Source organism: Mytilus trossulus, chromosome 11 (assembly GCF_036588685.1).
Source record: "Mytilus trossulus isolate FHL-02 chromosome 11, PNRI_Mtr1.1.1.hap1, whole genome shotgun sequence".
Taxonomy (NCBI): Eukaryota; Metazoa; Mollusca; class Bivalvia; order Mytilida; family Mytilidae; genus Mytilus; species Mytilus trossulus.
Window position 1 is genome coordinate 39,971,124 of NC_086383.1, and position 72,089 is coordinate 40,043,212.

Sequence of the window (72,089 nt, forward strand, 5' to 3'; positions counted from 1 at the left end):
CTCGGGGACGAAACGTCCACCAGCAGTGGCATCGACCCAGTGGTGTAAATAGTTATCAAATGTACCAGGATTATAATTTAATACGCCAGACGCGCGTTTTGTCTACATAAGACTCATCAGTGACGCTCAGATCAAAACAGTTAAAATGCCAAACAAATACAAAGTTGAAAAGCATTGAGGACCCAAAAATTCCTAAAAGTTGTGTCAAATACGGCTAAGGTAATCTACTCCTGGGCGTAAGAAAATCCTTAGTTTTTCGAAAAATTAAAAGTTTTGTAAACAGAAAATTTATAGAAATGACCATATAATTGATATTTATGTCAACACCGAAGTGCTGACTACTGGGCTGGTGATACCCTCGGGGACGAAACGTCCACCAGCAGTGGCATCGACCCTGTGGTGTAAATAGTTATCAAACGTACCAGGATTATAATTTAATACGCCAGACGCGCGTTTCGTCTACATAAGACTCATCAGTGACGCTCAGATCAAAACAGTTAAAATGCCAAACAAATACAAAGTTGAAGAGCATTGAGGACCCAAAAATTCCCAAAAGTTGTGTCAAATACGGCTAAGGTAATCTACTCCTGGGCGTAAGAAAATCCTTAGTTTTTCGAAAAATTAAAAGTTTTGTAAACAGAAAATTTATAGAAATGACCATATAATTGATATTCATGTCAACACCGAAGTGCTGACTCCTTGGCTGGTGATACCCTCGGGGACGAAACGTCCACCAGCAGTGGCATCGACCCAGTGGGGTAAAATTGTTTATTAGGTCAAGATCTATCTGCCCTGAAATTTTCAGATGAATCAGATACTGTTCAGCAAAAAAAGATATACAAATAAGTCGCATGATCAAAATGGTCAGTTGACTCCTTAAGGAGTTATTGCCCTTAATAGGTTTTTCCCATTTTTTTCCAAATTTTGTTATCTTTTACAAACATCTTCACCTCTAATACTACTAAACCAAATTCAATCAAACTCAGACGAAACCAAGAAGGCCGCTATGGCTAGAAATAGAACACAGGGGTAAAATGTAGATTTTGGCTTATAACTCTGAAACCAAAGCCTTTAAAGCAAATTTCACAAGGGGTAAACTTGTTTATCTAATAAATATTCATCTGCCCTGAAATTTCAGATGAATTGGACAACTGGTTGTTGGGTTGCTGCCCCCCCAATTGGTACTTTTTAAAGAAATTTAGCCGTTTTTGGTTATTACCTTGACTACTACTATAGATAGAGATAAACTGTAAACAGCACTAATGTTCAGCTAATTAAGATCTACAAATAAGTCAACAAGACCAAAATGGTCAATTGACCCCTTAAGGAGTTATTGACTTTTATAGTCATTTTTTTTTTTAACAATTTTCATTAATTTGGTAAATTTCTGTAAGTTTTTATAAATGTTTACTCTGTAACTAAAGGGCCACGTTCATTACAGATAGAGAACATTGTAACTAGCAAGCATGATCAGAAAAGTATGATCTACAAACACAAGTTTGCCATGAATTCATCTGTTTCCTTTGTTTACTATGCACATAAACGAAGGTGAGCGACACAGGCTCATTAGAGCCTCTAGTTTTTCGATACAATAAATTACTTCAAACTTTTACAGAATTCTTTTATAGATACAAATATTTGATTAGTAAATTTCGCTGTACCTGCAGAAAACTTTTTAAAAATGGTATTTCACATCCTTAATGTTACGGTTATACTGTACTTAAAGCGAGGAAATCACTATTTGATCCGTGTAAACTCATCGAAACCTTTAAACAAACTTATAAGTAAGAGTTATCGTACCAATATTGTAATTTGATCTCTGAATATAGTTTACATTTGCACTGATATCGATTTTGTCACTTGCAAATTAAAACATAACTTAATTGTGTCTTTTTTTGAGGCTGGATCGAAACCTTTAAACAAACTTATAAGTAAGGGTTATCGTACCAATATTGTAATTTGATATCTGAATATAGTTTACATTTGCACTGATATCGATTTTGTCACTTGCAAATTAAAACATAACTTAATTGTGTCTTTTTTTTTAGGCTGGATGTATAGAGACAAACACATGGTGATTTTTATCTCTAAAGAAGTCGCTCCTCACTATCCTACTACCTGTCGATACATTTATTTTTTTACATTTCACAAGTCATGTATTCTCTGACTGTTTAAAACTTATTAAATATCAAATCCCTGGGATGTGTTCAGTTGATTTAAGTCTCTTATGCATGATTTTTTATTATTAATTGTGTTTGGCTTTTAACTAGCTGTCAGTAACTGCGAGTACTCTAAAATCATATTTTCTTGTTAATTCTACCTTTTGATACTGTTTATAACGTTTTTTTAGTTATTTTATATTAATATGGATCTTGTCTATATTTCAGCTTTGATGAAAACATGTCCCGTAGTTAAATACAGTTAATTACAGTCTAAAATAACGAACATACTCGTAATCGAGCAAATTTTGCAATGTCCAAAGAAACAGTATCAGTTTTTTGTCAAGCAGTACCATGTGTTATGACTGTTAACAAAATTATATAAATGACATATTCAATACAAATAAACATTGAGTTGCGGTTTCCTGTTCAACTTTATGTGAACAACATTTAACATGAGTTTTTCACTAACTTTTGAAAAAAAATGATATAAAATTGCAAATATAATAGAGGCAAGATGGGAAGTTTATAACAAACTGACAAAATCAAACGAAATCAACCAACTAAAAAGTAAAATAATAAAAAATACTGAACTTAGAGGAAAAACAATTCGGAAAGTCCATAATAACATGGCAACATCAAATAACAAAACACATCATAAACGAATGGACAAGACCTGTCATATTCCTGACTAGGTACAGGCAATTTCAAATGTTGAAAATGGTGGATTAAACCTGGTTCTTAAGCGCTAACCCTCTTACTTTAATGACAGTTTCATCAAATTCCGTTACAGTTACATTGATGCGTTAAATAAACAGACCCAATAAATCAAATAGTCAAAATATGGGTACATCAGTCATCATCGTATAACAATTTTAAAAGGAACAATTAAACAGAACACAAAAACATCTACTATCTACGAACACATTGATTGATTTGATGGTCTGACGTCAGAATTTGTGTTATATGTCACATAAATTTGTAGTTCAATGTGCATACAAACAATTTTAAAATTTACATTGACGAGTCGAATATGCTTGTCTTATTCCTGACGTTCCGGGTAGATGGAGCTCGTAAGCTCAGTAACAGCTATCGTCTAAGGGAAAGAATATTCTGACAGAAAAACCCGACCCTTGTAAAAAGATTTCTACTGCCCTACAAGGGCAGTAAGGAAGTTATTCCTGACTTGGTACAGACATGTTACTACCAAACCCCTTTGATAGCTATTTAAATTTTCTAAGTGTATGGTAGTTGTTTATATTGTTGTAAAAGATTGATCAAAGTCAACATAAATTAAATACAGTGTGAACGATGAGAAAGAAAACCTAACATGCAGAATCACGAATACGTGATTGACTCATAGTTTACTAGATCTTTTAACGATAAAAATAAGACATACCATACATAGGAATTATGTTAAACAGTGATCTACCAGGTACAAGAGGGATATTCAAACTCATAAGTCGATTTAAGGTGGTACCTTACACTACAGGGAAGTAACTCTGTAAAATCAGCAAAACGTTTTAATAATGTTGTGTTGTTTAGGGAAATTTAAGATATTGAATGATCAAAATAAGTGTTTGTCCAACTGGTATATAACCAGTGTAATTTTTCTGATTAAACGATTGGTTCAAATTTTTTGAAATTTTTATATTTTTGTCAAAGGGTCAAAGTTAATACTTTGTCAAAAAAATTAAACGAGCCAAATTAATTTTAGTTCAGATGTTAGGTACCACCCTAAACTGACAACCAATGGGTTCACAAATTAAACCACAAGCCGACAACCAATTGTACACTAGAAAACTTAAGACTAACCTATACAAAAATGAAAACTTTTAATTCTCAAATTGATTAATGGCAACTTTACTGCTACTAAACAAAACAAAGTATGTAGTGCTTTTGTAAAGTTTTCATTTTGAAGGCATTCAAAAACATTTAAGTCAAGAATCAAAAAAGAAGTGTATAACTATGATTAAAAAAAAAGTGGTTGGTCAATGACGGTTTTAATTTATCCCAAAAGAAAACTTTGTCGACAAATTGGTAATAAAAATTTGATTTAAGAACAAATGAAGAAAGTCCGTTTGTACTTTCATATATAAAATGTTAAGTGCATATCTAAATGTCGTTGACTTCTTTAAAAAGCCGCAATTCTAGAGTTATCATTTTGTATCTTTTATGACAATCTGTTAATTTTTTTTTTTTTTTTTGTTATTTAAATCGATGTTACATTGGTGTCTTTAAGTTCAATACAAGTTAAATAGAATATTAATTTAATGTTTCAATCTTTTGTTGATAACCATTACCTTTAGCCTGTTGTAATGTGGCTAGTCAATCGTCTCACGTTGTATCTCCATGTTACCAATTACTATTAATATTGTAATGCAAATCGTGTATCGATTAAAACGTGCCGCTGCAAATGTTTGCACCTGTCCTAAGTCAGGAATCTGACGTACAGTAGTTGTCGTTTGTTTATGATATATTTACGTTTTTCTCGGTCCTCGTTTTGTTTATATAGATTAGACCGTTGGCTTTCCCGTTTGAATGGTTTTACACTAGTAATTTTGGGGCCCTTTATAGCTTGTTGTTCGGTGTGAGCCAAGGCTCCGTGTTGAAGGCCGTACTTTAACCTATAATAGTTTACTTTTTAAATTGTTAATTGGATGGAGAGTTGTCTCATTGGCACTCACACCACATCTTCCTATATCTATGATCGTATAAAAATAAACCGTACATATACATGTAGCTTCAAATAGTCTTACTTATCTGCTTACCCTTCCGGAGAACCTGAGATCACCCCTATTTTTGGTGGGGTTCGTGTTGTTTATTCTTTAGTTTTCTATATTGAGTCATGTGTACTATTGTTTTTTGTTTGCCTTTTCCATTTTTAGCCATGGCGTTGTCAGTTTGTTTTAGATTTATAAGTTTGACTGTCCCTTTGGTATCTTTCGTCCCTCTTTTAGAAAATTTTACGTGCATTTATTATCATTGGGATATTTGAAGAATTTACAAAATGCAAATTTCTTTATTACAATTTCAGAAACATTGGCATACAAATATATGTATCAGAGTTCCGAATACGATCTTTTGTATAATAGACTTCTTTATGAACAGTCGTTTTTTTATTAACTATATATGGTTCTGTACGGTACCTTGTAGATTTTTCCTTTTTGGCCATGGCATTGTCAGTTTGTTTTAGATGTATGAGTTTGACTGTCCCTTTGGTATCTTTCGTCCCTCTTTTTTCAAATAGTCCAATCGTGAAAAAGATGGCCAATAATTATATATATATAATAACTTTTTTGCATATCAGAAGTAGTATATGCAATAATTTAATGAAAACTATAATTTAATTTTGCTTTTATATGATCAAACGTTAACAATTAAAAATTGGAAAATGACATGTACCGCAGTTTTGTTGTAAAGTCCGAGTCATCTATGGCCAATCAAGATTCGTTATGACTTAGCAAAGTATTATACATAAAGGCAACAGTAGTATGTCGCTGTTCAAAACACATAAATCCAATGATAAAAAACAAAATTGGGTTTAAATACTAAAACCGAGGGAAATGCATTAGATATAAGAGGAGTACAACGACACAACATTAAAATGTAAAACACACAGAAATGGACTAAGCATTAGAAAAAATCCTATGGGAATAGCACATATTACATTAAAACCAAATACATGAATTTGGGATAGATAAGCACCGTGACCATGGTGACACATCGTATAGCAATGTGAATTCACACTTAAAAATAAGAGAAAACAAACGAAATAACGGAAACACATCGTTCAAATGTAACACATACAGAAACGAACTATTATATAACAACTGCCATATTCCTGCCTTGGTACAGGACATTTTAAAAGGACACAATATTGGATTGAACCTGGCTTTGTGGCATGCCAAATCCCCTTCTTTTATGGCTATGTGAAACATAACATTAAATTGACTATAAAACATTACAGGACTACAATATAAATAAATAGGAGAACAGAACTGACAAAGAAACACACTAATAATAGCTAACAAAAGGCAACACGTTTAAAATTTTAATACGCCAGAAGTGCATTTTGTCCACACAAGTCTTACTACTGACGCCCAGATACAAGAGTTTGACAGCCGCAACAAGTACAAAGTTGAACAGCATCGAAGACCAAAGGGTCAAAAAAGTTGTGCTAAAAACGGTCAGGTTTTTTTTGTTGGATACCAAAATATCCCTATTATTTAAAATAATTTATACTATTGCAAACAGTAAATTTTAGAAAATGACTATACAAAAGATATACGATAAAACTGAAGTATTAACTAATTACAGGAAACAACCGAAATACATTACATTACCCGACAAAATGCAACACATCCGAATAAGTGTCGTCATATTTGAAATTGTAAAAAAAATTGTTAAGCAGATATCAAAAAATGAAAAATGACGTCACATTAGAATGAATAAGATAGAAAAAAAGGATTGATTTAAGATTATATTGAACAAAATACTGATATTACATTTAATAACAATGCACATATCAGTACCTATTAATAGCATACTAAGGTAGCAGTTAACTATATTTATATAGCTATGTCCGGTTTGTTTTGAACCTAACTTCAAACGTAAGACATCGTACATATTACGTTTAACAAAATGAAATCTAAGGAAAGATACCAAGTATGTATTATTGGCATATGGTAATGTAGTACGAATGAAAAGATGTGTATGACACATGAATTGTGTTTTCCCTTCCTTTGTTCGAACCTTGTATACGATTACATCTTCGCATTTTTTTAAAGTGCATATATCTAATAATTTTTATACATATAGTATGTCATTAAATACAGGGAAAAAGGTGATTGAAAGAATTAGGTGTCAATCAAATAGAATATTTTTTTGAACAACTGCTCATGCGTTTAAGATATAAACACAGTTATATCGTTTACGTGGAAATGTTCACTACATCAACCTTAAATCAATGATCGACTACACAAAATATACATAGGAAAAAGAAGGAAAAACAAAAGATCAAGTAATTTGTGTTAACCTATATCTACTATTCATCTGTTGATTGGAATTTATTGGTCCATAAGTGACCAATATATCATGCAGAATAATCATCAAATTGATAGTAGAAATCAGATTGATCATTCAAGCAACTAATTTTGTTCTAAATTATCTATTTTATTAGGGAAAATATGTTTATTACATGATACATCAGCAATTGTCTGTGAAAATGAGACGAAATATACAAATATAACATTAGAACGCATATGTCAATACTAAACTGACAACGTCATAGCTTCCGAAGACTACATTGAAAAGTTTTGCATCGTAACATTTTGATAACTGCAAATAAAAATTCTTCAATGTTCCTGTTCGTGTTGTTAATTCTTTAGTTTTCTATGTTGTGTCATGTATACTTTTGGTTGTCTGTTTGTCTTTTTCATTTTTGGCCATGGCGTTGTCAGTTTGTTTTAGATTTATGAGTTTGACTGTCCCTTTTGTATCTTTCGTCCCTCTTTTACATCATATGGTTACCATATATTTTTACATACATTTGTCACCCTTTAATTTTTGCAGCATATAAAGAATTTATTTATATATTCAAATGACGTTAAGAGGATTTAAACTGCATATATCTACGTCGATTGTCACCTTAAAGCTTTTTCAAATCAAACAAAAATTTTAATTTGTAGATTTGTTTATAAAGTTCAATTACTTTCTTAAAGCGTAATGACTTTATTTAATGTGATGTGGTGTAATCACTAAACCATTCACGTCATGTAGAGTTTGTATTTAGTATTTATTATTCTAATGGCATACAAACTATGAACTGTATTTAATAAAAAATTAAGAAAGTAGAGTTGCAATGTGATTTAAAAGAAAGTGTTTGGTCAGTGTTCCCTTGTGTCAGCGCCATAAAAATTGGAAAACATATGGTTTTATTTTATTGTTCCAATATCAGATTTTTATTTCAATAACAGGTAAAGTAGCTGGTCAGCGTTGTGTTAATGTATCTCATAGGAAAACTTTAATGGCAAATTTGTAAAGAAAATTTAAGCAAGTCCGTTTGCACTGTGATATATAACAGGTATAAGTTCAAATATCAATGGCCTCTACGGTATGTTTTACAGGGCATACAAGCGTTGCATTAAAAATATTTAAAATATATACAGCAGTGAAGAAAAATAGATTGAAAAAAAAATATTAATTGTAAGTAATTGATACCGAACAGTAACTGTAGTCTTGTGTAATGTGGTAAGCCAATGTTCTCGTGTTGCTTCACGAAGGTTCTAATCATTGACAATATTGTAATGCGAATTGTAAACAATCGTATTTATAACTATTGTAGTTTTATTCAAGTTTATCGTCAAGTATGTATTTGTCCGTTTTTCTTTTTATTGCATATCTTTTATAGACAGTATTGTTAGAATATATGAACTAGATTAGTGTAAAAGCTAACAAATCGGTTTGTATTACCCTTAGTCTGTTAATGATTACGGTGAAAAATAACACTTACATATCAACCGTGCATATATGTTAAAAAAAACCACCAGACATAACTTGTTTTCACAGAAAATTGCTTATGTATTATGTAGTATTTTTTTTATTTATTAAGAAAGCAAATGATTGGCCATAGATGACATAGCGCATGCGCAACTAAGATTGCGGAGCAATGCGGCATGTCACCTTTCTAAAGAAAAATAAATGTTTTGGATCTCTTTAAACTTAAAAAAATAAAATGTGCCTTACAACTTGTCATGTGTTAGGGAAACTTATTTTACACTAGATAATTTTTCTCAACTCTTGCACATTTCTGTTAATATCTTAGTTACGTCTAAATTTCATAAGCGTATCAAAAAGAATTTGGTAAGTAATTGCTGATGGTACATTGTGCTTACTTCAAAGTACGACCAAACTTACAAAACATAACTTCATAATGAAACTTAATAAAAAAAATTTCATGTGTATGAACATGGAATTTTAATCAGCAAACAAATCAAGAACGAACCTGTAAACATGTATCGGGCAATTTGTAAAGTAATAACAAATAATTTGTAATCTCAAGTCGGACAACTCATATAAATAATTTGTGGCTGGTTAAAAGCCATAATCAGAAGAGTTTATTGAATTATAAATTGCCTGCTACACAGTATGATTCTAACATAGTTCAAGGCTACACAGCCATACAACTATTGAGGTTGTTTATTTGTTGCCTTTTAGCAATACCGGAAAGTAGAACACATTATATTATTTATTTGCAATTAAAAACAGTAAGAAAAATAAGTCTTCACGAAGGAGTTTCAAAACGAAAATAAATTACAAGGCTTCCCCAGAGACTCGGAAACAACTGTTGTTCGATAAATAAATAGATTGATAAACAACTGCAGCATGACTAAGGATGTAATTGAAAGAGGTTAAGGTATGTTAAATGTTCGGACTCCTTGGTTTTTTCCCCTTTTGTCCTAATAAAGATATATTGCCCAACTACACATATTTGTCTTCTCAAATAGAACTTCAATAGCTAGTACAATTCAAGTTTAAGCAGATCCTTGATTTCTCTAATTCTAATTCTAAATAATATCAATTCAAATTCATGGTTTCAGTTAAAAGTTATCATAAAATTAAAAAATGGAAGTGGGAAATGTGCGAAAGAGACAATAACCCGACCTTAACGTAGACAACAGCCGAAGGCCACCAACGGGTCTTAAATGCAGCGAAAAACTTCCGCATCCGTAGGCATTCTTCAGCTGACCCCTGTTCATTTCAGTATCAAATAATTAAATATAATTTAATTTTGGATGTAACGCGTCTTCTGATTGGCTGACGTTATTATTTGTGTGTTATTCAGTGTGCACCACATGTTTATGTTATTTCTTCAAAGACAGAAAAAATATTACAGTCATTCCTTAAATAAAATTCCAGAAACAAAACAATTGGCGGAGTTATTTTCACAAGTCGGTTATCTTAAAATAAAACTTATTGTGTCACCTTAAGTTCAAAATATTTGTCTTGAACAATTATTGCATTGTCATTATCTATTTATTAAAAACATACTCACTTACGTACGATGCACGTACGTACTGCATACGATCGAAATCCCATTAGTAACAATTATTTTTGATCGTCTTTTGGGATAAATGAGTAAATGAATGTATCCAAGGGTATAAAGAACTACTTTGCTGACGTATTAGATGTACCATCAATTACTAATTTCTTGTTATTGAGTCATCTAATTTGCCAATAGCAATCCATTAATCTATAATCAACTGTTCTTTTTTATAATTGTGTTTACACTTGAAAATATGATAGATTAAATTAGGTTATAAAAGCTAAGTAATATAACCTACATTTGTATGTGAGTAGTTCATAAATCAAAACGAGGGCATGATGTTTCAATCATTCAATGCCATGCAAAATGCAATACCAGAAGCAAATTTAACGTCCCCCGAGAATCCGACTAATTTCCGTCGAATAATAGTCTGTGTCTTCTCAGTTCAACGTGACATATATTGTCGAAGAAGACGTAATCTAGCGCAATGACCAGCACTGACACACGTGTTTTGGTTAACGATAAACACAGAAACAGCAATCCCTAGAGACCCGTCTTTTGCTTTTTCTGAATAATAGATATAGGAAGATGTGGTGTGAGTGCCAACGAGACAACTCTCCATCCAAACAACAATTTAAAAATTAAACCATTATAGGTCAAAGTACGGCCTTCAACACGGAGCCTTGGCTCACACCGAACAACAAGCTATAAAGGGCCCCAAAATTACTAGTGTAAAACCATTCAAACGGGAAAACCAACGGTCTAATCTATATAAACAAAACGAGAAACGAGAAACACGTATATATTACATAAACAAACGACAACTACTGTACATCAGATTCCTGACTTAATAATGAATGTATTGCATTAGCTTTCGGAAACAATAGTTTAAAAGTCTTAAGACTATGTATGCAATAATAAAGTTGTCATTAAACAATATCATTTGTTTTATAGTAACATGTTTATTTTAAAGTTAATTAATATGTATTATACTACCTGACATTAAGCTACGTCCCCCTAACATATTGTACGTTGTTTATATCGAAACGGACGTCAAATAGTAAATCCATGTAACATAAAACAGCATGGATTTACTTGATACAACAATATATAAATAATTTACCTACTTTTACGAAAGTTTATGAAGTAGACGTGTTCTCGCCAAATTTACTGGTATTAACTATGTACTAGAGGAACATTTGTTATCAAACTTTTCAACTCAATAGTATTAGGTAATTACTTTTGATTGATGTTAAATTATTTATCGGAATGCTAGTAACGCTTCGTTAGGTTGATGTGATCATCCGAAACTTACAAATGTGTGTTGGTCTCAAAATCAGAAACAACCAATTGCTGCAATGAATATTAAAAATGTATTCATTATATATTCAAAATAATAATTTTAACGTCCCCCAAGAAATTAACTTATTAAGGTCGGATAAATTTATCGTCTGTAACGACAATAGAGTTGTTTTTGATGTCATGGCTAATAATATGTGAAATGAAATGTCTAAGAATAATTATGCGCGATTTCAGCGTCTTAGAATGTTTGTCTAAACTGATTTTTGAATCTACAAAGATATAAACAATAATCACTGCAGATCCATCCTTCGTGTTGTCTTAAACATATTATCTAACCCATTCAATGTCATAAATGTTTTATGTTCAGTTTTCTTACTTACAGCATTGAGAAATGCACATTAACTTTCGGTATTGTTATTTGATAAACCATATATACATTGTTAGGTAGGTGCAATAAATGCTCCAATATATTATTGGTAACAGTACAATGTATTAAATCATAAGAATAGAATAATTTATATTTTCATAAAGTTTTAATGTGAATACCAAGGTCATTTGAAGAAACTTTCTCTGCAGAACAGGATCTATCTTACCTTCCAAAGCACATGATATCAGCCTATAGTATTTAAATAAATTGGGTTTATTTTGCTTAGTCATAAATTACATTGCATATAGATGTTGTGTACTTTTGTTTGTCTGTTTATCTTTTTTGTTTAAAGCCATGACGTCACTTTATTTCCGACTTGTCTATTCCCTTTGTTGCATTCCCCTCTCCTTTATAACGTTAGAGAGAACATTTATAAAAAAAATATAATAATGAGAGGAATAAGCCAACATAGTTGTTTTATTCTTGTTCATCAACATTAATTACAGAACTTTCGTTGTCATAAGGCTCACCAATTAACTTGAACACACACAAACAACTATATATAAACAAATGACGTGCTTTAGTGGCCACTTAATGATAACAGGTAAATCCATGACTCTTAAACTCGCAAAATATTGTATCTATTAAGTATTGCAGTAGATATATAATTAAAACAACACGATAAATGGTTCAGCAGGGATTGTTGTTTATGTCTTTATCGGTCAAAAACAGTTAAGACAAACATTCTGAGACGCTGGACATCGCGCACGATGATTCATTTACAATTTATTTCACTTATAAATGGCCATGAAGACGAAAACAATTATATTGTCTTTAGAGACAACAATTTTATCTGATGTTAATTATTTGACTTCGCGGGGGGACATTAAATTTTCTATTGTCCGAATATTTTATGAATTAATTTTTAATACTCAGAAATAAATCGGTGGTTTCTGATTGTTAGACAAACAAAACTATTTAGGAAATTTTGAGAAACGCACTAAGCAAACGAAACTCTAATAATATCACATACAAAAATATAACCTAAATTCAGATGTGATTCCTTTAAATCCTTGTTTGAAAAAAAAAATCGTTTCAGTTAAAATATAATATCAGGTAATTATCGTTAAATAGTATTTTTCGATTAGGTAAGAAAATAATTTGACAACAAACTGATCATGTTGTGAAGTAATTCATGGTGAGGTACGTTTTATAACGTAATGCATGGTGGGGTACGTTTTATAACATAATGCATGGTGGGGTACGTTTTATAAAGTAATGCATGGTGCGGTACGTCTTATAAATTGATTCGTGGTGGCGTACGTGACATGCATTTAATGTGTGACGTCAGTTTTAATATTGACAACTTTACTACAGTGTAGTGGGATGTGGTTTTAGATCCGGTAGTATAATACCTTATAATAACTTTAAAGAATTTTATGTCTGCAATGCTCCTCAATTTTATACTTGTTTGGCTTTTGACTAATTTGATATCAGCATTACTGATGAGTCTTTTGTACTAATGTTCACGAAACGCGCATCTGGCTTATCAAATTATAAGCCCTTGATATATATTCACTAAAACATAAACATGTAACTTTATAAAAATGATAAATGAAATGACATCGTTTAATGGCCACTTTTGTATAGCATGCTGAGTCTAAGACTCCTAAACTATTGTTTCCATAAGCTAATGCAATATATTCAAATACGTATATTACTAAGACAAAGCAAAAGATAAATCTCTAAGGAATCTTGTTTATGTGTTTATCGTGAAAAAAAAGCCGCTTAAAAGGCTCGTCATGGCGCACAATTGTGTCTTTTTTGACAACATATATTTAAATTAATAATGGCATCGAGGGCAAAAGAAAGTATTTCATTTCAAGAGACGCAAATTTTTAATCGACGGAAATTAGTCGGTTTCTCGAGGGACGTTTAACTTGCTACTGTCTGTGCATTTAATGAATACGTGTATAATCACACAGACAGAAACTTATTAAGTTTGTGAATATTATGCTCGTGAGAAGAAAAATAATAATTGAGCATTTTCGTAACAACAGACTACCACTTGCATATATATGTTTATTTTCTGTGAAGTGTCAAGTATCGGGGTTAAACAAAATGAAATAGTTTATATTATTAAACATGTACTTCTTTATCCTAACATTTGTTTGTTTTAATAAATTTGCAGCAAAGAACATCATTACTTATAAAAGTATTTTATTAATGAAAATAAAGATAAACTTTGCAAATCAAATTCTAATAGGATTTACAATGGTAGACTCACACAATATTTATCCCCCTTCGCAGACATTTGTTATCTTAATTAATTTTGCAATAAAAAAAAAATTGCAGTTACGTCTTTTAATAATCCGTAATTTTCTTAACTATTCATTAATTAAATATCTTTTACTAATTATATTGAAAAAAAGTAGTTAGAATGACAAACAATCATCATTCAAATGATTGCAAACTATCTTGAAGTTTCCTCAGGAAGATAAAATTAAAAGAAATCAATTGTTGAAATACCACATCAAACAAAGTATTTGTTGAAATAAAATGTTTCACTTCAAAAAACTTGTTTTGCTCCTCTTCTAATGAAGTTAAACTGAAGGTGATGGTGCCGACCTTTTCACGAAATTGGTAGATATTGGTGATCTCCTGGAAATACTGGTTTATTTATAGCGGGGTAGAACATTCACTGTCTGAGCCAGACACTACAGCTGTAATGGTTGTCCTGTTTGGTTGAACATTACCCAAGAGGATGCGAATGTAAAGGTAATATTTGTGTTCTGTAAGTAAGGTAAGTAAAAGAGAGATAAGAATGACCGACCGGACGGATAAGTGAGAGTGAGGATAAATTCATAAAAGAAGGGATGGATGAATAAGTGAGTGCGGTAATGAGAGAGAGAGAGAGAGAGAGAGAGAGAGAGAGAGAGAGAGAGAGAGAGAGAGAGAGAGAAGATTGATGAGAGAGAGAGGGTGGATGTAAAGGAAAGAAGGATGTATGTATAGGAGATGTGGTTAAAATAATTTTCGACATTTCCTTAATCTGTTCGACAGAGTAGTTGTAATATGTTGTATAGCAATGATCTCTTATACTTACGTTTTTTTTTTAAATTGAATGATACATGAATGCATTTATAAGAGGACGTATTATAATTGGAATTGAAAGTAGTTTGCACGAGGGTTCAATCGACGTTACAGATAGCAATGATGCATCGCCGTACGGCAATGAACAAAACTTATATTTAAAAACAAGCTTTATACTGTTAAAGCCAACACAAATATGCATCAGTTCGAAGATAGAACAGTAATTGCAAAAAACAATAAACAATAACTAATAACGACTTACAACAAAAACAGAAAAAAGAAAGATATAGTCTGTATTGATCTCATACAAAGGCTGTATATTTTATATAACAAATGGTCATCCATATCCGTGATAAAATTGTAAGTGCAATTTATTTAATCATTTGATAATGCAGGAATGTTAAAGATATTTGTTGTTATTCTATTTATTATTTCTGCTACTTTTGGTTCATCTTACTGGTCTATGTATATGTATGTAAAAATTGTTTTCCCTCAAATAATTGATCATTTAAATTCACTATTTTTTTCAACAATATCACGAATTCATAACTTGATGTAAAAAAATGTGTCGATTTTTATATATTCTAAAATTAACCGTGCAATATCAATTTTGCTACCCGCCGTTTTATCTCCAAGTAAAAATATAGTTTTACATGTGACTATTCCGAAACGAATCAGATGATTTATCTTTACATCTACGAATAAATATGTTAGTAGTTTCGTCCCCGAGGGTATCATCAGCCCAGTTGTCAACACATCGTTGTTGACATGAATATCAATAATGTGGTCATTTTTATAAATTTCCTGTTTACAAAACTTTGAATTTTTCGAAAAAAAACTAAGGATTTTCTTGTATCAGGCATAGATTACCTTAGCCGTATTTGGCTCAATTTTTTGGAATTTTGGATCCTCAATGCTCTTCAACTTTTACTTGTTTGGCTTTATAGATATTTTGACATGAGCGTCGTGATGAGTCTTATGTAGACGACTGGCGTACTAAAATTTATAATCCTGGTACTTTTGATAACTATTTACACCACTGGGTCGATGCCACTGCTGGTGGACGTTTCGTCCCCGAGGGTATCACAAAGTGACAAAGTTCAATTCTTAAGGGTGGGCGAGGAGGGTCCTAATTTTTTAACGTCCTCTCCGTTCAGTTTTCAATTTAAAAGAGATCGTTAATTTGCACGGACTTTTACTACTCGGCTGTCACATGCTCAAATTAGCATAATAAGAGTAAAAGACGACTCGATTTGTCGAGTCTCAATACATGTATATATGTTAATTCAATAAATGAATTTTATTTTCATTTAATTAAATTCTATTATTGAATATATCTTTTGATCAAACATACCACTTGGTGTAAATTACCAATTAACAGAATTGACGAACAGACGCCATTCAGTACAACACATAACAAACACTGATTTTGTTTTGATATTGAATTGTCATGGCAACATTTAATCAAAATTCATTCATAAAACAACAACAACTGTTACAACAACAGTACACAACCAAAATATTTGTCAATCAATAAAATGTTGATGACGATTGAACTTATCATTGTATCACAGCTGGGCGATCCAAAGCTGGTGTACTGAAGGGCGGTCCATTCAGCAATATTTCAGAATTAGCAGCTGGGCTATCCATAGTCTGCATAAAATGAAGTAAATTTCGCCAAAATTATCAATCGGACTTTAGTACAGAATGATAATCCGCCACAAAATTTACCCATGACAATTCAGTTATCTCCAATTCTACGATCAACTTACAACAACATTTAAACAATCAAAATGATAAAAGATATTACGAATTCGACATTTATGTAACAACCAAATTTCATAAAATACATGTATTTAATCCATTAGATTACACTAGAAGCACGATTTCAGTCTGAAACGGTCATTTTGGTCTGATCACATCTTGATTGACTGGATTTACCGCTAGAGAAATTCGTCAAGATATTTCAGATCGTTTAGTCGCCGTTCAGATCGATAGCCTCATCAGGTAAATCAGTTCGTTAAGGCGTATCAAGACGGAAAAGACTGAATCGTCTAGCGGGTTGTTTAGACCCGTTAAGACCGTGTCAGACCAAAACAGACCATGGATACAAAATTACGTTCAACATGTTCAGACCCTGTTTAGATCCGTTTAGTATACCGGTTTGATAACACGAGTTGCCCCCCTTCTACTCGATAATGCATTTTAGATTAATTTGTATATATGTTTTTTTTTTATATTAGGATTTGTTTGAAGTATATTTTGATTAATTAAAAAGAAAAAAAGAAAACCTTCTGTTGATTCTTTATTTCTTTTCTTGTTTTGTCGAGGAACTAATAAATTATTCGTCTATATATGTTGTTTATTTTTTAATAAATGTTAGTTTATATAAATGTATATTGGTAATTGAATGCAAGGACGTATGTTAATTGTATACACACAAGAATGTATGCCATAAACCTTAAAATGTTGTGAACACCGGTGAAAATGTTTTTCGTATTTGAAGATTAGTAACGGAAAATCCTAAACGTAACCTTAAAAAATTAAGGATCCACAGAAATGCACCGGAGGCAAATTAACACATGCATATTTTTGTTTTATGTATGACATTTGCTTTAATTCGTTTTCTGTTGATATATGTCCTAGTTAACCGTTGAAGCTGTTGCTTTTTGTTTGCATGTTTATTAATTTAGTGCGATTTACTCTATTTAAGTTGGAAAAAATATTCCCGACATCCGGAAATTCGAAAAAAGACTTCTCGGATCCCGAAACCTGATCATCATACTGCATTCATTCAGTCTCTGTCGGGACAGTGTTAAAGTATCACCGTATAATATTTAAAAATCCATATGATAGGTATATTGTACTTAGTATACATATGGCGTTAACTTAAACACAATCTATTTTAGTTAAAATGGTCGAGTTCGATGGCACGTGCTAGTAATCAACCGGGTCAACAGGTAACAAAATCAATGATCCGTAACGTAAGAAAGTACATGCCTATTATATATTACAATTACTCTCATCATCATTCTTAATAGAAAGGTGCCGTAGGGCTAAACGTTAATAAAGAATTAATGAATTTGTGTATACACGTATTAGTGATGTCTGATCGTCAGTTTTTAATATACATGCTTATGTTTTCAAGTTTTTAAATTGAGCAAAAAAACATGAACTGTTCGGAAGTTTGTTAAGTATTCAAAAGAAACTTTTCGCTTCTCTACTTATATAGTTTACAGAGTATTCCTTTAAATTGTGTCAGTTAAATAAAGTAGTGTGTATTTGTATTCTATTTATTTTGCTAATTGTATCATTATAATATTCATTTTGTATTTCTATATACTATATATACTTTAAGTTGTAAAAGTCCAGTGGCAAATATTTCATGCATTTTCAGGACCAGCTGTAAGTTGAAGACATATATGGAACTCACCGGTGTAGTTTTCACGTGTTATAATAGATAAAAGAATAATTAATTTCTAAAATATCGAAACATAAAGGAGGCAAGGCGCATGGAATACCCGCACTTATCCGTTCTTTTCTCTGTTTTGTCTTAAAAAAATAATGATATTTTTTTTATTTTTTTTTATGTTTATATAATTTACGATAACTGCGGTGTATACGTGCTGTCAGACGAAAGATAAATATGTGCCTTTTAAATGTCTTTTTTACCATGGATTGCTTGCTTTCGTCGTATTGAATGGAAGCTGCGCACTAACTTAAAGTACTAATTCTTTGGCGTATAACGACCAACCATGATGTGAACAATCTTCTAAAGATTAATTTTGAAATGTCTGACATTGTAAAGTTCGACTGCAGTAAAACTTGTAAAATGCATTTTTTTGCACAAAAAACACTTCATTTTGTTATAAAAATTTTGGTTCGATAAAACCTTTTTTTTCATACATTTTTTGTTCGATTTAAAGCCAATGTTATCATTAACTACGTTTCAATATTATTTTACAAATACTTTATCATATTCCATCCAACATAAGAGACTAATTTTTTCATGTTTTAAAAAATCAAGGTGTTGCAATACTTTTTTCCATGTGTATATATGTTTCTGCATGGGTGATTTGTACAGTTATATAAATACAGATTTAATGTTTTTACAAAATGCATTCATTTACACGTAATGAACGAATTTGGTAATTGTCATTGTTTGTCGGGAATACACGTACTTGTAATAATTATCCATTCATTTGACTGTTTTTCCCCGAGGGCTAATCATAACCTATGCCATACGGCATGCAGAGATTACTAGAATAGTTTGAAAGGGTTTTAAGCTATTATTTCGGGCGATATCTATTTTTGCCAAAAAGTAACTCATTTGCGCCACAACTTAATTGCGCCAATACTTCTTTGCGCCACTTAATTTTCAAAACTATAGGTATCATTTGCGCCAATAAAATAATCATCTAATTGCGCCAATTTTTTTTTTATTTATATAAAATGACTAAATGATTGACTTCCCTCCTTCTTTATCCGGGCTTGGGATCGGCAGTTTACCGACTGGCGGAGTTAAAGTCATTTTAATAACAAAAAGTATGCTGAATTCAAACATTCACTTGTATATATATACACAGTTACACCTTAAAATGTCTCTGTACATCATTGAACTAAAGGCTGGTATTTGTAGTTGAGAATAGACACATATATAATGTTCTATCTTGAAGCCATGCATGTATAGTATAAAGTTGTTTGAAATATTTTGGACAAATTTTATAGATACCAGCAAAAACTTCCTCTGAAATTGTTCACAGAAATTTTAAATTTTAAATTAGCTTCGCATCCTAATAAAATGATCCCGCTTTTTGGATCGTTACACAAAACAAAGTCATCATCTTTGTTTGTAACAACACCAATAGCATCCGCTATTCAGTGAAATTCTGCTATAGGTTAAAAAATATTTACAGGTAAATATGGTGCAATTTCATTTAATTAATTGGTAAAAAATAAAGGTTCCGTCGTCAGCATTCACGCCGACTAATTCAGCATTTAGGTTCAGTCTGTGGTTAAAGTTTTGTTTTACATCAAAATCGTTGTCAAACTAAATGGAATTTCGGGAAATTGGGACATTGGCTTTTTATGTCCAAAACACAGTATCCAGGGGAAAATTTTGCATATAATTATTTTCATTTTTCCGTATTTTACTACTAGATGGACTTCGTTTTTCCTGAACAGTTAATTTCATGTTTTGTCTGAGGTTAAAGATTTTTGTGCAGCCATCAATAACCGGTTTTTTCAACCGTACAGTTGCAAGTTAAATGCATATATCCATGCAGGTCAAGATCATGATAATGATAAATGAATGTTGAAACTATTTTGTTCTACATGGCGCTGGACTTTCACTCGTTTGTTCAAAATGCAACAGTCAGACTGAGAGCATGTATATATCTTATAAGTGGGTGTGGCTTTTTTCCACCTATTTTCAAACTTGAAAGGAGACCTCTTTCAGCGACACGAGTCTGGAACATGTACATGTGGCAGTTGCAAGTAATAGCTATATAAATATAAAAGAGAAGATGTGGTATGATTGCGAATGAGACAACTGTCCAAAAGAAACCAAAATTACACAGACATTAACAACTATATGTCACCGTACGGCCGTCAACAATGAGCAAATCCCATACCGCATAGTCCGCTATAAAATGCATTTCAAAGATACTATAATTAGAATGAAAGGTTATAGAGTATAACGTACTTACAAAATATGTCATCTTGTAGAATGTGATTTCACAAATATATTATTTTCAAATTCGCAGTCCAAGTCAACGTAAAATCAGTTACACACATTTTTCATGCTACAAATCCATTTCAACAATATCATTTCAAACACACACTAGCTTGCCTTTTCATTAATTCAAATAATACAAATTCAGCTAAATTTTGTTTATTCCCATCAACAGAGAAATCTCACACTTATCCTAGACGTTAATAATACTCATGCACTTCAATTTTATTAAACAATTTATTGATACGGATGACAACACTTTAAAAATACGGTTACATCAGGGTGTAAAAAAAGTGAATTTGTCTTAATTTGAATTCAAAGATAGATTAAACGGTAGCTTTAATAGTGAAATGTACTATTTTTTGAAGACTCGCCTAAATGTATGTTGCATAGATGTATTTGACCCCAACAATTTTATTAAGATCATGCTGTAAATTATATTTATAAAACCATTCATTTGTAAATACCGCATATATCTGCTCACTGTTTGAATATAGAAACTTGTCGATTTTATAATATTGAGACATATCCGAGATTTTGTAATATGTGTGATAAACAAGTAATTGAAGATGAATATCATTTTATTTTATTATGTGAAAAGTATAATGAACTTCGAAAGAAATTTATCAAACCATATTGTTGGAGGAAACCGTTGAGTCATAAACTTTTAAGACGATCAATGCATTTGAACGGGGACATATAGTTGGAACTCGCCCCTTTTTTTTGTGATCGGTTGGGACCCCAATACAAGCTCATAGTATTTTGAAGCATTTTTGAAGTATTCAAATATAATAAACCAGAGACATATATAACTTGTAATTTATGTCTCTAAATGGACGAATGATAATTTTTACGAAAAGAAAGAAAAAGCAAGTCTGTCCGAAAGGTGATTGTCTATTTGATATTTAAAAGAAAAATGTATAACTATAGTGTGTTCATTGTAAACTTAAACCATAATGCATAGAATTGTCTCTGCATGTTTATAACAGTCACAAGTCACTTCTAGAATTAAAGGTCAGCGATCGATTAAAAATTCGTGCAATTATATTTTGTCAAAATTTTCCAGAACACGTTAAATTTAATATCAGAGCCATATAATACATGTTTTATATCTTTGACTATTATGCTAGTAGACTAGTATAGTTTTCTCAGGTTATATTCTCCGTTGTAACGTCTTGTTTTTTTCTCTAACATTTTAGAATAGTATAAAGGGACCACTTCCGAAAATAATCTTTCAAAATGCAAATTTAAAACTTGTATGTCAAATAATTTGACCACATGACAAAATTTTTTACAATAAACATTGGTCACGCTCGACAGATTTCGATATGAGACAGTCACACGTGCCGTTACAATAGCCAGTGTACACGCATCAGCGCACACATGTATGTCAAATAGGTCTGATTGGAGGAATATTTCCGAAAACACGCCTACCTCAAACTAATACCCAATCAAACGCCTTTTACCAGAAACTTAAATAATACTTGGAGATTTTGTTGCGTATTCAACATTTGAAAAAGTTTATAAAACTCTTTAATTCGAGCTTAGAAGCAAAGAATATGCCCGAAATGCAAGTTTCCCAATAAATTTCAGCTATCTAGTGATGAAAATAAAAAAAATAAAAAATACAAATTAAAAGTTTTTCGAGTTATATAACTATAAGTATTTTATCTGGCAAGAACAGCCCAATTTAGCGGACAAGCAGTCAAGTTATTCTTTTTGCTGTTACTGAATATACCAAGAAAGAAAATAAATCCCGATATTAATTTGAAACTTTGTTACTGAATACTTTTCCAAGAAAATATTCACATCTCTTGGTAACATGCATGTCGGAACAGAAAATTCTCTTGGGACGTCCAGTAGCATATATATAACGTGCATGTTGGAACAAAAAATTTGGCATACAGTACTTCAGAACGATGTTCACATTATAATACATTATACTAAGAGAGGGCCCGCTCCAGTCACGGTTCAGTGCTTCCCTATATAAGCAACCAATGTTTTTCCCAAAAAGGGAGGAGGCAAAATGCATGTTTATTTATGTTTAATTGTCATTTTGCTTATTTTCTTTGGTTACAACTTCTGACATCAGACTCGGACTTTTCTTGAATTGAATGAATTTTAAATGTACGTATTGTTATGCGTTTACTTTACTACATTGGCAAGAGGTATAGGGGTAGGGTTGAGATCTCATAAACATGTTTAACCCCGCCGCCTTTTTTGCGCCTGTCCCAAGTCAGAAGCCTCTGGTCTTTGTTAGTCTTGTATTATTAAATTTTAGTTTCTTGTGTACAATTTGGAAATTAGTATGGTGTTCATTATCACTGAACTTGTATTTATTTGTTTAGGGGCCAGCTTAAGGACACCTCCAGGAGCGGGAATTTCTCGTTACATTGCATTGAAGACCTGTTGGTGACCTTCCGCTTCCTCTTCGATACATTCCCCATTTCCATTCTCAATTTGATTTCTTTCTTATGTTCAATGTAAAAATGTATATAATTTTAAATTGCAACTATCTATAGTTCCGTAACTTTCTATCAAGGCGTATAAAAGAATGGTCGTTAAGTGCGTATATATATATTTTTGTTAAATCAATTTTTCTTGTATGTTTCAAACTGGCCTTCACTTTTGACAACGAGTACTTAAATTTCCCCAAATTTACCATTGGAAAAAATGTGTAAGCAAATTTTTATTTTATCAAATCTCTTTTTTGGAATTATTTAAATTTTTATGAATAATATTCTTTACACCAGAAATGTTATTTATAAACAGTAATGACTAGTGTATCACTATCGGACACGCAGGACAGAGATGTATATTATCAAATGATTACCTATGCACGAGCCTATGCACCTGAAAGTTTAAAATGGAAAGATTCAAGTTTTCGGTCGTGTACACTGACAGAAGTGAAATGATGCATGAACTTGCAAGTCCGACAGGAAATCGCTTGAATACCTGGAGGTGTCACCTGCCAATACATCTGGGAGTAATACCTTTAGCCATGCTAGTGATCAGACAAGGGAAGGTCTGAATTTATTTAAATAAGTTTATTACATAAAAGAATTATGGACAAATTAAATTTTTGAAAACAATTTTCACGGAACGTCAGGGTAATACTTGTACAAGACATTAGTTAATTTTATTTACTTTACATTAAAGTAAATAAACCCAATTCAGGAGCCTGTTATTCAGTGGTTGTCGTTTGTTTGTGTGTTACATCAAGGATTTGTATAGTGAGACACTATACAAATCCTTGGTTACATATTTGTTTTTGTTCATTTATTCTCGTTTGAATCGTTTTACTTTTTCTTATCTGGGCCTTTTATAGCTGACTAGGCGGTATGGGCTTTGCTCATTGTTGACAGCTGTACGGTGACCTATAATTGTTAATGTTTGTGTCATTTTGGTCTTTTGTGGAGAGTTGTCTCATTGGCAATCATACCACATCTTCTTTTTTATATTTAAATAGTCTCCCCTTAATTTTTTGTCTGTAGTGTTTTTGTTGATTGCTGTTTATCACATATTTGTTTGTTTGTAGCTCATGTATACTAGTATAAATCAAGATGTCATCACTGTTGGGTTTCTCGTCTGAATTGTTTACATTAACTCTGTTAGAAGCCTAGCTCTTCCCAAGCAGAGCCATTTATAGGGTGCTCATCATGAAGTTTAAGTTTTTGGTCTTTGCTGAAGGGTGTGCAGTGACCTATTATATAGTGACTAAAAAGAAAATCACTTAGTCTACATGGTTTATAGTTTAAGTTATGAAAGTCGTCTCATCAAAATTCATACCCAGTGGTGGATCCAGGGGGAGGGTTCAGGGGGTTGGAACCTCCCCTTTTTTGGACGATCATGGAATGGGGACATATAGTTGGAACCCCCCTTTTGTCTTTGGTTGGGAACCCCCCCTTTTTTAAATGGCTGGATTCACCCCTGATACCATATCTCCTTAGGCAAAAAAAAAATTATGTTTGTTTCCAACATGTTCAATGTAGCTTACAGCTTCTGAGAAACAATTCAAATATTGATGACCTTCTGCTGTTGTCTGCTCTGTAGTCGGGTTGTTGTCTTATTGGCACATTCCACATTTCCAGTCTCTAATTTCATTACGAAGTATCTGAGAAACAAACCTAACCATGTTAACATTGTATTAAACTGAAATAACCTAAATCACTTAAATTATCCATGAAATAAAATTAAGGTCAGGTCAACCTAACCTGATAGACAAGTAGACCTTGCAAGGTACTCATATACAATAAAATGTATCCAATTACATGTAAAAAAATGTAACAGTATATTTTACACTCATTCACTGAACCACACATCCAGCTCTTTTAGCTTTTATAAATGTAAAGCTCTATTAAAAATAGCTTACATCATCACCCCAAGACTGTAATACATATTTCTTGCATATATACAACCAACTTTCATGACTTTCAAGTAAGGCGAGACAAAATAAATTGATACTTTGAAGTACATGTATTGTTTAATATGTTCGACTACTACATGTACTAGTATAAAATGCCAGTTTCAGAATGAACAGTAATTTAGAAGATTGTCAACATACATGTAGATTCATTCAGACTATTTGAACTACAAATGTATACAGCAAGCTGTCATTTGAGTCTAAGTCCAACCAACAACCGTGCCAGGGCTGTAAAGCTTGTCTAGGTTGGTGAAACTTCCATAATCATGCATATATGACACTAACCAATAGTGACGGACCGTGACAGACCCTCACGAAAGGTCAAAAAGGTTTAACACTCCCAGCTGGTGGTACATGAAGCCAACAGTAGCAACGCCAGCACAGAAATTCTTTTTATATCCAAATTCTTATTTTAAATGTATAATTATCCAAGGTGAATTCAGATATATATGATCATGATGATGCACTTGTAGTATTGACAATGAGCATGATGATTGTAAGATAATCACTGAAACTATGAATTTTCATTATTCCAATTTCCTACTTTTTTTCCTATGAATTTCAAGTTTGCTATTTGTTCAATTCACAATTTCCTTTTTGTCCAATCAGAACATCCCATCAACATCTTGGCATAATGCTGTTAGCTTTATCAACGTTATTTCCAATTGCAATAAGTAACCCAAAATTATGAATGAATCCACCGTTTCGCAATTTACAGCTACAGAGGTGAGGTACCGTATGAGAGTAATTTAGTGACACTATATATTTCCTATGTATATATGATATATATGCCCCTTCATAATCTTGCTGGGAATCATTCTCAAACCAATGTGATATCTTATCTACAAAAAAAATATACATTAAGAATTAAGTATTTATAACTTGTATTACATGCGACTTCTATAACATGTATAAAATTAAATATTAAGTCAATAGCATTAATACTATTTTATATACTACTGTCAATTCAGAAATTAATGTGAGGTTTTTATTATTGCAAAAAATGCGACTGAGTTGTAAACGCAATAATTTAAACGTACATTTTGTGATATTTTATATGAATTAAACAGGATTTTTCACAAAATCGTAAAAATTAAAATCGCATTTAAGTCTAAAATGAAAAATTCGCAATAATTTGCAAGCAATAATTTCTGAATTTACAGTAACTACATGTATTTGATTTGTGATATTTGTAGTAATAATAATTCAACAAATTCTTTTAATAATACTTTTTTTATTTCAAAATAGAATTTGTAGAATATTAATACATACATGACAAAGCAATGGTATGCATAGATTATAACATGTTATATTTAAGTTCTACAAAATTTAGAGCAAAACAAATCATTGATAACAATTCAGGGGCGAGTCAAGCCATTTTGAAAACCAGGACAAAGGGGGGTTCCCAATTCCAATGCATTGATCCTCAAAAAGAGAAAGGGTTCCAACCCCTGGAACCCCCCTCTGGATCCGCGCCTGCAATTTAATGAAACATGCCTGGAAAATTATCTTAAATTTCTTATCACAAAAGTGCAAAAAATTGTCGTTAAGGACGCAATGATGTCACATCATTTGGAATCAGGGTACAATATCAATATACTCTTTTATTTTCCCCGGCAATTTAGAGGTTATTGCATATGCAAACCCAAGCCTTGAAGGTATTCATAACAAATATGTGATAAATTATAATTATTGTACATCACCCACCAGTGGCTATATAAATAGGTGCATCATCATTGTAAAATACATGTGAAGATTGGTTGGTTATGAGTTATAAAAAATCCAGTGACAGATATTTCATACAAATTTTAGGACGTGACAGATATTAATACATTATTAAACATACCATACATATGAATATGTAGGGTTACTCTAGTCCAAATAATTATGACGTTTGGCAAGGCTATTTAAAAAAAAATTCTGGGACGCCTTCCTACAACGTCCTAGGAAGGCGTCCCAGAAAAAAAATAAAATAGCCTTGCCAGACGTCATAATTATTTGGACTAGGGTTACTCCATCAGGGGGTTATGTCTGGTAATAGCCCCCCCCCCCCACAACCAAGCCATTGTGAATACACACAATGGTTTAGGCAATAACAGGTGTGTATCCAGCCCTTTTTAAAAGGGGGGATTTAAACCATAGTTTATATGTACCTTTTTCAAATCATGCATTGATCTTCCAAAAGGGGGGGGGGGGTCCAATCACAGGAACAATTTTTTTTACAAGCCCAAATTCTTACTTTGCCTTTGAACAAGTTACTGTACAAGAATGTGTTGTATTAGAAAGTCAATTCATACATGTATGCACAAATGTAAAAAATGTAAACATCTTTCCTTCAAACTCTTGGCCGGATCAATGATTATTCTCATGTCTGATAGGCATGTTTTAAAATATTATTCATTTCTACTCACCAATTGTAATTTCCAGCTCAGCTTATATTGTGCTGTAGTGTCCATCTACCATCATGGCATGTCAACGAATTTGTGTAAAATAAATTGGCCATTTGAAGATGCCGACATGCGACAAGTAAAGAGGGTACGGTAACGTTAAATCGTTTACGGGCGTATTTTCCGTTTTTAATCAAACTTGTCAGATTTGATTAATTATCGTCGGAAAATGTCCCTAATGGATAGTAATTCAAATTAAACCAGCTTTCTTATGCTGTATTCATGTAATATATATAACCTGGTCTTCAAATGTACTTCAGGTACACTGGCCATTTTCTGCTATAATATTCAAACTTTATCTTTTAACAAAGTCTTCTGGTGTGTAATATTTTTTTTATAAAAGGCTCTCGAATTATAGACTAATTAAAAAATGAAGATGGAAAGTCAAACGCATGAGTGATTATTTAATACGGGTGTAAAAATGATCTATTGCGTCATCATGACAAATTTTTCACCACCCACGACAGTCTGTAATTGCAAAAACATGTATTGTAATCACTTGTAAACCTTTAATATAAAGGTTCAGGTGCTTACATTCAATGCATAAATGTTATTTCGCGGCGGTTTGTTCAGCAGTATGACTTTGAGCTACTTTTTAAAATATATACAAAACATGTTAAATAGGATGTAGTAAGAATTCAAATTGAATATTTTTTTTATTTAATTAACATGATTAAAGGGACGTGGTAGACTTTCAGTTAACATAAACCGTCTTCTTTCTAACTTTTATTTTATTTTTAAAAGGGGGGCAACCCCTGCTAAACAATGGAAAGTTTCACTCGTTTTGTGTCCAAATGATTAAAATCTGAACACGACTGGACACGGTCTGACAACATCTTGACGTAACTTTGTATCCATGGTCTGTTTTGGTCTGACATGGTCTTAACGGGTCCAAACAACCCGCTAGACGATTCAGTCTTTTCCGTCTTGATACGCCTTAACGAACTGATTTACCTGATGAGGCTATCGATCTGAACGGCGACTAAACGATCTGAAATATCTTGACGAATTTCTCTAGCGGTAAATCCAGTCAATCAAGATGTGATCAGACCAAAATGGCCGTTTCAGACTGAAATCGGGCTTCTAGTGTTATGAACTGTTTATTTTAAATTAAAGATGATCGTGGGGAAATACAACACAATGTGGATACTTTATGAATGTTTCTAGTGCTGACTGAATTTGATTCAAGAAAATATCATTTCCAATAAATGATAAATGTACTCCATCGTCAGAATATAGCGCTGGATGACGATCGTCAAAATCTGAATATTTGATAACGTATCCTCCATGTTTGAGTATATAAGATCTCACTCCCCTATTTATTCTCTTTCTTGTAGCTTCCATGGCATGGTCATCACTTGAGTAACGCCATGATCGCCTGGGAAGAATTCTTGACCATATAAGAGAACAATTTGGGAGCATGCGAGACAGAATTGCTATTGTGAATTTAACATGATATAGCAGAGCACCACATGGTACATTTCCTATGTCATTCCCACCACAATGCAATATCAACGCATGTGGAATTTTGTTGCATACATTAATGATGCTGTTAACTGTGCCAACAACATCGTCCCATTTCATACCAGATTTGCCTGCCCATCGCAAAAAACAATTATTATTTTTTAAAAGACCTAAATTACTACCTGAAGGTCTGTTCTCCGAGTGATCACGAGCACTGCATATTATTGAAGAACCAATAATCCATATTTCATTACTAAGACAAGCTGAAATTATAAGTTATTTGGTTAGCTCAATTCTTATATAATGTTTAAAGGATGCAGATTTCCAACGACCTAAAGTCATAATTTCTTCATCAGTATGACCGTTCATAGCAAAATGTGTAGCTGCTCCTATTCGAAATGAATGCGTGTTGTACTCATTTGGATTACAATCAATAAAAAAATGGTCCATTGTTTTGGTGTCTGATTGAAATAAATTTTAATAACAATCTCACCGGGCAAATATCTACTTGATTAAAACTTTCAACTATTAATGTTGTGGATAAACCCTTTTGGTCTGTTTTCGAAAAGGGAATTGTGATATATGCAGATTGTGAATGATGTGAAACATTTACATCATCATTGTTAATGACATGTTGCGTATTTCTATTAATTGTAATTTCACCGATTCTCAAAAATGCAAAAAATGCTAATGAAAACATGGATCTAAATAAAGTACATTCATATACTGAAGAGCAGACAAATAGCAACGAGTTTATTAATCGAGCTAATATTTCTACAGTTATAGGTTTGCGACTATCCACTACGCCATATAATTTGTCCATTCCTTTCAACATTTTTTGTATAATGAACGATGAAGTCAAATCAGTGAGCCCATTTATTCGTAAATAATAGCTTAAGCCTGACAAGTACACCTTAACCGTTGCAGGGGCATATCCTAATTTTGATAAATAAGCAACATAGTTAACTAAATGCGAAATACTGGGTGGCCATGTATTTCCTAAACCTTCTTTTAATCTAAATGAAACAAATGAAGTCAGTCCATTATTATACGTTTTCCATGTATTCTGAGAATTCGAGGCGTCCAATAACTTTGCTATTTCTGGTCTAAAATGTTCCAAAATTCCCCCGGAATTGTAGCTGGATGTGTATCTGCTGTTAGAGCCAGACTTTTGAATTTCTGAAATTTTTTACGAGAAATACAATCTGCAATTATATTTGTATAACCAGGAATGAACTGTGCCTTAATGTGAAAGTTGCCTAATAATGACCAATATACTATGTGTCTAACAAGGTTCATAATTCGTATAGAAATTGACGTCTTCTTATTTAAAATTTCAACCACGGCATTATTATCCGAATTAAATAAAATTTTCTTTTTTTGAAAAAGATTACCCCATAAGTAAACAGATAGTGCAATAGGTATCATTTCTAAATATGATATATCCCTGAGAACTTCAGTACCAGACCACTCTACAGGCCATTTACAAAAGCCCATTTACCTTGGAAAAAGCAGCCACACCCTTCTGTTGAACCACCAGCGCTGTCAGTAAATAGTTGTAAAACTGAATTTGAAGTCCAATCAATGTCGAGCATGTAACTAATACCGTTAAATTTGTCTAAAAACAATTCCCATACCAATAAGTCTTGATACATGCCTTCTGTGATTCTGACATAATGATGTGGTTTCTTTGCCTGGCTACTTGCCAAATAAATTCGTCTGCTAAATACTCTGCCTGCAGGTAGAGCTTTTGCACAAAAAGCTAATGACCCACACAAAGATTGTAGGTCCCTTAAAGTTATCTTTTTCCTACCTAATACCCACTTAATTTTTGACTTTAACTCCAATACTTTGTCCTCCGGAATTTGTATAAGCATTTTTTCTGTGTCTATAAGCAAACCTAAATAACTAAGTTTTGTTGTTGGGCCTTCTGTTTTTTCATGAGCAATTGGGACTCCAAGACGACAACATACCCTATCAAAACTATTCATCAAATTTTTACAATCCTCAGTATTGCTTTTACCAGCAAATAAAAAATCATCCAAATAATGATCAAGATTATCTGAATTGGACTCAGTCATGACAGCCCATTGAATAAAAGTTGAATTTTTTTCGAATAAGCAATTTAATTCTGAATACCCCATAGGCAATGATTTATCTATGAAATAATATTCATTAAGTTTAAACCCTAATAGATCAAAGTCCCCCGGATAGATTTTCAACAATCTGAAGGCGGATTTAATGTCCTTTTTCCCAATTTCAACATTTGAACCCAATCTTTTAATCATATCAATAGCATTATCAAAAGACGAATACTTTACTGTAGTAAATTTTTCATCAATAAAGTCGTTTACACTCAAATTCGGCGGAAAGTATAAGTGCGTAATCAAACTAAATCCACCCGTTTTTTTTTAGGAATGACACCTATAGGAGAACACCTTAGATTAGATATAGGTCTAGTCATAAAAGGACCAGCTATGCGACCATTTTTTACTTCACTCATGACTTTTTACCATGCCACCCCCGGATTTTGGATGACTGAATGTAAATTTTATGATTCAATCCTACATCGGAGTCCAAAATAATTTAACCTAAATCCTTCACAAAATCCCTTGCATAATATCATTGCATCATATTGATTTGGGTAATTGAAAAGAAGTTTATTTGATTCTGTGATATTGATCGGAGTAAAGCCAACACACCATATGTCCAACGGATTAATTACAGATTCTGAAAAATATAAAATTTAATTGTTAAATGTATGTGGTGCAGCCATTCGAATGGAAGGGAATCTGCTTCCTCGAGGTCTAAATCCTTGATTCAAATTCGCTCCTCTTTGAAAATTTGTTTGACTTCTAGGTGCACAATTTCTAGCACCTCTATTTTGATATGTGCCTCGGGCTGCATTTTGAGAACGAGCATATGCCTGGCTGCTATTTACTTGTTGACAGCCAGCGAAAGGGTGGGCCATTCCGCATTTCATACATAAATGGGTGTAAAAACAATTTTGACGATAACAAGCTCCCTTGAAATTATAATCATAGCATGGTCGATTACCTACACTTGTCTGTTGAATTGTATTACCCTCCGGTTCCCCATTAGCTATGACGGTGTACCATAAAATGCCATCAATGGAAGACCAAGATCTTGTAGGATTATTTGCCATTCTTAATCTAAATTGCTGGTCATAACAATAAATCTTCTCAAAAGACACTTGTGTACCTCTAATGATTGACATATAAGTGGTCAATTCACTAGCTAAATTTGGAAAACGTTGAATGAATATTTTCATATAATTTATAAATGCATCAGTCCATGACTCAATGTTTTGAATAGATTTAACTTTGCTGTTTATGTTTGATGTAATTACAAGTGAACCAGCTGCATTATCATAACTTATAACATTTTGAGGTCTGTCAACTTGGCTAATAAAATTTTGATAAAGAAGTAATGACAAATCTATAAATTCTCTACTCAACATTTTTTCTTTCAAATTTTGGGATACGTAAACATCACATTCTGATTGATTAGGTATAAGCATAGGATCATTATTTATCACACCATTTTGATTAGGCATTGGCACAGGAGCTGGTATTTCAACTTGCGCAAATGGCGCTTGTACGTTCATTGCTGGTGCTACAGGACCTTGCAAGGCAGGTTGTCTTTCAATTGGCAAAGGAGGAGCCTGGATTTGTGGAGGAAGAGGTGCTTGTACCTGTACTTCACCAACAATTGCCCCCACATCTTGATTTCTTGGTGCAGCAACTGCACGGTTTCTCCTTCCGCGTCGCCTCTCTGGTGGTTGCGCTTCAACAACGGGCACTCGTACGCGCCCATTCCCATTTCTTCGTCGACCAATTATAGGCATTTGTATAAACAAAATAGGTTAAAAATTGAAGTACTTACTAACATCACATAGCTAGTATTCTGTCTTTTAATTTGATTTATTTTTGTAACAGTTTCAATGCATCGACTTCAGTATTCATTTTATTCATATATATCAACTGTCATTTGAGCTTAATAAATTAATTCCTTATATTGTCTCTTATCTAAACATATATTTTTTATTTATATTTTTTTTTTACCGGTACATGTACATCACGAATTGTGATATGTAAAATATATAAATTATTTATGATCAACTAAACCTGTAAACATGCACCTACCTGTCTCTACGCATTATAACAGGTGTACTTTAACATTCTGCATCAAGGATAAATATACTGTGAAATTAAACATGTCTATGCAATGCATATACTAATAAAAAATATTCATTTAGAATTTCAATGCCACGTGGCTCAACCGCATATTTAATTCGACGAAGTAATAAGTTAATCTAAATATTAAAATAAAAACAAACATAAATAAAATCATTAAATCCGAATCAGATTTAAAATATGAATTCTTAAATAAACTTATTAAAACAATACTTATCTTGACAGTGTATGTAAAATCTTTCTCTTAATTTTTTAACGTCCTCTCCGTTCAGTTTTCAAGGTAAAAGAGACCGTTAAATTGCACGGACTTTTACTACTCGGCTGTCACATGCTCAAATTAGCATGATAAGAGTAAAGGAAGACTCGATTTGTCGAGTCTCAATACATGTATATATGTTAATTCAATAAATGAATTTAATTTTCATTTAATTAAATTCTATTAAAAATTAAGTTTGTTGTTTTGTACATAAATAAAGGCGTTTATTTCGCATGTGAATTTTTGGACAATTTGTTATTATATTGCTATTATAAGACATGGGTTTTGTTGATAGTTGAATGCTGTAAAGTTACCTGTAGTTTCTAGCATGCAGAAATATAACCACTGATGTAAAAAATGGGTTCCCAAATTGTTAATCATACTACATATCCTTTCATTTTAGTTTAATATTTTTCTGTCGTGGTATGATTGTATAATTTGTAACAACCTACTTTTGGCCAAAATAACTTTTTGAAAATATCATGAATAATGTAATAAACGGTAGAATTTGATTTGATTGGCAATTTATTATCTAATTGATGAAAACTAAATTGGAAAAAGCTAGATCGGATTTTACTATTCTGAATAAAATATGAGTTTGTCAACATTCATCATGACACCAAACAGACAGACAAGACAGCAAAACAACCAAAAACAAGCAAAAGAAATCTCAATTGTCAAATTTTATGTATTTGTTCTTTACATTTGTCTCTAGACACAATTGAATGAATAATCTTAAATCTTTTCAGTGATTATTACACACATATATAACTTGGATAAGTAGTCTAATTTTGTATGTTACATTAGTGAAAAGGTATGGATATTGGGAACTACGACATACGGAACATATCCGATTTCATCTGTGAAACGGATATTGTATGCTAATGTCTAAATGTGATTACACTTTGAACACCCTTTCATTGGTTTGCCGTCTCGCACAAACCAGACGCCTTATAATCAGATATTGTCTTGATTTCTGTCTGTTTCAACTTGTTCTTATAATTGTTTAATATATGTCAGGTTGTAAGTGTTTTTACATTTTTTTTTAAATGATCTAGTTACAATGTATATGTCTGTGTGTGTTGCTTTGCCTTTAGTTTTTGTTGCACTTCGGTGTTTCTGTTGTTTCGTTGTTTTTCTCTTATAGTTGACACGTTCCCCCTGGATGTAGTTTGTAACCTTTATTTGTTTTCTCCCAATCTATTTACGATTTTCGATTAGCATTACACTACGGTTGCCTTCATTTGCGGAAGAGGCTTCGGTTAGTGTTTAAATAATGTCGTACAGTGAGCTATATTTTCCAACATCTAAGTTAATTGGATTTTTTTTTAAAGTTATCTTAATGGCAATCATACATCACATGCAGTTGGTTAACATGAACCCTTTCTTATATTAAACCAATCATGTGCGTATGAGCAATTGTTTAAACTACCGAACCTTACTGAGAGAACAATAAAGAACCAAAGCACCAACAACAAAGAAATGGAACATAAAACAAGCTAAAAATTGAAGTTAATAATATTTCTGATTAAAATATAGATTATAACTGCAGTTTTTTTTTTTTATCTTGTTTTCAATTTGTAGTATTTCCGATTGATCAATTTCCATTAACTGTCAAGAGGAGAACGGTAAAGGCCATTCTAACCTAAATTTTATAGTTTTAGTTTTATAGATTTTTAGTGATTTCCGTCTTAATCATATTTTTGTCATTAATATGCATTGTTAAAGCAGGAACTCATCTTCCTTTTATAAAACTGAGAATGGCGACAGAAAATGCTTTAATGAGACAACAATCAAAAACAGAAAACTAAGAAATGGCATCACTTGAATTTCTACGCAGTGAGGGAATAAGGCTTCAACTCGCCCACAAATTGAATAGTATATACCACTGCAGCAAAATGGACGCCACACTAACATATGTTAGTTATCTTACATTTGTGACATGGTTATACTTATATAATAATATAATTGAAATACAATTTGCTGCTTACGTAATTTGAAACATGAAATGATAAACACACAAAAATTCAAAACAAGAGTAGATTTATTTCATCTTATTTCTATTTATACATATTGTAAATCTTGATATATCCGCGTTACACAATTATAGTTTATTTGTATTATATTGTTTTTTTTTTTGTAGTATCCTTTAACAACTCAATTAAATTATAATTCAACATTGATCTCTGACATAAACATGTTTACTAATGTTTCTATTTGTGTAGTTATTCCGGTTTGGTTACACAGTTTATAGTATTTGAAGTATGTTACGTACATAGCGTAAATACAAAATTTAATCCTTGTATCTATCATGAGTTTATTTACACACACTGGGTCGGTGTCACTGCTGATGGAATTTTAAATCCACGAGGATATCACCAGCCCAGTAGTCAGCATGTATGTACTGACACGAGTTATCATTGCTATGGTCATATTTGTAATTTAACTGGTTACAACACTTTTTTTAATTTTTCAGGTACTAAAAGGCTTTTCAACCGCAGGAATATATTCCCTTAGCTGTATTTGCAAATGTTTAGGAATGATGGTCATCTATATTCTTAAACTTCATTTGACTTTTTTTTAATTCAAGCTTCACGAATGAGTCTTTGATAGACGAAACGCGCGTCTGGCGGAAATACAAAATATAATCCTTGTATCTATGTTAAGTTTATTTAGCACAACTACACTGTGAAAGACAATGACAATACACGTTTTGTTTAACTAAATGATCAAAGTCTGTTCAAAGTAAGAGATTTGCAATTCGGTGGTTTTCGTGTGTAAGTTTATCATTATTTCTATTTAGTTTGTTGTGCTATACATACATTAAGCCGTTTTTTCGCATTCAAATATTTGGACAATTTGTTTATATATTGCCATAAGGAATGGGTTGCTTTTATTGTTGAATGCTGAATGCTGTAAAGTGGCCAGTAGTTTCTAGCATGCATACATATATTTTTTCTATAATTGTTTAATATGAAATATGCTGTAAGTTGTTTTCTTTTGTCAAATGACTGTACACTATAGAACAGTTTTAAATTTCGTACAGTGACCTCTAGTCTAAAATCTGAGTTAATTGGATTCTATTTAAAAATTGTTTGAATGACAATCAAACGACACAGTTAGTGAAAATGCACATTATCTAATGAAATACAGAAGCATATGTGTAGGATCAATTCGTATAGAGTAGTGAACCTTACCAAGAGGTCAATGCTGAATAATAGCACACAGTTTAACACAAAAAAGGAGAATAACAAAGCAACAACAATACATATCATTGTAAAGACGAATACCTCTGACGTAAATATAGGTTATATAGGCAGTATACTGATATGATTATCGATTTATACTATTTCCGATTGACCAATTTACTTTTACTATGAAGAGAACAAAGGAGAAGTAGGCCAAAAACTTTTCTCTTTTGCGGCTCGTCTTGTTTTTTTCCTGATTTGTAACGCTTGCTGTCTTAACTATTGTCTTTTTATTAAGGTTTTTAGTTAAAGCACCTGCTCGTCTCCCTAGAACAACAATAAATTCAACTATTAAGAAAAATAATAGAATTGAGAATGGAGACAGGAAATACATCAAAGAGACAGCAACCCAATTAAAGAACAAATAAACTCATCATAGAAACCAGGATTTAGATTGTATATCTACACCAGACTTGCGTCTACAAATGACTCATCAAAGACGATCGAATAAAAAATGTTTAAAAAGCCAAATAGAGTACGGAGTTGAAGATCATTGAAGACCAAAATTCCCCAAAAATGTTCCAAATACAGCTAAGATAATCTACTCCTGAGGGAGAAAAGCCTTATGGGTTTTTTTCAAAAATTCAAAGTTTTGTTAACAGTAAATCTATAATTATAAACATATCAATGATAACTCAAGTCAACACAAAAGTGCTGACTACTGGATTTCAAATCATATACATTTAGTTACAAATGTATTTATCTATTTTAAACACGGCAACAGTACATTCAAGTTCAAGTGCACACCATTACCTGTCCCTCTGGTGTCTTTCACTCCTCTGTTTTTCTTGTGCAAGAAAATTGGTACCGTTAATTTTATTAAACTAATTGAAGAAGGGAAGTTTGCATGATAAGACGAAATAGTGAAGACTTGTGTTGTCATTTTTTTCTGGTGCACACAGTGCCTAGATAACCATAATAAAACTATAAGAAAAAAGATAGTATTCAATTATACATTAAATACCTAAATACGTACGGTGACCTATAGTTGTAAATATGTGTGTCTTTTGGTATCTTGTGGACATACCATACCACATTTTCTTTTTTAAATTAACATTTGCATGAACACCGTATTTATAGATTATGCTATGCTTATCATCCAATAAATCTAATGTTGTATTTAAAACTTTTAACCATAAAATACATAGTATGTAACACTTTGTCTACTTATTAACATTAGCTCTAATTGGTTAATTTCTTAAGATGCTGTTTGGACGAAAATTTAACTTAAAACATTTATTTTACTCAAGGAATTAGATTTCATGCACACACATGCATGTATCATAAGTAAAAAAAAAGTTAGTAGTTTTGTCTTCACAACCATGGAATAGTTGCAAGGCTTATATAAGTTGATACACTAGATGCACGTATCGTCTAAACGAGACTCATAAACGAGGCTCAGAATGAATACATATTTATAACATATGTATAATATGCATTAAACATCTACCGAGTAACTTATTACCCGGTCTTTACTCGCATGGACAACACAAAGTTTGTCACATGTGGATCAGTATCTGATTACCCCTACGGAGCACTTGTATGTAGTTGGGTTAGTAATGCTCATAGTTAATTTATATGTGTTGTGTTGGGTGTACTGTTGTTTGTCTGTTTGTCTTTTTCGTTGATAGCTATGCCGTAGTCAGATTTTTTTCCGACTTGTCTTTTGTCTCCCTTTTAACATATTCGAGGACATACTTCAAAAATATACAAGCTTTTATAAGAATGAGCAAGATTATTTTTTTTCATTCTGGTTCATCAACATTAATTACAGAGCTTTGTTGACATAATACTAACAAATAAACTTGAACAAATATGCAACTACTAAACAAATGACATCGTTCAAGGACCACTTTATTATTACACGAAGAGACGTTTGTCTTAAACTCTAAAACTATTGTTTCTAGAAATTAATGTAATAGATATATAATTTTGACAAAACGAAGGATGTGTATGTATTGATTATTGTGTATGTATTTGTCGGGTCACAAATCTGTTTAGGCAAACATTCCAAGACGCTGGACATCGCGCACGATGATTCCTTCACAACTTATGACACGTATTATGGGCAATTAGGACTTCTTCAGAGACAAAATATTTATCCGACGTTAACAAGTTGGTTTCGCTTGTGACTGTAAACTTGCTATTGTCCAATTTGTTTAGGAATAAATATTTCGAGAGGAAATTGGTTGTTTCTGATTGTTAGAAAAACAAGCAATTGGAAGTTGTAGAGGAACGCAAGAATATAACGAAACTGTACAAGTATTCCGAAACATTTTTTAGCGTAAATTCAGAAGTGATTACGTAACACTTTGATTTTTAAAATCGAATTTCCGTCCGGTCAAAAATTGATACCAGTTAATTTATCGTAATTAATCGTAAGCAATTTGTCGTTTTTGTTTTAAAGTAAAGTCATGCAAGGTATCTTACACGAATTTACTATTTGCCGTCAGTTTCAATATAGACATTTTTTGTACATTAGGGACGTGTTTTTTTATTAGGTAGTAAAATAGCTAATAGTAACTTTAACATTAACATGTAACTGTATAAAACAAATACCATCGGTCGGTGACCACTGTATCAGTACATGCAGAGACCAAAGTCTTTGACTCTTTGATTATTGTTTCAAAAACTAATTAAATCAAAGCAAAGGATTGGTATCTATGGATTGTTGCTTATGTCGTCATCTTGTACACTAATCAATCTTAAACATTGGCCATTACACACGATTACTGCTTCTTTGACAACATATTTCACTTATTATTGGCATTGAAGACAAACACAACTTTTTTCCCAAGAGACACACACTATCATTCGACGGAAATAAGCCGGTTTCTCGGGTGACGCTCAACTTGAACCTGTCCCTATATTTAATGAATACGTGATTAATTACATAGACATACTTATTTTTCTTTTGATTATTTTTTTAGCGGGTTTAAGGCTTTTTTAGGCACATTTTGTTGTGAAGATATGCATTATGCCTGTGCAGTTTTGGATATATTGTCGTTTCACTGACAACTATTCCGACTTTTTTGGTTAAAAGCATAAACGAAACCATTCAAATGGATACTAGTATTTCAAAAGAAAATTTTCCGTAAATCCAGTATCATTTTTTTGTCAAGTTAATACCAAGTTAATCAAATTGAAAGTTATTATCTCTTTCCTGGAGGTAACATTATCTTACAAATTGCATGATCAATGTTAAAATGTAATGAATAAATAATTTAAAACTTGCAGTTGAACAAATTTATATTATTATCGTATTGTAGGTGTAGTTAAATACGGAATTATTGTTTTTATATTCATTGTTACTGAACTAATAATTGCCCATTTAATGATTATCAATGATGAATCATTTCACTTTTATACTGACACGAATCATTTACTCAATTAAGAAAATGCAATTTAATTGAAAATCAAAAAGTCAGCTCTGTCCGTTATTATACATTCTCAGTTTTTAAATAGTCAGATTTGAGCGTTTCTGATAATAATAAATCCCGAAAAACGATTCGGAGTCATGCAATTATAACGATTTGTTTTAAGAATAATATATATCATAGTTGTCAAGATGTTTGGCTGCAAATTCCTCTCAAGATATAACCACCTATCTTTCCACAGCCAAAGATGGCATTCAGAAATATCGTGATGAATAAGTTTTAGATTTTGAAGATTTTGAAGATTTTCATTCTTTTTTTCAATAGATGCAGCTTCAGTCTATATTGTTTAGTGAACGTTAGTATTTGTTTTGCAATTTCAGTTTCGTAATCATAATGTGATTTTAATATTTGCAGTGATCATTTTACGAACTGTTATATTCATATCTAAAATTTTAATTATTATTTGAAATATTCATACTTCACTGACAGTTATTAAGCACATTATACCCTACGTTAAATTTACCGGCGCCAAAACCACTCTACTACTAACAGATAATTTTTCCTGGTATGAAAAAAATAAAATTAGTATGCACTCGTTTGGCTTTTTGAACTACGGACTTAAAAGAAAATAAAGGTTATATTACTCATATTACTTATTTGAAGCTCTTATAACCTAATATAATCTATCATATTTTCAAGTAATTTTTTTTTATTAAAAAAACAGTTGATTTAAGATAAACGAATTTAATACGTCATAAAACTAGTTTGTATACACTCAGATATATGTATTAGCTCATTTATCCTAAAAGACGATCAAACAAAAATTATACTTAGGGATATTTGATTGATATGCAGTATTGAAATGCATTCAATATAAGACATCTGTAGCAAGCACCTTACTAATTTAATTTAAATTAATTTCCTTTGAAATATCATTTTATAAATTTTTAAAGATTTATAAAGACCATATGTGAAAATAAATGCATACGATTGTACGTTAGCATATTAGTATATACAATTTTAATACAAGTGCAGAGAACGATAATGGAAGTATTGGTCAAAGCTAAACCTATATAAACTTAAGGGGACTTAATTTATGTTTGTTGTAAGAATTCCCGTAAAACTTTCGAACTGTCTTTGATAAAACGACTTCAAATAGCTTATCCCCTGCTTGTAAATGACAATATACTTGGACAAGGGAACATATCTACTACTTCTTCTATTGATATCATGAATATCATTGATAAAAAAAACAACCACATAATAGGTCTCATGGGAATCAATCGAAATCAACGAGTTAAACATTGTATAAATTATACACTTGGTAATCTCCTATCTATATTTAAAAACAATGGTAGGCATCAATTATTATGTAAACTGGGTCAAATTGCAATTAATAAATTACACGATATTTTCTAAGAGTGTGACACCATATCATTCTTAAGCCAACTGTATGAATATTCTCGTATATTTACAGCTTTTTACCACAACAGGCCGTTAGAGCGTATCGACAAATCTGAAGATCATGAAAGTCATTTTCTGAAAATTAAATATAATAGCAGATGAATTGATTTTATCAACTTATCTAGTATATTTAATGACTCTAAACGGCGTGCATAAAGTTGACGGCAACTGTAAAATGCGCTTTTAAAATAGTTTTATACAACTGTGTTTATAATTTTTTTTTTGAAGATTTTTGTTTATGATAGAATGATGAATGCATGCCATAAGAATCCACATTACTAGTAACTAAAGGTAATTTAAAATTTAATCTATAAAGCGTGAAACGGACATATAGAAAACGACAAAAATACAGTGTAACTTGTAACATTAAATTAACATAAAATGGAGTTTTGACCTAAAACTTTTACAAATTCAACATATTTTTTCCGCATTTTCTTATAATAGAATTGTTCAGATTTGGACTCGCGCATCATATGAAATTTACCGCAAAAAAAATTCAAAACGACCATGGTAGATAAGTTTGGAATGATCTTCGTTATGTGTAAGAAGTAGTAATTTGGAAGGACTAATAATCAAAATGGGATATTCGGTAAGAAAAGCATGTAATTGTAATCTTTTTATTTTCAAAATAACTTGGTATTCCAAATGTGCATAACCAGAGGATTAATATTATCTGCAACATATAAATGAATCGATAGTCCAGACTGAACACCTGAAATTTTTAATCGTCCAGCTATTATGTTACAATCTAAAGAAATGTCGTGTTAAGGCTATTTTCTGAAAAGGGTCCACGACAGTCGCTTATTATTTCCATTACACTGCTCCTAGCATGTATTTATTTATATTTTCAGAATGTGCATTTGCTTCTCTTTTTTGTTCGAAAATAAAAAGAAATATGTTGAACGTGAATGTTTAAAGTAATGTGATAAACTAAGTGTCCAGTGTCTTTGTTGCGCTTACGTTTTCTTAGGGGGGGGGGGGGGAATGCCGACGTCGTAAATGGGTTTTGTAATTTGAAGACGTTACATTTGTGGACTCAGCTTTGTGCACTCCGTCTCTACCGTTCAAAACTTTATACCTTCATAATTTTATAATATAGAACCACCTATAATTGCATGCACATACAAAAAAAAACCAGCAGGAGTTTAATTTTTAATTATACTTCGGTTACATTAGACGTGAATATATATTTATACTCCCTTGTCTTGAAACTGAAGCTTGGATATGTTCCCTATGGCAATGTTGTTACAGGGGACCTTAATATCGTCCTGGACAGAGAGGTAAAAGACTTTTTGAAAAAAAGGACCAAAATATCGTCCCCCATCTAACAAAGATTGGAAAGAGTGTCATCAAGTCACCAAAGATGATCTTTCCTCGTTTTATAAAAAGTGGTGTAAAGGGGAAAAATCTGATAAAAAATCTTTTGATTCTTATTTAAATAAATGTATGAATGTGGTAGAAAAGAGAATATCACATTTTGAAGAAAAATAATTTAGAAGTAAATAATAGAGTTCATAATACACCTATTTCCAGAATTAGAAATAAACTTCAAGAACTTTCAAAGCGGTTTGTGTTTGTACCGGCGGAACAGCCAAAATTGTGGTGGTGGTATGCCGTAATTAATACACGGAACTTCTTAAGAATGAAATTTTAAATTCATCTACGTTCAAGTCTATCTGCTCCACAGTAAACAAACACATCACAACCAGAGCAAAGCTTAAAGCTTCTTCTGAACATTTGAAGGTCCCTGCTATGTATTGGCTACCTATACTACACAAAAAACCATTTACATATCGTTTCATCTCGGCCTCTAGTGAGTGTTCTACAACTAATCTTTCAGTGCTCTTAACTAGTTCATTAACAACAGTTCTATTAAAGAGCTTATCATAAACTATTTTTTATAAAATATATGAACATAGTGGTATAAACCATTTTTGGAGTGTAAACAATTATTTGGATGTTTAAGATAAATTAAGTACTGTTGATGGTCCTTTTGACTCTATTGACAGTTTTGATTTTTCTACTTTTTACACTACACATCCACACTATCTTATTAAACAAAATTTGTCCTATCTAATTGAATGGTCGTTTGGTAAAGCTGAATGCAAATATATTTGCTGCAACTCATTTAAAGCCTTCTTCTCTAACATGTCTAATGAGAAAGGTAAATATGCTAGATAAAATTACTGGCGGTGTGATGAGATGATTTAAGCTGTTAATTTTATCCTTGGTAATATTTATGTACGTTTCGGCAACAAATTCTATCGACAGGTTGTAGGTATCCCCATGGGCACTTATTCTGCCCCGTTAATAGCAGACTTGTACTCTTACGAATCACAGTTTATGACTAAACTCAGTAAAGACCCGTCAAAATTGCATTTAATTGTTAAATTCAACAAAACTTACTGTTATCTTGATGACTTTTTTTTCGTTAAATAATCAAGAATTTTCTCAATATACTGCTGAAATTTACCCCAAGGAACTTACTTTAAATAAATCAAGTTTATTCGGTAATAACTGTCCTTCCCTGGATTTAGATAGTTCGGTTTTAAACGGGCAACCCCATACTAAAATTTACGACAAAAGAGACGATTTTTCGTTTCCTATTATAAATTTTCCATTTTTAAATGGTGATGTTCATTTGGCACTAACTGACGGTGTTTATATTTCACAGCTCGTTCGCTATGCCCGTGTCTATTGTGACGTTTTTTTATTTTAACGAACGCGCAATATATGTATTACTGGTAAATTATTAAACCAGGAATTATCGTTACCATAAATTACTTAAAACCTTTGAAAGTTTAGGCATAGACGCATGATTTGTCAATTAGTTGTTAGTGGCTTTGAACTAGCTGTCAGATAACTGTGAGTACTCTAAGATCTGTTCAATGTGTCTTTCTGTGTCGGGATGTACAAGTACCCGGCCCCGTCCACTTGTATTTCTATCCATGTGATGAGTTAAGCCTTTTTAAACTGATTTTTATAGTTCGTTCTTAAATCACTGTCCCTGTTTAGGGAGGGTTTGAATCCCGCTAGCATGTTTAAGCCCGCCACATTATTTATATATGTGCCTGTCCCAAGTCAGGAGCCTGTAAATAAGTGGTTGTCGTTTGTTTATGTGTTACATATTTTTTTCGATAGTTTTTTTTTATATAAATAAGGCCGCTAGTTTCCATGTTTGAATTGCTTTACATTGTCTTATCGGGCCCTTTATAGCTTACTCTGCGGTATGGTCTTTGCTCATTGTTGAAGGCCGAACGGTGACCTATAGTTGTAAATGTTTGTGTCATTTTGGTCATTTGTGGACAGTTGTCTCATTGGCAATCATACTATATCTTCTTTTTATCTTTTCATGGTTTTTACACGGGTTTTGTATATATAACACTATTTTTGTGGTAAAGATGTACTAAAGTCACTGATATTTTGGAGTTTGTATAGGACCTTATGAGAAACACTTTGTTATGTTTTATCTATATTTTACCTAGCAATGCTACTCCAGTTCGTTCCACTAAATAACAATAAGTAGAGATGAATAATTTTGAATATTTCTTTCATTGTTTTTTTTAAGGCACAGATAGCTAATTTTGTGTAATTTAAAAATATAACATTATACTGTAATTAAGTTTATATACATATCAGTGCATATATGATATCAGAAATCGATTGATTTTGGCATCCTTGGCATGAATTCATATATATTGTAAACATGTTGACAATCTAAATTTTAAAGTAAATTGCGTAACATAATTAATCTATATCAAACAATGTGAAAAACCTGCATGGAATATATATCGCATCAAATAACAGAAACATTGAACATCAGTCTGGGGACATAAGGCATACAATCAATAATTTCGACATGGAATTTTCAACTTTTTGGGTGAGTTTATTGAGATTTATTATCATTTTCAAAGTTACGTTTTATGTTTTTTCAGGATACTCATTTAACATTTTATATAACTGTAAAATCATTTTTTTTCGTTGAAAGTTAAGTATATATATTTATTCTGAAACACTCATACGAATAACTATGTTAGCAGCCTAGTAGGCACAAATTACACCAGTACTGAAAGGTAAAAAGACAATATAATTTACAACTATAATTACACTTAAACTGTCATTGAAAGTGTTTGCTCATGGTGTTTTATATTGATAATGATAAACCAAATAAAGTACTTACACTTTGCTTTCAATTACCACTCTTATTTGACTCGACGTATTTATACAGAAGGTTAAATGACTGTGTGCTGAAAAGGATCATTTGTTTCCAGGTTTCGAAAGATAGATAGATATTGCTTTAGGTTTGGCTTCATGAGCTATTCAAACGAAAATAGTTGCAATTACTAAGCTTTTATTAACAAAATTAAATCACTTATATTTCCGATTAAGGAAATAATAACACAGCTGATTTCAGATGAATGAATTGCCCTTGGGAACACAAATCACCAAAATCAAGTACTCTATTATGGATTTTACATCAAAACTATTTAGTTCTTTATGTATCTTAAAAACGCCAAATATACATGCATGTTCAAGTCCACACCATTAACATAATTTAAACTTGGTTTTTGTTTTAATATTTAATCAAAAGTATAGAGGAAGGGTTATGTGCATGATAAGACGAAAGTTATAGACATTTGCTATCATTTCTTTCTATTGCACATACAATGCCTAAATAACCTTAATAAAAATATTAAAAAGAAGATCGTATTCAAATTAATTTTTAAAGAAAATACCTGAATATAAACACCGTTTTGACTGCAACCTTTATAAACAAACAACAACAGAAAACTATATAAATATAGTATATGTTAAAACAAAGTCTTTTCAATTATTTACATAGATGTTTTGAATATCATTCGATTACCTCATCGTCCATCGTCCATTGCATTTTGAATATAACATTGACCTTGATATGACTTTAAAGTTATTTTATAAATGAATTTTCTCTAAATCTAATTACTTTTAAAAAATGTTATCATAAAAGATACGAAAGAAAACAAAAGAGACTTGGCACCTTAATATATAAACATGTACAGTCTTTTTATCATCTAATTAAACATCTATGGAAGCGTTATCATTTACCATCCAACAGTTCGTGTGTTTGCAACTTAACCAGAAACAAGACATAATACAGCGTTCATATTGGAGAAGCAGTCATACGTTACCAATTTAAAGACAGAAAAATGTAAGCCATGACGCTTTTTGTATGTCTTTTAAAAATCGGTGTCGATCTATATTTTGATATCGCTGAATATTTATACTCAAGATTGTACAATTGTCTAAATCTCACACAAAATAACAAAGAATCAATACAAACATGAACAAAACCAAGACATACTATATATGTCATAGATATAAAAAAAATATTAGCTATTATTCACAATCGTTTGTTATAAATTGACAATTAAGCGCATTAATTTCAGTAATCGTGGTTAAGTGGTATAACTGAAAATTATATGATTTATTACGAAACTATCTTTCCACAGCCAAAGATGGCATTCAGAAATATCGTTATAAATTAGTTGTAGATTTTGAATATTCTAACGATTTTCATTCCGTTTTCAATGGATCAAGCTGCAGTCTATATTGTGAAGTGAACTTTATGTTCTTCTCATATATGTTATGATGGTATGCTACTAAACCCCTAACGGGAAGGATTGTGCCTGATGTTCATATGATGAAATCTTAATCTTTCAGTCAGTTTAATTGAAGTCTGGAGCTGGCATGTCAGTTAACTGCTAGAAGTCTGTTGTTATTTATGTATTATTGTCATTTTGTTTATTTTCTTTGGTAACATCTTCTGACATCAGACTCGGACTTCTCTTGAACTGAATTTTAATGTGCGTATTGTTATGCGTTTACTTTTCTACATTGGTTAGAGGTATAGGGGGAGGGGGGTTGAGATCTCACAAACATGTTTAACCCCGTCGCATTTTTGCGCCTGTCCCAAGTCAGGAGCCTCTGGCCTTTGTTAGTCTTGTATTATTTTAATTTCAGTTTCTTGTGTACAATTTGGAAATTAGTATGGCGTTCATTATCACTGAACCAGTATATATTTGTTTAGGGGCCAGCTGAAGGACGCCTCCGGGTGCGGGAATTTCTCGCTACATTGAAGACCTGTTGGTGACCTTCTGCTGTTGTTTTTTTTATTTGGTCGAGTTGTTGTCTCTTTGACACATTCCCCATTTCCATTCTTAATTTTATTTAGTATTTGTTTTGCAATTTCAGTTTCGTAATCATGATATGATTTCAATATTTGCAGTGACCGTTTTACGAACTGCTATTTTCATACTTAAAATTTTAATTAACTTTTGAAATATTCACACTTCAATGATAATTATCAAGCATATTAGACCCTACTTTAAATTTAGCGGCGCCAAAACCACTCTACACCTAAAAGATAATTGTTCCTGGTATTGGAAGATAGAAGAAGCATGCACTCGTTTGGCTTTTTGAACTACGGACTTAAATGAAAACATAGGCTATATTACTCATGTTACTTACTTGTAGCTCTTATAACATGTCTAACTTATATAATCTATCATTTTTTCAAGTAAAAAAAACAGTTGATTTAAGATCAAAGGATTTGATTGGTATGAGCCAAAAATGACTATGTAATTGATGTCACATCTAATACGTCAGAAAACTAGTATACACTCGGATACATTTATAAACTCGTTTATCCTAAAAGACGACCAAACAAAAATGATATTAAATGATATTTGAATGATATGCAGTATTGAAAGGCATTCAATCTAAGACATCCATAGCGAGTTCCTTAATAATTTAAATTATTTACCTTTCAAACAACTTTTATGACTTATTAGGATTAAAAAAGACCTTATTTGAAAATCAAAGCGTGCGATTGTACTTTAATGTATAAAATTTAAAAAAAAAAAGAACGGACAACGATACTGGAAGTATTGGTCAAGGCTACTGATATATCATATTTAGGACAATATTTTGAACTTAAGGGGACCTAATTAGTGTTTGTCGTAAGAATACAATACAGAGTAAAACGATGGTGAAGGAAATGCCTTTTCATGGTTTAAACACGGTTTTTGAATATATAACACTATGTCTGTGGTAAAGATGTACTTATGTCAGTGATATTTCTGAGTTTGTATAGCACATTATAAGTAACACTTTGTTATGTTATACCTATATATTACTTAGCAATGCTACTCCAGCTCGCTCCACTAAATATCAACAAGTAAAGTTGAGTAATTATGATAAAAAAAAAGAACTGAAAACAATACTACTTTCATTTTTAATTTAATGAACAGATAACTAATTGTGTTAAGTTTAAAAATATAACATTATTCTGTCATTTAGTTTATACACATATCAATACATATATGATACCAGAATCATTTGATTTTAGCATCCTTGGTATGCATTCATATATTGTAAACATGTTGACAATCTAAATTTTAAAGTAAATTGCGTACCATAATTAATCTATATCAAACACTATGGAAAACCTGCATGGAACATATATCGTATCAAATAAGAGAAACATTAAACATCAGTCTTGGGACATTAGGCATACAATCAATAATTTTGACAAGACATTTTCAACTTTATGGACGAGTTTCTTGAGATTTATAATCATTTTCAAAGTTACGTATTATGTTTTGTCAGGATACTCACTAAATTTGGATACAAATTAAATATTTTATATAACTGTAAAATCAAATTATATCGTTTTAAGTTAAGTAGATCTATTATTCTTAAACCCTCATACGAATAACTATGTAAGTAGCTAGTAAGCACGAATTACACCAGTACCGAAAGGTAAAAAGACACTATAATTTTTAACTATAATTACACTTAAACTGTCATTGAAACTGTTTGCTTACGGTGATTTATATTGATAATGATAAACCAAATAAAGTAGTTATACTTTGCTATCACTTATTTCACTCATTTGACTCGACGTCTTTATACAGAAGCTTACCAGAGGTTAAATGACTGTGTGCTGAAAAGAATCATTTGTTTCCTCGTTTCAAAAGATAGATTAATACATTGTAATGCTTTAGGTTTGGCTTCATGAACTATTCAAACGAAAAAAATTACAATTACTAAGCTTTTATTAACCAAATTAAATCACTTATATTTCCGATTAAGGAAATAATAACACAGCTGATTTCAGATGAATTAATTGCCCTTGGGAAAAGAAATCATCAAAATCAAGTACTCTATTATGGATTTTACATCCAAAATATTAAGTTCTTTATGTATCTTAAAAACGCCAAATATACATGCATGTTCAAGTCCACACCATTAACATAATCCAAACTTGGTGTTTGTTTTAATATTTAATCAAAAGTATAGAGGAAGGGTTATATGCATGATAAGACGAAAGTTATAGACATTTGCTATCATTTCTTTCTATTGCACATACAATGCCTAAATAACCTTAATGAAAATATTAAAAAGAAGATCGTATTCAAATTATTTTTTAAAGAAAATACCTGAATATAAACACCGTTTTGACTGCAACCTTTATAAACAAACAACAACAGAAAACCATATAAATATAGTATATGTTAAAACAAAGTCTTTTCAAACATTTACATAGTAGATGTTTTGAATATTATTCGATTACCTCATCGTCCATCGTCCATTGCATTTTGAATATAACATTGACCTTGATATGACTTTAAAGTTATCTTATAAATGAATTTTCTCTAAATCTAATTACTTTTAAAAAGTGTTATCATAAAAGATACGAAAGAAAACAAAACAGACATGGCACCTTAATATATAAACATGTACAGTCTTTTTATCATCTAATTAAACATCTATGGAAGCGTTATCATTTACCATCCAACAGTTCGTGTGTTTGCAACTTAACCAGAAACAAGACATAATACAGCGTTCATATTGGAGAAGCAGTCATACGTTACCAATTTAAAGACAGAAAAATGTAAGCCATGACGCTTTTTGTATGTCTTTTAAAAATCGGTGTCGATCTATATTTTGATATCGCTGAATATTTATACTCAAGATTGTACAATTGTCTAAATCTCACACAAAATAACAAAGAATCAATACAAACATGAACAAAACCAAGAAATACTATATATGTCTTAGATTTAAAATTATTAGTTTTTATTCCTATCGTTTTGTTATAAATTGACAATTAAGCGCATTATTTTCAGTATTCGTGGTTAAGTAGTATAGCTGAAAATTGTATGATTTATTACTAAAATACACTAAAGTACGAACCCTTTATATGAACATTTTTTTTAGAGGATAACAGATCTTATAAAAGTTAACATTTATAATTTAAGTGACATAATTTGATAAAGTGGTTGTTATTTGCTCTTTGATGGAGTTGTTGTCACTTTGACATATTCCTTATTTCCTTTCTCAATTTTATATTTTTTTCAGCATCCTTGGCATGCGTATAAATATATATTGTTAACATGTTTACAGTTTTGGTTTCAAAGTGAATTGTGTTACATAGCTAATCTTTATAAAAAATATGGAAAACCTACATGGCATATACATGGCATCAAATAACAGAAACATCAAATTTTATCTAAGGAACATTATGCATAAAATCAATAGCTTTGATATGGAAAATCAACATGATTTGTAAGTTTATTGAGATTTCTCATCATGCACAGAGTTACGTATGTTGTGATGATACTCACTAACAAATTGAGAAACAAATTAAAAATTATAATAGAAATAACTTATCTCGCTTTGTAAACAACTAAATGTAAATTTGTATTTCGTTGAGCAGTGACACTGTGGTTCAATTTTCCTACGAAACATATGCAAATTGTTATCCAATGAATAATGAATCCACAGTAGTTGAAATTGACAATAATACATAAATAACAACAGACTACTAGCAGTTAACTGACATGCCAGCTCCAGACCTCAATTAAACTGATTGAACGATTATGTCTTCATCCTATGAATATCAGGTACAATCCCTCCCGTTAGGGGTTTAGTATCATACTATCATAAAATATATGAGAAGAACATAACCCGTGTCATGCCAACAACTGTTTTTTAGAAATAAATGTATAGATGCAAAGACCCTATCAGTGAATCAATGTTAAAGCCAAAATATGCAATCTTTAATGACCTGACAACAGTATCGTAACTATATCCCTTTTAATAAGTCTATTTAAAGGTTTTGTTAGTTTCTGAGGAGAATACTGACATTTTTGTGCTTCACAAAGAATATTTCCATAAAAAATTGGATGTGAAATACCTGAATGTATAAGATGTCTGCATGTTGAGTTATATTTACGAATTATTTCCTTATACCGGTGATAAAATTTAGTAAATGTTTTGACCAGTTTGTGATATCGAAAACCCTGGTGTAATAATTTTTCAGTAATACAGAAATTTCTCTCGCTAAAATCTAATACGTTGTTACATACACGAGCGAATCGTACAAGTTGAGATATATAAACACCATAAGATGGTGACAAGGGAACGTCACCATCTAAAAATGGATAATTAACAATAGGAAATGAAAAATCATCTCTTTTATCATAAATTTTTGTATTAAGCTTCCCGTTTATGATATAGATATCAAGATCGAGGAAAGGGCAGTAGTCATTGTTATCATTAGCTTTATTTAAAGTAAGTTCTACAGGATAAATTTCTTTAGTATACATACTGAAGTCGTCATTATTGAGAGCCAATATATCATCCAAATATCTAAAAGTGTTGTTAAATTTTTGTATCAAATGTTTTTTGATGGGTCTTTGCTAATTTTAGTCATAAATTGTAACTCATAACAATACAAAAACAGGTCCACAATGAGTGGTGCACAGTTATTCCCCATTGGAATTCCAATAACTTGACGATATACGGAATCTCCAAAGTGAACAGAAATGTTATCAAGTAAAAATTTCAAGCGCATAAATAGTATCAAAGGATGTCCAATTGACATAGTTCTTTTGTTTATTGCTACTAAAAAATGATCTAAAAGAGTTTGAACATATGTACTCGCATTCCGAATTTTTAAATGCCCAGTTAATTAGGGATGTGAATTTTTTTCTTGATAAGAATATGAGGCAAAGTGGTATATAGGGTAGAAAAATCAAAACTTTGAACAGATTCAAAATCACCAATATATGCATGCAATTTATCAAGTACTTCCAACGAGTTTTTGACACTCCAAAAGTAATTAATTCCACTATTTTCAAAAGCCTTATTTGAACAATTTATTATCAGGTTTTTTATTGTACAAAGTGTACTAGTAAGTAAAACAGACAATTTAGTAGTTGTACAATGGCTAGAAGATGAAATAAATCTATATTTGTAAGGGTTTTTGTTCAGCTTCGGAAGCCAGTACATAGTTGGGACTTTCATTGTGTTTCAAGTTAACCATAATAGGTAAACGGAGCATTGGATCACAGTGAACAGCAAGCTATAAAGGGCCCCAACATATTTCTAGTGTAAAACCGTTCAAACGGGAAAACCAACGATTTTATATATATACAAGAAACGAGAAACGAGAGACACTGATAAACCACATCAACAAACGACAACTACTAAACATCAGATTCCTTCCAGGATGTATGCATTTATAAGAGGGCGTAGTATAAATGTATGATTTGAATTGCATGTTTAACCAATTTTATAGCCTTATAGTTAGCAACTATGGTCACATTAAGGCAATTAGTAAACACTTATATCTAATTAGTTATCAAAAGTACCAGGATTACAATTTTATACGCCAGACGCGTGTTTCGTCTGCATAAGACGCTCATATCAAAATAGTTAAAAAGGCAAATAAATACAAAGTTGAAGAGCATTGAGGACCTAAAATTCCAAAAAATTGTGCCAAATACGTCTAAGGTAATCTATAAAATCAAGCTTTATACTGTGCCAAAACAATTAACAACAAACAATACATGTGTACAACAACAATAGGAAAATAATGATTTATTGGCTCATGGTTTTGGAAAAGAACGTTTAAAACTAAGTAATCAGAAATATAAATGTATACGCATTAAACCATTACAACAATAAACCAATACAGTAACATTCTTGATAAATTCTGTTTTAAATATGTAGCCGTCTAGATAGTAAGTTGAATATAATTTCTATTACAATTTTAATAAATCGATTCTTTCACAGATTGTTATAAGCTTGCCCTCACAACCGTATTTTTTTAATTATTTATTTTTGCAGGAATATTATAGATACATGTATTTGTTGTAATTCATTTCGTAATTATTTTTTTCGTACATCTTACTGGTATATGTATGTAAATATTGTTTTCTCTTATATAGTTATCATAAATATTCACTTTTCAGAAACTTTTAACAGTATGTCGGTTTTTAGATTCTTTAAAACAGAACCATGCAATATTAATTTTGCTATCCGCTTTTTTCTACATACCTTAAAATATATAAACTATAATTACACTTAAACTGTCATTGGAAGTGTTTGTTCCTGGTGTTTCGTATTGGTAATGATAATCTAAATTAGGTTGTTATTCTTTGTTAATAGTTATCAAAGGTACCAGGATTATAATTTAGTACGCCAGACGCGCGTTTCGTCTACATAAGACTCATCAGTGACAATTAACAATTTCCCAACTCATTTGACCCAACGTCTTTATACAGAACAGAATAATTTGTTTCCGGGTTTCGAAAGATAGATAGATATTGCTCAAGGTTTGGCATGATTAACTATTCATACGAACAAAGTTACAATTACTAAGCTTTTATTAACCCAATTAAATCACTTCTATATCCTATTAAGGAAATAATTACACAGCTGATTTCAGATGAATGAATTGCCCTTGGGAAAAGAAATGATCAAAATCAAGTATTCTATTATGGATTTTACATCATATATATTAATGCATTTATGTATCTTAAACATGCGAAAAAATCAAGTTCAAGTGCACATCATCCACATGATTAAAAAGGGTAATTTAAGACAGTATAACTTCGTTTTGTTTTGAATTTAATTCAAAAGAATAGAGGAAGGATTACGTGCCTAAAAAGACAAAATGATATAGAAATGTGTTTTATTAAATGAAATGAGCAAATAAGCCCTAATACGGATAAATCAGCATGTGCAATACTAAAAACGTTCCACTGTCGATATAAATCAAGATTTAATATTGCTCTTCGAACAGGGCCAATACGAAAAAAAACAGGGCCTATACAGAAAAAAGCGGGAAAAAGGCTAATACAGGACGTTCACTTCCAGTTTTCAATTTTCTTACGCCATTACTTAACTTTGGAAGTATCGTTATGCATAAAAACATTTGTATAATATTTTTTTAAATTAAAGTCATAAAATTAACAGGTTAAATGATGTGCAATGTTTTGTAACGTCTTAAAGTTTTGAAATGGAAAAAACAGGGCCAATACAGAAAAAAGCGGGAAAAAAGCTGTATTGGCCCATGGGCTAATTACGGGGCGTTCACTTCCGGTTTTTAATTATCTTATAATCATTTAATAAAAGTGTTATGAACTGGCTGTTTCTGTATTGGCACTGGTATAGATTATCGGTCAGCTGTATTGGCCCTCGACCCTACGGGTCTCGAGGCCTTTACAGCAAACCTTGAATCTATACCAGTGCCAATACAGAAACAGCCAGTTAATACCACAATAGTATTTTTTTCTATCGCACAGTGAGTGTCTAGATAACCTCAATACAATATATCAAAAAGAAGTTCGTATTCAATTTACATTTTAAAGTAAGAACTTGAATATTAACCCTGTTTTGATTATGACCTTGATATACAAACAATAACATAAACCCATATAGATATAGTATATGTAAAACAAAGTTTTTTTAAAACATCAATATAGATGTTCAATAAGTATTCAGCATACCTCATCGTTCATTGCATTTTTAATATAATATTGACCTTGTTGTGTAGTATAATAAACTAACATTTAACTATATCCAAACGAATCAAATTAGTTTAAAAGTTTGAAAAGACAATTTGAATATAATTTTAACTATAATAACACTTAAAATGTCATTGAAAGTGTTTGTTCCTGGTGTTTCGTATTGGTAATGATAATCTAAATTAAGTTGTTATTCTTTGTTAACAATTTACCAACTCATTTGACCCAACGTCTTTATACAGAACGTTACCGGAGGTTAAATGGCTTTACGCTGAAAAGAATCATTTGTGTCCGGGTTTTGAAAGATAGATATATATTGCTCAAGGTTTGGCATTCTGAACTATTCATACGAACAAAGTTACAATGACTTAGTTGTTTATTAACCCAATTAAATCACTTCTATATCCTATTAAGGAAATAATAAAACAGCTGATTTCAGATGAATGAATTGCGCTTGGGAAAAGAAATCATTAAAATCAAGTACTCTATTATGGATTTTACATCATGTATATTAATGCATTTATGTATCTTAAACATGCGAAAAAATCAAGTTCAAGTGCACATCATCAACATGATTAAAAAAAGGGTAATCTAAGAAAGTATAAGTTCGTTTTGTTTTGAATTTAATTCCAAAGAAAAGAGGAAGGATTACGTGCCTAAACAGACACCATGATATACAAATGTGTTGTAATTTTTTCTATCGAACAGTGAGTGTCTAGATAACCTCAATACAATATATCAAAAAGAAGATCGTATTCAATTTACATTTTGAAGTAAGTACTTGAATATTAACATGATTAACCCTGTTTTGATTATAACCCTGATATACAAACAATAACATAAACCCATTTAGATATAGTATATGTAAAACAAAGTTTTTTCAAACATCAATAAAGATGTTCACTAAGTATTCAGCAAACCTCACCGTTCATTGCATTTTTAATATAATATTGACCTTGTTTTGTCTTTAAAATAAATATGTTTTCCCTGAATCTAATTACTTTTGAAATATGTTGTCGTACAAACTACAAAAGAAAACAAAAGAGACATCACCCTGTATAACCCCGATACAGATGAAACCGGACGTTGACGTGTTCGAATCGAACACACCGTGTATCACTGAGTTCAGACAGTAAGGAATTCATACTTTTATAGACAATCCAATATCTATTCTTCAGATATTTTGCTCCAATATATTCTTTGCCATAATACTCATCAGTTACTAAAAGGTTTTTCAAAAATGTGACGTTTTATATACAAACATAAAAAAACGCACGACGATATCAATGATAAAACGTCCATGATATTTTTAAACATTCAAAACTTAATGTTTCTCGTACCTCATAGTTTTTAAAACATACATTTTTGAAAACTTCATAGTATAAATTAACAAACGTATAAAGATCGTTTGTTTATGTTGTATCTAGAAACAAACAAAAATACACGTCTTGAAGTGTCTTTATTTTCATGGTGTGTACGCTTCGTTGTCATTACACCTTTTTATACTGTACGCTTCGTTGTCATTACACCTTTTTATACTGTACGCTTCGTTGACACAATATTGCGTTTGACAATGATTTTCGTATGTATTAAATTATGCTTTGATATGATTATAACCAATATGCATGTTTGAAAATAATAATTTGCCACCATTACATGCAGACAGCAACCCATAATGTCCGCTGTAGTGTCGAAAAACTCTAGGAGGAAATGTGTACATGTAAAAAAAAATCCTCATGTATACGAAAGTGTGAATTGGTAGGAAAATACAATAACTCGACAGGTGCAACTGTGGCTAAGCATACAGATACACACGTCCGATTTCTAATTTGAAAGCATTTTATAGTGTTTACGATACGACAGTCAATGACCGGTTAGGTGGTGGGTTGGGTGCCCGCTAACATGTTTAATCCCGCCATATTATGTATGTTCCTGTCCAGGAGCGTGCAATTCAGTAGTTGTATATATTTTTTTTTGTTCACTATTTTGTGCATACATTGCGCCGTTAGTTTTCTCGTATGAATTGTACTACATTTGTCATTTTGCCGTGTGTTTTATAGCGGTGTGGGTTTTGTTCATTGTTTACGGTCGTACGGTAACCTATGGTTGTTTATTTTTGTTTAGTTTGGTATCTTGCGAAGAGCTGTTTCAATACAACATCTTCTTTTTGATATAGAAAGCAATAAAAAACAATCAATGGATAATAGGTTAAGTCTCTTGGCCTGAATCTCAGATGCTGGTCCTAGCGGGTCATAAATTACAATAAAGTTACATTAAGGCTAACGAATATGTGTATACAATGAACATGTTACTGATAGCCATCAATAGTAATACAGTTACTTTAATGTGAAGATATAAAGACGAAGAGACAATTCTTAATATTAACTGGTTTGATTTCTTTAATTATGTTTTTGTGTTTGTTTAATTCTTAAGGTATAAAGATTATGCTTAAATTCCTCGAACATTACAGTCCTTCTACTGTGGTGCAACAATCTAAATAATTGGTCAAGTCATTATAAGTACCTTAAAGTCTATACCCACCCATAATCATTTCATTCAAATTTCGATTTATTTCGCAGAATACCACAGTTACCCTTGGCGTAATCGGTAAATTATGGGTAGAGCAAAGCATCAATCATCAATATAACCTTAGACATTTGCTGTGTTTCTTCTTTCATGTTGTTACTGAGCAATTTATGAACCCTTTTATTTATTTATTACACGCGCACGTAATTGCCGATTGTTGGTTGCTTAACGTTCACTTACAAATATGTCATGCATATTCAGGATAAGCACAAAGTAGAAACACATACTACGTGTAAGTCCTGGAAGGAGGCCCTCTGGAATTACGTCAGGGATGTTTGAACTGCAACTGGATAAAATGATGTATACTGAATAAGGACACAAATGTTGCCTTTCAACAGGCTATTTTTGGACCTCTTTTACAGTTTTTGCAGGGGTTGGTACAGTGTACGTAGTTAGCGTGGTACTCTCTTTACACGAGACATTGGATTTCATATTCACATTCGGACTGGACGTACTTTTACATCCCACACAACTAAATGGGTGGCCAACTTCGGTCAGTTTTTACTGCCGGTCAGAAAAAGACCAAAGTGATCATTTCTAATAGTATCTTTCCCAGTCACCCTTCACCAACTTCTTTCATAAATAAAACAAAAATGGCCACAATGTAGAAACATGAGAAAGTTTTGCTGTACCTGTTAATAATACCGTACATCCTCTCGATACTGTTAATATTTGGCATTGCACAAGTTCATGCGTTTTATTACGTCTTTACCTAAAAGCGTAGGATATACTGATCAACAATTTAGATACATGATTTACTTCTTAGTTGTAATTCGCTTTGAAATAACTATCATTTACTACAATTATGTATATGATGTTTGTGCATTGTACCGACATTTTGAGTTTAGCCAATTACAACTGAATTTTTTTATCATGTTGTGCTGTTACACCAGTGTTCTAGGTTAAGGAGAGGATTAGGGGCAAACATGTTTTATCCCGCCGCACTTTTTTTTGTCGGTCCAACGTGAGGGTCATGTAGTACATTGATTATATAGTTCTGTCATTTTTTTCTTCTTTTATACATAATTCATAAGTTATAAATAAATAATCGTTAGTTTTATCGTTTTAATTTTCATATTTTTTTTTATATCGGGGCCTTTTTTTGCTTTATACACCCACTTCATTTAAACTTTGGTAGAGAGTTGTCTCACTGGCCATCACACCACATCTACAAAGCTGAGAGGTCAAAGCTTTATATGTAAAAAAAACTAATAAAAAAACTAAAGCAGTTGGAATGCCATCTATGACATTCGGTAAATTGAGTTCAACTACTCATACATGTATGTCTGCTTTCGTCTAGGCGAATTTGGACCAACATCGGCATTTGGAAGAGCCTCAAATTGTGAAAAGGAAGTCATTAACGTTTTAATGACTGTACTATACTTTTTGAAACTTTATTTCCTCTGGAATATTAATCAACTGTTCATTTCATCTGGAATAACATTAAAAGTTTCAATTTTTAATACAAACATTCGAAGCAGATGTACGCTGGTTAAATATTTCAATTTTGGCTTTCTAGACAGATATTTTAAGTTCAACTACTTTGACTTAGTTAACAGATAAACATTTACAATAAAATACAGAAACAGGGTCGTCGAAACCATCTCGAAAACCTTGACAAGAAAGTGATAGTGACGGTTTTTGTCAACGAACTGTACAGTGATTATTTCAAAACGCACAACGAACGCGACACATTTGGTGGAACGAACAATACAGTAAGAGAAAATTTATTTTGTATGATATTGCGTTTACTCTAAGTTCTAGGTCACATTTGAAGTCACGTAGTAATTCAATGTATAGTTATTTGGTATTGCTTAAGGTATTAATACGCAAAAATGTATGTACAAAAAGATATTCAGCATTGTTTATATCATAAACCGTATGAAATTGCACCATGTCTGTGCGTTTTGCAACAAGCAGTTTTATCAAACGTTTTATACTATATCTAAAACTTACAACAACTGTATGATTGAATAAATAAACTAGCATGCGCATTGACATATTGATCTATACTCAAATAAGTTCCAGAGAGGCATTCGAAATTGTTGTCATCCCAACTGTTGTCCTGATAATCGCTTCGAACGCGTCAACGTCCGGGTTGATTTGTATCGGGGTTATACGGGGTGGACATTGCGCCTTCAAACATTTAAAGTCGTATTATCGTTTACTTAAACATTATGGAAACGTTATCATTGATTGGCAAGCAAATCGTGTTTTTGCAACTAAACCAAAAACAAGATAAGATAGTACATCGTTCATATTAGAAATGCAGTCATAAATCTTCAATTTGACAAAACAAACCGAGAAACCATGAAAGTTCTGTGTATTTATTTTGAGAATCGATGTCGTTCTGTATTTTGTTTTGGCTACATTTATACATGTATATATATACTAAGAGCTTTCAAATGTCGTACATCCTCTTGGTTTGAAAAATAACACGCAAAATTAAAAAAAAATCAAAGTAAACATGAACAAAACAAAGACATACTATATATTTTATAGATATTAAACTCTAATTAAAAAAATCGTATTGTTATGAATTGACAATTAAGCGCATTAATTTCAGTACTCGTGATTATAATTGATATCATTTCTCTTGGTTTTAGTTTGTTACCCGGATAAGTTTTCTCTCAATCGATTTATGACTTTATGTTGCCTTTTTTTGCAGTAGAGGCTTTGATCAGTGTTAAAATGAGCTGTATTTTTCCACATCTAAGTTAATTGGATTCTATTTAAAAGTTGTTTCAATGGCAATCATACAGCACAGTTGGTGAAATTTAACATTATCGTATTATAGACTTATCATATGCGTAGGAGCAATTAATTTAAACTATCGAACCTTACTGAGAGAACAATGAAGAATCAAAGATCCAATAGCAAGTAAACTCATGATAGATAACAGGACTAAATTAACATATACGCCAAACGCGCGTTTCGTCTATAAAAGACTCATCAGTGACGCTCGAATCTCTAAAAGTTGAAAAAAGCCAAATAAAGTACGCGGTTGAAGAGCATTGAGATCCAAAATTCCGAAAAGTGTTGCCGAAAACAGCTAAGGTAATATATGTCTGAGGTAACATAACATAGCAACAGCAATAGTTAAAAATTGAAGTCACCTATAGTTCTGATTTAGGTATAGATTCTAACGGTATTTTTTTTATCTTGTTATCAATTTATACTTTTTCCTATTGACCAATTTCCAATAACTGTTAGGAGAAGAACATTTTAAGCCATTCTCACCTAAATGTTATAGTTTTTTTTTCTGATTTTTAATGATTTCCGTCTCAATGATCGTATTGTCATTAATCTTCTTAGTTAAAGCACGAACTCGTCTTCCTGCAAGAAAAACAACTTCAACAATTTCTGATAATAAGTAGAATTAAGAAGGGCGACGGAATATGCTTCAAAGAGATAACAACCCGATCAAAGAACAGAAAACAACTAAATGTCATTACCTTGGTCTCTACGCAGTGAGGTAAGCGCCCATACATCGAATAATATAAACTACTGCACCAAAATGGACACCACACTTAACTCACAAACATATGTTTGTTATCTTACAATTGTGACATGATTAGAATTATACAATAATATAATTGAAATACAATTTGCCGTTTACGTAATTTGAAAAATGATAAACACACAAAAATTCAACACATTAGTAGATTTATTCCATCTTATTTCTATTTATACAAATTTTGAATCTTGACCTTACACAACTATAGTTTATTTATCTTATATATTATTCTGTTCGTAGTATCCTTCCACAACTCAATTAAATTATAATTCAACATTGATCGCTGACATAATCCTGTTTAAGAAGGTTTGCGTTTGTATAATATTTCTAGGTCGGTAACACACAACGTGTCTTTTTATTTTTCATGAACGCTATGGTGTGCTTCGTATATGATAATTCCAGACGATTTCAACTAGCGGTTGAAGCTTGTTCTCTTAAAAGTTCTGCTGTAACATCCTTTTCATAGGTATTTGATGGAAAAGTGTGAGTGTTGGGGAGGGGGTAGTGCTAAAAAACTTGTTAAACCCCCTTTTATTATGTAGATGCCGCTTGAAAACCAGTTGTTTGCTATTTAGATATTATCTTGGTTGCTTTCTTTTTTATATATGTTCTACAATTTGTCATATATGACTCGGTTGTTTGTTTTGCTTTTTTTCAAAATGACTGTACCATGTTGAGAGGTGTTAAAAATGTCGTATAGTGACCTGTAGTTTCTCAAATCTGAGTTAATTGGATTCTATTTAAAATGTGTTTCAATGATAATCATACAACGCAGTTAGTGAAAATGTACATTATCCTGTAATAAACCCTAAATATGTGTAGGAACAATAGGTATAGAGTATTGAACCTTACCAAGATGACACTGCTGAATAAAAAGCCCCATTCTTAACACAACAAAGAAATGGAGCATAATAAAGCAAAACAATACCTACTACTATCATGACGAATACCTCTGATGTACGTTTATTTTATAAAGGTAGTTTCATGATATGGTAATCGATTTTTACTATTTCCTATTGACCAATTTACTATGTAGAGAAGTACGTCAAAAGGGTTTTTCACACGTACATATTTTGCAGCGCGTGTTTTTTTCCCCCTGTTTTTCAATGGTTTCCGTCTTTATTATCGTTTTACCATTAATGTTTATAGTTAAAGCACTTGCTCGTCTCCCTAAAATAAAACCAAACTCAACCATTTATTTGAAATAATAATAATATAATTGAGAATGGCGACAATAAATGCTTCTAAAAGACAACAATCAAATCGAAGAACAGAAAACAGATCAATGCCCTTAATTCGGTCTCTACGCAGTGAGGGGGATGGGTTTCAACTAGCCAACAAATTGAATAATGTAAACCGGTGCAGCAAAATGGACGCCACAATTAATTCACAAACATATGTTAGTTACCTTACATTTGTGATGTATTAAATTGCGTATATTTGAAAAAAAATTGCTGTTTGCGTGATTTTAAACATCAAATGATTAACACACAAACATTCAAAACATGAGTAGATCTCTTTGGTCTTATTTCTATTTATATAAATTTCGGATCTTGATATTTTGGAGTTACACATTTTTAGTTAATTTGTATTATATTATTTTATTCCTGATATCCTTTTTCATCTCAATTAAATTATAATTCATCATTGATCGCTGACATCAACAAATTATATTTTTATAAAAATTCCAGTTCGTTCATACACAGTCATTATTATTGGAAGTATGTAACGTACTTAGCGTAAATACATGAATTTATCCTGATTTCTATGATGAGTTTAGTTACAACCACTGGATCGATGCCATTGCTCACGGAATTTGTATTCCCCGACGATATCACCCGCCCAGTAGTCAGTGTTTCTGTGCTGACATGAATAACCATTCATTTGGTCATATTTTTTAATCAACTGTTAACGTTTTTTTTTAATTTCTGAAAAACTAAGGCTTGCATATCTAAGGAATAGTTTACCTTAGCATTTGGGAAAAAGTTTATGAATGATTGTCCTCTATGCTCTTAAACTCGCACTTTATGTGGCATTTTTATTATTTGTATTAGATTCGAGCGTCATTGATGAGTCTTTTGTAGACGAAACGCGCGTCTGACAAAAATACAAAAATGAAATTCTGGTATATCTGATGCATTTATTTAGCACAACATGAAGGACTCTGACCAGACATATTTTTTAAAAAAAGGTTATCTACATCAAAATCTGTTCAAAGTTAGAAACTTGCAATACAGTGGTTGTCGTGTGTACGTTAACTTTATATTAATTGAGATTGTTGTTTTGTACATACATAAATGCGTTTATTTCGCATGTGAATTTTTGGACAATTTGTTTATACACGTATACTGCTATGTAGTCCATCAGCTAGTTCCAATGGTCCCCTCATTTAGCAATCACGACTAAGTAATTTTTAATTATTTTTTTTAATATAAAGCGATTAAAAAAAAATAAGGTATAGGTTTAAACAACTTGAAGAGATACAAAACTTATCATATTAAATGTAACTCGGAAGATTTTTTGTTTAAAATGAAATGTTTTTTTACATTACAAACAATCCGATTTTTTGGGTTCAAATTAAGGCATATTTTCACCTTTCATAAAGAAATTCATTATAAAATTACCCGTTGTAGCTAATTAAACTTGAGAATTTATCATTATGCAAAGTTTAAATCATTTGCAGTATTTATATGTCGTCTAAAATATGAATTATCTTATAAAATATATATACGTGCAAATACTCGTGAATTACCGGAAATCATCAAATTACCGTCTTTGATTCAGTATACAACATGTACAATGTATTCACACATAAGCATTTTCAATTTGCAACTGAAATCAAACATTTAATTGTCGATTTATGATGCTTTTGTGAGACAAATTATTTTATAAAGTGAATGTGTCACGAAATATTTATGAAAAAAATACAAATTAAGGTGATTTTGTTTGCGTTCAAAAAAGGTGCACTCTATCGAACTCAATAAAGGTCAGCTTGATAACATTTTGTGTTGTAGCTATGGAGTGATTGACATGAGATTGTTAAGTCATTCAATCGACAAACAACGCTTTGAACGAACGACAAATAGTGAGTTGTGGGGTTTGGCAATGCTTTTTACTCTCTAAGGTTTCTTAGAGATACAAAAAAAATGGCTTTGTTGGTTTCAGTTTAAATAAAGATTCTGATAAACGTTGTTTGCTAAATGCACATTAATGAGTTTCAATATCAATAAAATGTGGAGACTTGGTAGGAAAGGTTAACCCTGAAACATCCGCCCAAAAAGAACTCAGAAAAAATCGGATGACGCGAGACGAATCTGATGTTTTGAAATTGTATCAGGCACTGCAGAGCTGGCCAATTCCATTATAACATCCGAGCAGTAAAATGGCTTGTTCTCGGGTTCTGTTGCTTCTTCGGAATTAATGTGCGACTTTTTTAACGCGTATGAAAAGGGAAAATTTGCTTTAGAAATTTTCATTACGGAACGGCTGATTCAAAAGTCAACCGATATCTTCAAAACACTCAAAAGAAAATCATTGCTTACATTTAAAAAAAAGGAAATAAAAAGCAAGCAGTTAATGGATGATAAGAACAACAAAACATTGAGAGCAGATTAAAAAAAATGTCGCCTGCTTGTCATAGCCCAGACAAGATAGTTGGTTGGATAGGTTCTCCAGTTTGATTTAGGTCCTCTTCCAATGTCTCTCGCAAACTTTGATTGTACACATGTAATGAAAAATTAAAACATGTCCTGAGTGGTCTTTTAGAAAAGGCTCATTTCTTAGGAAAGCATGTGGATATTTGATGACATGGTAGTTTTTCAAACAATTACTAGGATACCAAGCACTTTTTTCGATTTGGCAATTTTTATTTTAAAAACCATCCTTTCAGTTTCAAAAAGTGGTCCCGATTTTGTCACTGAATAGTATCGCACAATATTCATAACGAAATTAGAATGGCTGGTCCTTGGGAGGGCAAATCATTACGATAAGTTCTAAACCATCAGTCACAATCGTGTTCTTGGGAATGGAAAAACAATTGTTAGTTGGGGGAAACAAAGTTGCTTTTGTTGAATTCTTTAGTCGCGAGTTGATTATCGTTTTCGAATCCACTACTTCTTATCAATTCTCTAGCTTAACCCATTTCTAGTAAAACGGCTATCTGTTTCATGATCTGACAATGAATCAACTGAATTTCATGAAAATAATTTCGTATTTTGTCTTTTTTATTGTCTTATAGCTGGAACTGACTAGATCCACACGGTTCACATTTATATTTAACTTAATATAAGTTCAATTTAACTTAAATGTGTAGTTATCTTTCCTTTTTATTACCAGCTTTTGTATTTGTAAATGATTATTTCATTCAATGTTGAATCATTACAAATGATTTATATTGATTAGATTTTAGTATTTATAATTCATTCAAAAAGACATATAACTAATATATGAATTTTTTAAAATCTTTTTTGGAAAGTTAAAAATTTTTAATTACCAACATTTAGAATCCTTTTATATTTATTATAGCATTTAGAAACCTTATAATCAAAACAATGGCCCGTTTGATTGAACTTGCAACACACATTTTAAATTACGATAAACATTTTAAAACAAAATGAAGTGTAAAATTCACAATAACACCACTTCACTAGACACCAGTTGTTGATAAAATAGATACTATTATTGGTCATAATTGAAATATCAGTTAATTAACTAGTATTATTTGTGGTATGCATCCTAAAATCCAAGCAAAATTGCTTTTGCTTCAAATGTACAATATATAATTATGTCACTTTTGCAATATGTCATGTAAGCTGTTCATAGCCGTGATCGTCTAGTCGTTGGCACCGAAAGAAAAAACTGTGATATTAACAGTGCCAAGTTCAAGCCTATTACCCGGAATAATTTTTTTTGTAATGTTTTTCTCTACCAAAATATTGTTTTTAATCTTAGAGGTATCTATATTTCAGTTTTACTCTAAAGTTGACAATTTTGTTTCTGGTTTCACCGTCAAATGAATAGTTTTACAGTGGTAGTTACTCACATTTTATTCACATACGAGTCAATTAAATGTTGATGTATATTTGGACCATTTATAATCTTATATATAAGATTAACTAAGTGAACATAGTATGATATTATTATAATCATAAAACCAAAAGATGATGAAAAGGGAAAGGCCTTGTACCTTAAAAGTGATAAGTGTAATGTGTACATGGATGTTTATTTTATCAAGGAATTGTACTAGTTAGTAATATCTACAATTCCTTGATTTTATAGTGTTTATATATTTCATTAAATAACAAAAAGACAGAACTACAGTTTATTGACATGCATTGACAGATATACGCTATAAGAGTGATATTTAAATAACATTTATATCAGCACTCGTGGTCTAGTGGTATCATGCATAGACTACAGACTTAACTGTCGAAAATACGCGCGAGTTCGAACCTATATTAGTCACTCGTTTTTGAGAGGATAAAATATCGTAAGTTAAAAGTTATGATATAAGTTATCTTAAGTTAACTTGGTGGTTAGTGGATTCTTGAAGAATAATCCACCGTTAGAACAATAGACTGACGTCAGAGAAATGGGTTAATAAATGTGCAATCAATGTGTGCAAACTTGGTGAGAATTTTTGTAGAAAACTGCCAGGATTTCGCCCAAATACAGGTTGTGATTCAGTAAGTGTTTTGTCTGGTAAAGAAAAAATGCAAAGCATTCGGCTTTTTGACACTTTATGTGGAGTTTTCAGAAGGTCTATTCCATCTTGGTGAAACATTGGAAGAGGTTGGCAAAAAGTTGTCAAAATACTCGAGAGGTTTTCGTGTTCTATATATGGCTGCGAAATTAAGAATATCAATAAATAAAAATCAGAACGTTTTGAAATGCAAAAGATGCAATGTTAATGCACATTAAACAAGCCAACTTTCAGACGAAGATTTGGAAATCTGCTCTTAAACACAACACTGGGTTGTTGCCAAACAACTATGATTGGATTGTTTAGAGCGCTATGATCAGTATCAATTTGCTAGACTAACCACCAGCGTTAGATGCTTTGGTAATTCTGATGTGCTGTTCATGTGAAGCTGGTTGTGCCAAAAAAAGATGTTCATGTGTTCAACAAGGTTTATCCTGAACAGATAGCTGTATGTTAATGCTCGAAAGCTTGTAGATATAAGCATTATCAAATCGTTGATATTGCTAACGATGACGACGAAGATGATGGAAAAGATGATAATTCGGTAGATGCAAGTGACCAAACTGATGATGATTCTATGGATTGACCTTCTGTGTGACCTTAAAATGTGGTGATGCGGTTGTTAAATTAAAACCCAAAAAAAAAGAAACTTAAAGTTTTGTGTGTTTGAATATGTGAGTTAATTCATGAATGTGATGTATACATTTGTGACAGAATAGAGCACTTCTTGTTGCTTATGTATGTGTTTGTCGTTGATTTTGTTTCTTATCTTTAAATTTTTGTTCAACAGCATTTATAATACTTTAAGTTGTATGTTTCGGTGTGAAACAATATACCATTTTGTCAAGAAAATTAGAACGTATGCTTGTTTTATTCAAAATCATGACTTTTGGAAATTGACCCTCCCCCTTTTTCTTGGTCCTCTACGATTTAAAAAATAATTAAAATTAGCCTGCGTTTTAATAAGATATGATGTGTTCCATTTAATAAAAAGTAATGTACTGAATACATGGTTATTTTTACATTTTTCTGTAATAGTGTGCAAAACAAAATTTTTGATATACCCTGAAATATAAGTCCCCTTTTAACCCCTTTTGGACACTTTTTCAAAAGTCTAACACCTCTTAAAATATTCTTCAGATACTACTCTTTAAATTTATACAAAAAATTGCGGTACCCTGGGGTGTAACACGGAACTGAATGTTTGCCCTACCAGCTGATGGACTAATGATAAGAAATTGGTTTTGTTGATAGTTGAATGTTGTAAAGTTACCTGTAGTTTTTAGCATCCATATAACTACTGAAGTAAAAAAATTGGTTCTCTATTTGTCAATCATACTTCATGTCCTTTCATTTTAGTTTAATAATTTGCTGTCGTGGTTTGATTGTATAATTTGTTACAACTTACTTTTGGCCAAAATAACTTTTTGAAAATAATGTAACAAATGCTAGAATTTTATTTGTTTGGCAATTTATTATCTAATTGGTGAAAACTATCGGAAAAAGCTAGATCAGATTTTCTTTGAATAAAATATGAAATGATCAACATTCAGCATGACAGCAAACAGACAGACAAGACAACAAAACAACCAAACAAGCAAAGGAAATCTCAATGGTCATATTTCATGTATTTGTTGTTTACATTTGTCTCCAGATAGTTAGTAAAACAACTGTAATTGAATAGATAATCTGAAATCTCACCAGTGAGTATTACAAACATATATTACTTGAATTTGAAGATAAAGGATGGTAAAACAATTAGTAATATCGATGTTAGAAAAATCCATAGACCAACAGCTGTAAATAGGATAAGTGTTATTGTTTCTATAACTAAAAATCAGCGAAGGACACACGATAATATATTTTAGCACAAACGTGTTATTCGAATTTATCGGCAAAGCTAAATGCAATTACAAAGATGAGAGGCAAAGTTACAAACAAGACAGTTTAACACTTCAACAAAACTAAGATGTACTTAAGCCTTATAGAAAACGACACATGTATAAATATCTGTCAGTGTGCTTTGTGTTAATCTGATCAGTCAAGCCGTTTCCAAGATTTACTTCTTAAAAAAGGGACAAAAGATACCAGAGGGATATAGTTAAACTCATAGATCGAAATTAAACTGATAACGCCATGAATACAGACAAACAATAGTACATAAGACACAACGTAGAAAACTAAAGACTAAGCAACACGAACCTTTCCAAAGACTGCCGGTGATCTGAGGTGCTCCGAAGAGATAAGCTGATCCTGTTCCACACGCGGCAACCGTCATTTTGATTATGATATTACCAATCCGGTAAGTAGGCTAATTTTGTAGGTTACATTCATGAAAAGGGAAGGGTATTGTGGCTACGTCATACGGAACATATCCGATATCATCTGAGAAACTGATATTTTATTCAAATGTCAAAATGTTAATTACACTTTGAACAACCTTTCATTTGTTAGCCGTCTCGCACAAATCAGTCGCTTTCTAATCAGATATTGTCTTAATTTCTGTCTGTTTTAACTTTTCCTAATAGTTGTTTGATATATGTCAGTTTGTTAGTGTCGTCCTTTTTACATTGTTTTAAAATGATAACAGTTATGTGTCTGTAAGTGTGGTATTGCCTTTAGTTTTTGTCGCACTTCGGTGTTTCTGTTGTTTCGTGTTTGTCCTCTTAAAGTGGACATGTTTCCCCTGGATTTAGTTTGTAACCCAGATTTGTTTTCCCTAAATCGATTAACGACTTTCGATTAGCGGTATACTACTGTTGCCTTCATTTGCGGAAGAGGCTCCGGTCAGTGTTTAAATGATTTCGTACAATGAACTGTGATTTCGCCACTTCTAATTTAATTGGATTCTATTTAAAAGTTATCTCAATGGCAATCATACGTCACATGCAGTTGGTTAACATAAACATTATCTTTTAACAAAACATTCATATGCGTAGGAACAATTTGTTTAAATATCGAACCTTGCTCAGAGAACAATGAAGAATCAAAGCTCCAACAATAAAGAAATTCTAACATAACAAAAGTTAAAAATTGAAGCAATTAATATTTCTGATTTAAGTATAGATTATAACGGCAGCTATTTTGTTATCTTGTTATCAATTTATAGTATTTCCGATTGACCAATTTCAATTAACTGTCAACATGAGAACGGTAAAGGCCATTCTCGACTTAACCTTATAGTTTTAGTTTTATAAATTTTTAATGATTTCCGTCTTAATCATAGTATCGTCATTAATATTCATTGTTAATCTCGAACTCCTCCTTCTGAAAAAAAAAAACAAATTTTTAGAATTTCTGATAAATGATAGAACTGAAAAGGGCGACGGAAAATGCTTCAAAGAGACAGGAACTAAGAACAGAAAACTAACCAATGCCACCACTTGGGTCTCGACGCAGTGAGGAAAGCGGGCTTCAACTCGCCTACAAATTGAATGATATAAACCACTGCAGCAAAATGAACGCAACACTTTACACACACACAAATGTTAGTTATCTTTACATCTGTGACATGGTTATAATCATATAATAATATAATTGAAATACAATTTGCTGCGTACATAATTTGAAACATCTAACGATAAACACAAAAATTCAAAACATAAGTAGATTTATTTCATCTTATTTATATTTTATAACATATTGTAAATATTGATATATCCGCGTTACACAATTATAGTTTATTTATATTATATTGTTTTATTCGTAGTTTCCTTTCACAACTCAATCAAACTATAATTTAATATTGATCGCTGACATAAACATATGTAAGAAGGTTTGTGTTCATATAATATTTCCAGGTCGGTAACACATATTCATTATTATTTGAAGTATGTATCGTACTTAGCGTAAATATAAATTCAATCCTGGTATCTATGATCTAATATGAAAGACGCACGATCATATGTTCTAGTGCATCAGTGTCTTTGGATGTTAACGGTGATCAAAGTTAAATGCAATTACGAAGTTAAAGAGTATAGTAACATACAAGACAGTTTGACGCTACATCAAAACTAAGAGTTACCTAAGTCTTAAAGTTTACAACTTTGAAAATATAGACAAATTTAAATACCAATAGGAACTTCCTTTGCGGCTAAAACTGTGACTTTTTACGATGAAGTAATCGTTATCTTTTTTTTTTTTTATCCCAAAACGGAAAGTTTATATGTACAACTATTTTATATTCAAAAGTCAATATAAGGCTGTTTGTCATTATTTCAACATTTACATGCCCTGATCTGCTAAGAGTGTAAACGTTTACTAAAATTATATACAGCCTAACCTCAATCTTATACCTCCTACAAATTAACATTTAGGCGCTATCATGTTTTTCTATGCTGGTTACATTCGTAAGTGAAGTTTCAATGAGATGAAACACATAGATCATAAAAGGGAACCATTACGTTAACAACTTAACATATAAATGAATGATATATATATACCGAAAGAGGCGTAGTTTGAGAAACAGATGTATTTACAAAGTTCAATCTTTTAGAAAATGAAATATCTATAAGTTGATATTGGTGTAATAACTATCTTTCAGTAGTTGTGAAAACTTCATCATGTCTATTTTTCATGAAAACTATGGTGTGCTTCGCATATGATCATTCCAGCCGTTTCCAAAAAGCCGTTATAATTTGTTATCTGAAAAGTTCTGCTGTGTAACATAATTTCTACAGATAATTGAAGAAAAAGTGGTGGCAGAAAGGGGGGGGGGGATACACGTAGTTCTTAAAACACTTTTCAAACCCTTTTGTATAATGTAGTTGTCACTTGCAAACCAGGTGTTTGCTATTTAAATATTATCTTGGTTGCTGACTGTTTCATA

General features: G+C 31.6%; 1 protein-coding gene across 1 annotated transcript; it reads right to left on the minus strand.

Moving 5' to 3' along the window:
• Positions 1 to 28,682: 28,682 nt before the first annotated feature.
• LOC134690043 (uncharacterized) lies at positions 28,683 to 32,974 on the minus strand. The gene is made up of 2 exons (XM_063550015.1): positions 32,598 to 32,974; positions 28,683 to 29,299 (listed from the first exon to the last, which is right to left on the minus strand). Exons 1-2 carry the CDS (start codon positions 32,902 to 32,904, stop codon positions 28,683 to 28,685), a joined length of 924 nt encoding a protein of 307 aa, XP_063406085.1. The 5' UTR covers positions 32,905 to 32,974.
• Between the last annotated feature and the right edge of the window lie 39,115 nt (positions 32,975 to 72,089).

Coding starts and splice junctions, on each gene's coding strand:
- LOC134690043 (XM_063550015.1), bottom strand. CDS start 32,904: ATGCCTATAATTGGTCGACGAAGAAATGGGAATGGGCGCGTACGAGTG. Junction 29,300..32,597: donor GCCAATGCCTAATCAAAATG/GTGTGATAAATA, acceptor TTATAATTTCAG/CTTGTCTTAGTAATGAAATA.